The 71,109-nt window shown below is 43.7% G+C and overlaps 3 protein-coding genes across 4 annotated transcripts in view; 1 reads left to right on the top strand and 2 right to left on the bottom strand.

Annotated features, from left to right (window-relative positions):
- Positions 1-30,511: 30,511 nt before the first annotated feature.
- On the top strand, positions 30,512-44,089 carry B4GALT4 (beta-1,4-galactosyltransferase 4). The gene is made up of 6 exons (XM_062512776.1): positions 30,512-30,779; positions 32,331-32,563; positions 35,966-36,153; positions 40,917-41,039; positions 43,398-43,502; positions 43,948-44,089. Exons 1-6 carry the CDS (start codon positions 30,512-30,514, stop codon positions 44,087-44,089), a joined length of 1,059 nt encoding a protein of 352 aa, XP_062368760.1.
- Positions 44,090-45,952: 1,863 nt separating this feature from the next.
- On the bottom strand, positions 45,953-59,616 carry LOC134056162 (beta-1,4-galactosyltransferase 3-like). Its single transcript, XM_062512761.1, has 6 exons — positions 59,211-59,616; positions 52,744-52,979; positions 50,445-50,635; positions 49,695-49,817; positions 47,004-47,108; positions 45,953-46,094 (listed from the first exon to the last, which is right to left on the bottom strand). Exons 1-6 carry the CDS (start codon positions 59,446-59,448, stop codon positions 45,953-45,955), a joined length of 1,035 nt encoding a protein of 344 aa, XP_062368745.1. The 5' UTR covers positions 59,449-59,616.
- Positions 59,617-69,950: 10,334 nt separating this feature from the next.
- LOC134056197 (galactosylgalactosylxylosylprotein 3-beta-glucuronosyltransferase 1-like) overlaps positions 69,951-71,109 on the bottom strand; it is a 3,066-nt gene continuing 1,907 nt past the window's right edge. For both annotated transcript variants that reach the window (XM_062512834.1, XM_062512825.1), the window contains exons 3-4: positions 70,521-70,817; positions 69,951-70,037 (exon numbers count right to left, since the gene is read on the bottom strand). In XM_062512834.1, coding sequence (XP_062368818.1) covers positions 69,951-70,037; positions 70,521-70,817 — 384 coding nt within the window. The remainder of the gene's footprint in view (positions 70,038-70,520; positions 70,818-71,109) is intronic.

Below are 71,109 nucleotides of genomic sequence, written 5' to 3'. Positions count from 1 at the left end.
ACAGATGCCAAAAACAAAGGGTCAAAGTAGCAAGATTAAGGCAAGAATTGACAAACGGCATATATACTGTATGACTTATTTCAAGTGTTTTTGCCAAGGAAGACTAGAGCTAAGCAGAAAGGTAAGTGGGAAAAATGAAAGTTTTAGCTAAAGACAAGGGAAAGGCAGCACCTGCCATTTGTAGCTGCCACAGTACTTCAAACACCCACATACAAAATCGGGAACAGGAAAGAAAAGTTTTTCAGGAAAAGCCTCTCAAAGTTAAAGTGCAGTAAGCTCAGTCAGCTCATTTTGCTGACATGCTTAAGGACAGGACATAGATTTAAGTTCCTAATACTACAGATAAACAAAATTATCCAAGAATACTGAAAAAGCCATTTTTAAAAACAGAGAAATCCTATACATTCCCTAAAAATCCCCTCAAAGACCTTACTCTAGGGGGTGCAAGGAAGAAATTTCCAGAGGTATGTAGGCAATAGTGTCCTCTTCAGGACACAGGCAAGTTCAGGTTTTTGTGAACTGGAGGAAAGTTGAGACAAATGCTAACCACTCTAAAGAAACCTCTGGCAAGTACAAGAACAAAGCTACAGTTCCTGGTGTAATAAAATAGTATTGCCTTATACACCATATAATTACCTTGTGCGACTAACTGCTGCAGCAGGTCAAAGCAAACAAATTAGGAAGACTTTAATGAATGACTGCAGTAATTTTATGAATTAAGACAAGCGAATTTATACCCCAAAAGGAAGTGAAAAAAAAAAATCCAAAGTAAAGCCATAATGCAAGACCCTCAAGGCTCAGCAGCTCCAAGTGGCCAGTAACACTCCTCACCAAGCCAACAAGTATTACACAGCTAGCAAGACATTAACATTTTCTTTGGCTTCTTCTGATGTATACAGCAACACTCAGAGCCAAATACTGGATCTGGGAATAAAGAAAGTATTGGCTTGGTCTCGTGTGAGAACAAAACAGAATTGCAAAGCTGACCTTTTCCAACAGCAGAGGGAAATGCAGGCCTGACCAGTTGGGTCACAGTCTATTTTGGTCCTAGAGCTCCCATGTTTCTGAATTGTGTGGGGAAAGGGACAGCAAGCTCAGCCTCATCCAGAGTGAGAGACACAAACTGAAGAGCTGGAGGAAATTACTGAGCCAGACAGTTTTCTGAATATGCAACAACACAGAAGTTTTAACTCCAACTCCATATTACTAATAGAAACTGAAGTTCTGAATAGAAGGGAACACTGGCTGGGAAGTGAATCACAAGGGCAGTGTTTCAGCAGACACAACACAGGCTATCAAAACTGGCTGTTAATATAATTTATCATCATGCACTCCTAAGTATATCTTGCACCAGAGCTCTTCAGTAAACATTACGCACAGCCACAGCTCTGCTAAAACACAGATCACTCTCCATTATACCATGCCACATGCAGTAACTGGGAAAAGCAGGGAATTTTAGGTATGGCCTAAAATTTTAGGTATGGCCACTGAAATTTTTTTTTCCAAGATATCAAGCCAAATGCATAGCAAAACAAATCACTACTGAGGGGGAAAAAGAAGGAAGAAAAAAAATAGAAGATGCTCATGTTTTAAGAGCCCATCTTAAAATTTTCCATCAAGCAAGCCACCAAAATATGCATTCTCCTCCCAGACTTGAAGACAAACCAACAATCTAATGGCCTGAGCACAGGACAGGATATCTTTTGCTTTTTAATCTTTCCTCTTCAACTGACTTCCAGGGAACTTGTTTTACCAATACAGACCTTAGTTTCCTTATTCAAAACAGAATAAACTGTTCATCAAGTACTTCTCCTCCCAAGGGTCTCTGTATGTAATAGTAGATGTTTTCTACTGTATTATTTTAGTGCTTTAGACAAGCTTTCTTTAAAACAAACAGAAGCAGCTTTCCTGCTGGTTTTGTTACTCTGCCAATCCCTATGTTTAATTTAATGGAGATCAGCCATGATTACAAATCACTGGGAGTCACTAGGATTTTTCTATATTGTTCTCAAATAGCTAAAAATAAAGCAGGCATTTGCCATCTGTAGCAATGAGCTCGAAGGCATGAAGAAGAACACCAGTTAAAAACCACTTTCTTGAGCCTTACATCAAGTTATCACACTGGGATTCACAGCAGAAAGTACCAGTGAGACAATGCCTTGCACATCCCTGACACTGCAGAAAAGCAACAATATTGCAGGGAATTTTTAAACAAATTGTAATTTGTATAAATCATAAATTTGCATTGAAATATAAACCACATGAGAATGCATGGATTCTCCTCTATTGGGCTCTTAAACAAAACGTTCAGGTGATATAACTATTCCCCACAAAACAGTAAGTCTTCAATTCAACCTCCATGACTTTGGTAGGCAGGACTCAGAACTTCGTATGACTGTTTAAAGAGCAACTAATCCAGCAGATCAAGAAAATGCAACAGGATACATTAATCCCTTGTATAATTAATTATACCAAGACTTATCCAGCTGTCTGAATCTGCATCCACACTCCTTTATATGCATTTCTGGGCAGCAAATGTCTACTGACAATTTTGCTTTAAACCAACAATTCCAACCCTGCCCATACACATGGATGCCACTGCACCCTGTCTCCCAGGACAGCTCTCCTGACCAGGTTGCATAATACCCCTTCTCACCAGAAGTCTTGTTTTCACTTCTGATACCAATGACACCAATGACAACAGCCCCCGAAGAATGGCATGAAATCTTCCAGGACAGTTTGTGAAAGCTAATGAGCTATTTTCCCAAGCCACATAGCTACTAGACTTACCTTTGATTTTAAAAACCCACTTGCTAACAACTACACTCACTTACCTAACTGTGGTAGGGTTAGAAATAAATGGACAGAAGTTCCAATTTTAACTGCCAGAAGAAAACTTCCAGAAGTTTCATGATTCACAGGGAAAGGACTGAGACTAAGGAGCAGGCTAGTCTCAGAATCACTACTAGCTTGTTGCTTTCCACCACATCCATCTTTAGGAATTGTAACTCTACTGGGGAGTACTGAGTGGCCCAACTGGTTTCTGAATTGAATGCTCATGGAAACTGGAAGCCACCATAACAAACATTTCTAGCACATTTGCTCTTATCTGTATTCTCAAACATCCAGATTTGGTGCCTACAGAAACAAATGAAGTGTTAGGTTTTATGACAACCAGGTTTGAGCCAATCTGCATTACATATCCTTTCAGAGAAAGATTTGTGTTCAGTGCTACTCAGTTTCAAAATCAGCAAAAAGGTGTGGGGCTTCCCTTCAAACACTACACACATAAGTTAATCTTTTAATCTAAAATTTCAGAACAAAGAGGAATGTCTGAAGAACGCAGAGACAAAAAAAGCGATTAGGCCTGTCTGCTTTTGAGTGGTACATAACAGCACACCTATACTGGCAACGTTACATCAGCACAAATGTTGCTAATGCAGGCAGGCCAGTAAGATGAGAATCACTTTATTTCTTCAGCTACCACAGAATTTACTGTGGTAAGTGTCATTAGTGTCTCTGAAAGACAAATAATTCAGCAAGGTGCTAATCTGCATAATGCAAAAAGTTTTTATAAGAATTTATCATCTTATCATCATGCAGAATAGAAACATGGTCTGCAAAGTAGGAAAATGTTTTATCCCCATTTTACAATCAGAAAGACTAAATATAAAAGAAAAAAGTAAAAGGCCTGCATTTTTGAAATTATTAATGATTTTGAATACACTGGTTGAGGCAGCACAGACACCTTTATTAGTAGGAACGTGGAAACCCAGAACTTCTGAAAGTCAGGTCCCTGCAAGTCTGCAAAGAGACAGCCAGGAATGAGCTGTACAGCAGGCACGCAGGTGTTCTACGGTCTTGAGATCAGGAGTACATGCTGAGCACAGGTCACTGTGTCAGTGATATCATCTGAGCTTCTCTGTTGTTACAAATAAATCAAACCTGGAAAACATTACCACTCCAAATGCTGGGTTGTACAGCAAAACCTGAGGCAAAGAAATGAGTGTCACACACAGTCCAGCAGCAGGAGTGCCAGGAGGTGAGCCATGGAGCTGATGTCCTCTGACTTCAGCATCCTGTGAAACTGGAGCTGAGCCATTCCAGTCCCATCCCTGTATTACTGTATCCCTCTCCCAGAAAATCAATTCTGGTTATAGTGAGTTAACAGACAGAAGGGATGCCTGGTCTCTAAAAATTTCATAATTCATCCCTTTGTAACACACACATCTCATTTCTTCACTTACAGTCATAACAAATAGGGACACGAGGGGCCCTTTATTCACAATGGAAAGAATACATGAGAGCAATCACAGATTGGAAACAAAGCTACCTCTGTTTCTACAGTACATTCACATGTTAAAATGATGCTGGAGTAGCGAAGGAGCTGCCTCACATAATAGGGAAAAATCATGCGCCCAACTGCTACACTATATAAGGGAGAATGGTAGATACACAGTTTCCTCTTCGGTACAAAAAAGAACAGCGACAGAAGTGTCCACCTACATCCATTCTGGAAACGGTACCTTATGGCGGGTTGGATTTGCCTGGACTTACAGAAGATTGCCTCAGCTTTTCATCTTCCACAGAACAGAATCCTTGCCTTGCAGGACTGGTTACGTTGGGAGAGCGTTTTAAAAGTCCACAGCACACACTCCTGTGACCCCAACCCAATTTCCTCGCATTTAATCCTCAACCCCCCTACCACAGAGCACCCGGCTCCCAGGAGCGTGGGCAGACCTCCTGCTTTAACCCAAACACAGCAGAAAATGTCTCAAAGGAGAAGCCCGGGACCAAATGCCCTAACTTACGAGCAGGACGGAACAAACCCGGCAGAAGCCTCCCCACCACTCACTCCCACACAGACCCACACCAAGTTTCGGAGGGGGGCTCCGGCTGTCGCAGCCCGCCGCCCTCCTGGGTCGCCGTGGCTTTCCCGGCGCGGCGCTGCCCGCGGGAGCGGCGGGGCCGGTACTCACACATCCAAGCGCGGGCGGCGGCGCGGCTCGGACATCAGCCGGCAGCGGGGTCCCCTCCGCGGCAGCGGCCCGGCGGCGAGCCCCAGTCCCCGCAACCCCGGCCCGCCCGGGGGGAACGAGGCTGCGGCCGCGGCGGTGGGAGCCCCGAGGAGCGTCCCTCCTCCCGCCGGGCAGACCCACCTCGCCGCTGCCACGCGGCGGGGCAGGAGCAGGGGAAGGGAAAGGAGGAGAAGAGGAGGCAGGCGGGCGGGTCCGGCCTCGGGGCCCCGGCGCGGCCCTGCACAACGCTAGCTGCCCGGGAGACGTGGCAGTGAGGGCTGATGCTCTCATCACACGGCGACGGCCGCGGCCGGCCCAGGGAGGGCAGGAGCCGCGGGGCGGGACGGGGCGGGGCGGGGCGGTGGCCGCGCCGCCATCTTGGTGGTGGCAGCCAGGGCTCCGGCGCCGCTCAGCCGCTGGCCTGGCCTCGCTGCTGGGGCTCCTTAGGCAGGTGCTCCGCCTCCTTGTTTCGCAGGTTGAAATAGATACAAAAACCTCCAGACCGAATCGCACAAATAGTGAGGTTGGAAAAGGCCTTTCAGGTAGTGGAGACCAAGCCATGACTGATCACCTTCCTTGTCAACCAGATCATGGCACTGAGTGCCACGTCCAGTCTTTTCCTTAAACACCTCCAGAGACTGTGACTTCACCACCTCCCTGGACAGCCCATTTCAATGTCTAATCATCCTTTTAGTCAAAGAAATTCCTCCTAAAGTTGAATCCAAACTTCTTCTGGCCCAGCTTAAGACTGTGTCCTCTCGGCCTGTTGCTTGTGGTGTGCGAGAAGAGATGGAGAGAGTGATATAAGGTCCCCCCGGAGCTTTCTTCAGGCTAAACCCCAGCTCCCTCAGCTGCTCCTCACAGGACTTGTGCTCCAGACCCTTCATCAGTTCCATTGTCCTTCTCTAGACTTGCTCCAGCATCTCAAAGCTTTTCTTGTGGTGAGGGGCCCGGAACTGGACACAGGACTTGAGGTGTATCCATGTTTTGCATCATGCGATGCCATTTAAAACAAAAACATAAAATCATAATTAACTGCTTCATTACAGCCAGCACATCTATTTATCTATGGCTGAACATCAGCAGCTGAAAAGCCCTGCTGCCATTGCCACTCTCAGCTGAGGTGGAGAAGGCCCATGTTCCCATTTGAAACCAGCACAGTATCCACCCTTTATTCTTCGTCGTTTACATCATGCCAGCTCCCACACTTTCAAATATCCCATCACCCTTCCTGTCGTCCTTTGGTGTATACACACAGATATCATTCCCTAAGTCTGTCTCTATAAAATGTCAGTTTAATTCATTTTGTCTATGACCTTGATCTTCATTTGACATTAAAGTCTTTCAGGGCAGAGAATATGGTGTGTGTGTTGGACTGTTGCATGGTGAAGCCAGTTCTGATTACATCACCATTGCACTTGTCCATATTTATCAAAGTTCATTCTCTGTTAATGTGGTAATCAAAAGGGAGCTGGGTTCAGGTCCCCAGATCCGGAGTTGGTGGAGACGGCTGCTGCTTAAGTGTCCAATGCACTGATGAGTGTATTACCACCATGTAAGTGATAACAAGTCGTCTTATATAGCAATTACATCAAACAGTTTAATGAATTGTAATTTCCACCCATAATCAAATCTTCTTGAGGCACACACTAGACTTCCCCATCTTTCTGTGTTATCCATCAAGTGCACCCAAGTCTCTGAACAAAAGCAATACCGTGGATTGCTTTTGCCTTTGCCTGAGGCAGGAATAAGCCAGACTTTTTTCTCCAGCATATTTTTTATGGACACTGCTGGAAATGTAGCCCATTCTCCAGTATGTAAAAGTTGATTGAGCAATACCAGCCTGACTGACAGATTCCCTAGTGCTGACTAACCAAACAGCTTTTGCTAAATGTTTGAAGATTCCACCATCCATTCCTCCCAGTGCAGTCTTTAATAGTTCGTTGCACTGCTGGAGGTTTCCTGGAGGCTGATGTGCAATAGGGTGTGTTATATCCACTCAATACATGTTTTTGGCCCAGTTGTCTAAAAGGTTGTTTTGGAAAACAGTCCCAATTTTGTGACTCAGTTGTTTCTGGCCTAGCAGGTCCCCACAAGACTTGCCTTTCAAGGCCCAGGATAGTTTCCCGAGTGTTGTTATGGGGCCCAGAATATGTTTCCATTCCTCCAGTAAGCTTATGATGGATTTGTGGGAGTGTGATACATTCACTCTGCCAGGCCTCCTTGTATTTATATTTCAGCCACTGTCCTTCATACTAGAGTCTTTAACCACTTGGCTTGCTTAGTTGCAGCATGCTTCCCATTCATGGATAATCTGTGTGACAGTGTCCATGGTCAAATCTACCCCTCAATCACGATTCCGTTTATGGCTGCATCACTTTCTTGATGGCCCGAGGCGATGGGCCCACTGAGCTATAGATAATTCACCTTTATGTTACCAATCCAGATCCACCTTAGCCACCTGTTGGTTGTTTTGATGTTCTACAGTGGCACATAAGCATTTATGTGATGCTCTTTCCCAACCAGGTTCTCCACCCACGCAGCAATATCCTGCCACAATGCAACAGCCCAGGTGGGTTTACCTCTGCACTTCCAGTTACTCTGCTTCCTCACTGCAACCACCTTCACAAGGCAATTGCCATCATCTCTGAGTCAGAAGAGAGGTAAAGTATTGGCCATTTTTCCCATTCAACAATGTCTAAAGCCAGCTGGATGGCCTTCACCTCTGCAAACTGACTGAACTCACCTTCTTCTTCAGCAGCTTCTGCAACTTGTCATAGGGGACTCCATACAGCTGCCTTCCACCTCCAACACATTAGGACCCATCAATAAACAGGGCATATTGCTTCTCACTTTCTGATAATTTGTCATACAGTGCAGCTTCTTCAGCACATGTCACCTCCTCCTCTGACCATATTCTGAAATCTCTATCTTCTGGCCAGTTCATGATCACTTTCAAGATTCCTGGATGCCTGGGTTTTCCTATTCAAGCTTGTTGTTTGATCAGTGGTATCCCACTTATTCCATGTATCATCAGTTGTCTGAAGTGCAGAGGAGACAATTCCTTTGAACATCCAGTCCAGCAGAGCTAACTGTGATGCCAAGAGCAGCTCTGCTTCATTACCAATCACTTCTGAAGCAGCTCAAACCCCTTCATATCTCTTTTTCAGCTGGAATGTAGAAAGCCTTAGATCCTCTGTATCCCTGGCTACAAAAGCCATGGGGTTGACCTCAATCTCCCATGGTGATTTCTGCCAGAGGTTCCACATCAGGTCAGTCTCCCTGGCTGCAGCATAGAGCACATTTCTAACATCTTGCCCTGCCCAGACTGGCCCAAGGGCTATTGCATGAATTATCTCCTGTTGTTCAAAGACTTGTTGCTGCTCTGGGTCCCATTTGGTACTACTCTTCTGCTGGGTCACTTGATAGAGAGGACTGTAATTTGGAATGTGAATTTTCCAAAAATCCAAAACACCTAAAAAATCTTGTGTTTCTTTCTTGCTAGATGCTGGACATGTGGGTGTTGTTTTGCTGATCACATCTACTGGGATCTAATGATGTCCATCTTGCCTGGGTGACATATAATGTCTTCCTTGTTAGGAAGGGATGCTTTTCCTTCATGCTTGACAGGAGTCACCAGCATAGGCTGAGGACTTGTATCCCTTTTCCAATAAGCTTGTTGATGCCCCTTTCCCTAGAGAGTGACCCCAAATGCTTGGCTTCCCTACCTCCAAATTCCAAGCTGCTAGTCCTATTATCCCAGCATTTTAGCAGCCAGATGATAATGTGTTCACCTGGACAATAGATTAAATCTTTTCCCATAAGCCATAACTCATTTAGTGATAGGGATCAAGTGGTGGTTACCTTTTGTTCTGCTTCTTCCTCCTTTTCTTATGATGACCCCGCTTTGTCCTCCTTTACAAAATGAATGGACTATAGGGTGACTGTAACTGGCATGGGTTGGGTCTCTGGTTCAGCTGCAGTCCCTGTCACCAGGGTTGCAGTAGCTGCAGTGCCTACTGCTTTGCCATCAGATCCAGACCATCTCATCACCTTGAAGTACTGAAGAATGTTGAACAGGGATCAGTAGGCATGGGCCAAGCCCCAGCACATCTCAGTGACTCGTGTCTTGACCTTGTGGAATTGACAGAGTAACTGCATACTTTTCCCAAATATTTATTCTGCACTTGTTCAGGGAGAAGGTTCCAAAACACTGGAGGTGCCCACTGTCCCAGGTACTTGCCACACGCTATCCCACATATCCTGCTAGTTGTAACTGCCCAAACTCAGGGAATTCTCTTGGTCTTATACTTAAACAGTAGTTTAACCATAAACAAGACCTGGAACACATTCAACATTCCTGGAAATAGGACCATGCTAGACCATGCTACATCCCAACGACATTCACAATTTCCAAAATCCTCAAGCACTACTGTAATTAGCCTGGTAGGAAAGGGGAAGGTGTAGAAGGATGTCTCTTCCATAGGTTGTCTCTCAGAGGAGGAAAGACAAAAGGTGTGATTATTGGTAGTTCCCAACAGATGGCTCTCGAATAACAGAGGTGAGCAATGCTGACTACACACACCAGATTAGTCCTGCAACCAGTAAATCTATCATATCACAAGTCAGCATTACAAAGTACAGTGAAATGATAACCTTCACGCAGACCTCAAAAGCGATAAAGCCAAGACAGGGAACACATGCTGAAAGTAAAGTGCTGCATAATACAGCCCTGAGAACAAGTGCAATGACTCTGAGAGCAAATAAATCAATGTTGTGACCAGTGATTGTTAAACCAATGCAGCGAATGCTTATAACAAATTTGTTTTAACATGCTCTGGTCGGATCTACCCTTATCTCAACCCACAGTGCTTCATGTTGGGTGCCAAAAAGGATATCAACACAGCATAACACCAACCGGCAACTAAGTACCACCCAGACTCACCGCCACACCCACCCCGGAGAGGGATGGGGAGGAGAATCGGAAAAAAGTCAGATCTGTGGGTTGAGATAAGAACAATTTAATAACTGACATAAAGCAAAATATAATATTAATGCAACTAGTAATGATTGCAATGAAAGTAGAGATAATGGAAAGAAAGAAATAAAAGTCAATATAAGAAAAGTGAACAAACCAACAGTCATACACAATACAGTTGCTCACTGTCCACTGACTGATGCCCAGCCTATCCCCTAGAAGCCAGCAGTGACTCCTGGCCAACTTCTTCCAGTTTGTATATTGAGCATGACATTCTATGATATGGAATACCCCTTTGGCCAGCCTGGGACAGCTGTCCTGGCCATGCTTCCTCCCAGTTTCTTGTGCACCTGCTCCCTGGCAGAGCGTGGGAAGCTGAAAAATTCTTCACTTAGGGTAAGCAGTACTTAGCAACAACGACAACATCATTGTATAATCAACATTATTCTCATACTAAATTCAAAACACAGCAGTGTACCAGCTACTAGAAAGAAAATGAACTCTCTTCCAGCCAAAACCAGGACAGCTGTTCTGTTTTACTTTTAGAACAAACGTCTGGAAGGTGCTCTGGTAAAGTCTTAATGGTTTATCAAGTGTGATTGGCCTTGTTTCTGGCAGAGAATTCTTCATCTTCATTCCCTGCCAGCAGATCATGGTCTGTGCCTCATGCATTCACTTTCCTTCCTTCTGCCTCAGCAGCATACTCACACAATTTCCGTGTCTACAAACTGGATCACAGCTGCCGCTCGGTGAACAGACTGATTGTGTCTGCCTCACTGGCCTCACACCTCAGCTTTGCTGATCCTTCCCCTTTAGCCACAGAAATGACCAGTGACAGAGCAGCTGTACCAGCAGACTGTGGCTGTAGTGCTGTGTCTGAACCTCTGTAATACATACCTTGTACTAGGAAATATGCCAAAGCATCCCATTGCTCCAGATCAGCTAAAAAAAACCAACAAAACACCCAAACAAAACAGAGAAATATTAAAGAATATAAATTGTTCTTATCCTTAATGCAGGTGTTTCTAAGGCCTGAGATGCCTGCTCCAAGAAAAACCTGCTCTTTGTATGAAAGATGCCCAGCAAATGTTAGCTGATGGAACTGTGCAACAAACCACAGTAAGGTAGGAGACAGATTTGTGCTAATTCAACAGGGGTGAAATTCCTTCTCAGTCACAAATCTGACCAGCAATTCAAGTCTGGATACATGCAGATGAACCTTACAGCTGCTATGCATTTTGACTCAAAGAAGTAACTTTGCTCTATTTATAAAAGCTAGGCTAATGACTTGAGCACAACTTTGGTTGGATGTTTGAAAGATTTGCATACCTTCCTCCCTAGCATATCATGTACTAATTGTTATGCCTACAGAATTCAATAAAATGGTATGGAAACTTAGGTCTCATCTTTTTCTCATTTTCACACGGAAATGTTAATGTGGCCAGAGCAATCATGGAGTGACAATTTATACCCATCTACCCCGATAATGATATTTCAGAAATAACTTGAATTTGTCTGCCACGGTCCTTGTGTGCATGGCATGTTGTATTTTTATCACTGAATTCATTAGAGGGTTGCATGAATGTTTGGGTCCCTGTTTTCTGCATGTTTGCAAGGAAACTGTAATCCAGATTGAGCCAGGGAAATTAGTACTGAGGAACAAGGTTTGGGTCAGGCAGAATGGGAAACATGAGACCCTCCTTGCTAAGTTTTGTGAAATCCTCCTTAGTTACCAGTCTTCTAATTTATCCTTGCTTGGGACTTTATCATAAATCATTGGATTACATATGTGAGAAGACCATCAAAGGCCACAGAGGCCCAGGCTCAAAAAGACCCTTCTTTGATTAAGTATGTAGCTGATGCAGGTTCCTAGATAAAATACTCCTACTGAGTCAAGTAACACCAGTTTGCCCCCAGCAAACACTAACAGCATTAAACTTTTATTGCTCTAAGCATATTTGATTTTCCTATCTGTTCCTCCCTACTCTTATTTCCTTTCTGTTATTTAGGTTAATGCCCTTTTCACCTACTTCTCGCTTCTGCTATGCTTCATGTCTGTTTTCTGCTTTCCCCAAAAAAACACAGATCCCTTTTGCCACTCTCTCTCCCTCCTGTTTCAAATCCTTTTCCCATCTTACTGGCTCCTCAGTTTTTCATTTTATCAAATACCTCCTCTATCCTTTCACTCCAGGTCTATTTTTCCACAAACTCTGGAACATAAATAGGTGTGGTCCTGAACAGGAACAGTCCTTTAAATTTACCCTGGGATAAAGGTGTTGCTTATCTCAAAGCCTTACCTTAAAGCAAAGACTTAACTTCAGTTTTGCATACACATATTCAGAAGAGTTTTGGTACTACTAACGGTGTAATTGTAGTGACATGAAATTCAGCATGAACTAATTGCTGTCATGTCTAACAATTGCTGGGATGACTTTTGAAGATCTCTCTGTACTGTATCTGCATGCAAAAGAGGGTCATCACTGTTAGTCACTTTTCAAGGCCACAGGGCACCAGCTTTCATCCAAACAATTTATCAGGTAAAAATCCTTATTTTTAAACTGTGAGACTGAAGAAAATAAATGAAAAGAAAAGCTGTTTTCAAATGCTGCAGGGAAGATTGCCCAATGTGGACTTTGTGTCCAAGAAAACAGGGCTTCTAAACATCTTCTGAAAGTATGTTATAAACAAATTTATTTTAAGTCATTGCTGTCTATGTGAGTAGGAAACTTAACCTGCGGGGCTTCAAAAATCTATTGTGGCTCAATGAATAGCAGCAGTAACACAATCAGACCCAAGTTACCCATGATCCAATTCTGTTTGCTACGAAATTCTGCCATTTCTATGGTACCGTATTGAGATAAACTAGTATAATTAACATGCTGAGAAGGATTTGATTTCTTAGGGAAACCTTTTATGCTAGGCAAGTTGATGAGGTATAAGGTTTGCTGTTAATATCATTGCTGCTTCTGGACTGGAAAAAAATTTCTTTTCATCACCTCAGTGTAATAATGCCATTATTACTCAGTATGCCATGTACTCCAAACTGGAGATGTAGCATTGCACTGAAATACCTACTTCTAAATTTACAGATAATTATTTATTGGATGGCATTATTTCTACAACAAATTATCTTTGCTCCCTTTCAAAAATGTAAAAAATATCATTTTACACCTTGAAATCATTAAGTCACTGGAACCTTTGATGAAAACCCATCTTGTATGACATTTGCCATGTGGTGTGGAGCTCAACAGTGGTTGATATTCTGGATAGGTTAAGTTCAGTCCATATATTCTGCAGGTGAGATTAAAATCAGCAGCTAAAGAACACACCTAGGATAACCTGAATATTTGAGGTCAGGGAAAATGTAAGGTTTGCTTAATAAAAGAATAAGGATAGTTCACTGAAGGAGACCCCAGACCAGGGCCTTTCTCAAGACTGTTCCCATGACACCCACAAGGTTTTATTTTTTGGCACAAGCAGAACATTTAGTCCAGAAGGAAGAAACCTGGTTAAACAAAGTTGGACAAATGTTAATTTTTCAAGATAAGAATGTTTGTGGAAGATACAGAGAGACTTTTATAGAAATGCAGTGTTCCATGGACCATAAAGAGAGTTAATTGCTGTTCTCAGAATGTTTCCCACATTCCCTGCGATCATTACCATAGCTCAAGTTTCCCATGCATCCTTTAGACCTCTGCAGCACAGTATTCCTGATGACTGCAAGTCCACACAACACTTTCAGATCCTCTGCATAATGCAGTTTGTTTCTAGTGTCTTCACACATACCTTTGGCCATTTCATCTCTCCCTTTCCTATCCTATGAGACCACCACCACCACAGAAATTTCAGGCCTCCTTGTTTGCTTCCTTCTCTTTGTTGGTTTGTAGGACTAGTGATTTGCTGCATGCCCTGGGATTTAAGATATATGCTGGTTAAATCTGTGTTATGAGGGCTGATTGACAAACTGATAAAGCCAATGCACCCTCGATGGGCCAAATAATGACTAACACTGTGGGTCACTCTCTTAGCAGAGTGTCTTCTCTATCTATAGTTCTAAATCACACAGCACTAACAGAAACATACTATATATTATCTGCACTCTGGCAGATTTGCTTACAATCAGGAAGTAGCATCTGGATCTGACAATTACCTAACATCATTAAACTGGACTAAAACTGTCAATTGGTGTGACTGATGCCACTAGAAAAGGGGACATACACACCTATTACTGGACAAACTTTTAAATTTTGGATTATTAACATTCTTTACTGTTTACAAACAGAAGGAATGCAATACTATCCTTCATTTTCCCTCAGATCTATTTTTGGACAATTTTATTGTTTTGCTTTTATTTGATTTCCCACACTTTTAAACAGAAACTTTCTCCTCTCTGGTTCTTTCAACAGAAGTAATTTCTCTACACAAAAGGAAATTAATTTTACCCTCTTCTCGAAGGACTTTTATAGTGCTTCACAGCAGATTGCCCGTTGGTGCAGCTGTATGAGGTCTGGGTGGCATATTCCAGCTCCTGACAGTCATGTATGCAGGCTTACTTTAGAGCAGGGTAGCACCAGGGTCATCCCACTACTCTCATTTTGCTTTCCTTGCTATAGTCAGCGAAACTGCCTTATTATGTGATCATATAATTGGAAATAATCAGCCTTTTTGGCAGATAAGGACAGATAGGTTGAAAAGGTTTGCATGATTAAGCAATCGATGCTAAGTTACAGCAATATGAACTTTGGTTAATCCAAAGTTAATCAGGATCTAATATGTACTGCAGGTAAAAACACCTTTGATTTTGAGGCTTTTTTAAATATTAACTCCCTAGTAACAGATAAACACCTTCAGCCATCTGCATGCGGGCACACAAACTTGAAGGGGTTTTGGTTTTTTTGAACTTTTAGAATTCGACACCAAAAGCCCTGTTGTGATTTCACTTCAAGAAGGGGAACACCATTCTCGTTCCCGAGCAATTAGGTTTCGGAAGCAGGCATTTCAAGTTCTTATCTTATCTAAGAACTCCTGCGGAACTCTCCACTTTCACAATAAAGAATCGCTAAATACCACAGAGCCGCAGAATCACAGAACGGCTCGGGTCAGAAAGGGCCTTAAAGATTCCCTGGCTCCGCCCCCTGCCATGGGGTGGGACATCTTCCAATAGATACGCGTTGAGAGGAAGTGACACTCAGCTGCTGAGGAGCACCACCCGCCATGCAAGTGCTGTGATGCCCAAACTCCCGGAGCAGATCCGCAGATTTAAAAAAAAAAAAAAAAAAAAAAAAAAAAAAAAAAAAAAAAAATCCCCAGGCGGTTTGGCACTCCCTTAAATGGCAAGAGCTGGCAGAGTTCTGTCACCGCCACCAGCACCCCGGGCGTGCCGAGCCGCTGGCACGGTCCGAGCCGCGCTGCCAGAGCCGTGCCTGCCCCGCCTGCTCGGGAAGCCCAAGGCAAACAAAGGGCAGAGGCCCGCTGGCCCCCACACTCCCGCTATTCCCGGGATGGCCCGGCAGCGGCCGTAGCGGGAGGGGCGCTGAGGGGAGCGCGGGCAGGGGCGGAGCGGCGCCAGGGCGCCTGCGCGAGCGGGTGGGCGGCGGGCTGGGGGGCTGCGGAGGGAGCGGGGCCCTGTCGCTGTGGCACTAGGAGCGCGTCTCTGTCCCTGCGGCCTCGGGAACCGCACCGGGAACCACGCCGGGAGCGTGTCCGTGGCCCTGCGGCCCCGGGGGCAGTGGGAGGCGCGGGTCCCGTAAGTACGAACTCCGTCTGCAGAGCGGGGGAGCGCGGTGAGGAGCTGCCCGTCCTGAGGGCGAGCGGTGGAACTGCGGGGGCGGGTGTGGAAATGAGCGCTTCGGGTAACGAACGCCCGGCCGGTGTTTCGGTTTGGGATAGTTAGCGAAAGGGCCAAGGGGGGTTGATTTAATTGCACCTCCTCGGACTTGGAGCATCTGGTCTGTGGCCGAAGGTGGCTTGTCTTCTGCAGCTCAGGACGTCTAGGGAGCCTCTATGCGTGTGGGAAACCCCTCATGGACATCACAGGCAGGAGTTGAGGCTGTGAGCGTGCAAGTAAGTCTGCCGGGACATAATGTTCATCGTGGTATAGGTTTACTGAAATAATTTGCAATAGTTACACGTTTTAAAATTACATACTTGGTGGAAGTACTTACTGTACTCGGGCTCGGCGGTTGTAAGTCAGGAGACGTCTGCAAGGCACTGATTTTTGCATTTTAAGTGCGGCTTTGGATGGTTTCGAGTTAAAGTAAATGCAGCACCGGGTGTTATTTTTATCGTTTCACACGTGGAAACTGTAGCACAGGCAAGTGATGCTCTCCTCTAAACATTTTCTCGCTGACATGACACAAATTATTTCACTTGCTGCTCCAGATGTTAATTTGGAAGAGCCAGAAAAGTGATCAGTAGGCTTGAAAGGAGACTTGCACACGGAAACATTTGACAGAATTATTCCAGGTGATGATAGAAAAAATTCCCTGAAATGAGATTGTAGACAGGTGGGGGTCGGTCTCCTCTCCCCGGAAACCTGTGACAGGACAAGAGGAGACAGTCTTGAGCTGTGCCAGGGGAAGTTTAAGCTAGACAGTTGTTGGGGGTTGTTTTTTTTCTTCGCCCCCTCCCCCCCCCGGTCTGGATTTTTTTCCCATTGACATGCTGAGATGGCTAGTGACAGGGGGAAGGGGAGACTCCCCGTCCCTTTTTTTGGAGTTTCTCTCGCAGGGCGGGGGAGGGAAGAGGGAGAACACCGAGAACAGGGGGCAGGTAAAGGAGAGGTGTGGACAGCTGCTCGCTCTCTCGCTGGTTTGGCTCGGAGAAGGACGGTCGCTGGAAAACCTCACCCTGCCATCCCAGCGCCGGGAGCTGCCTTTCCTCGGCTGTGGGACCCCCGCACTCCCCTGCTCGGATGCTTTCCTGCCTCAGCCTGCCACCTCCAAGCGTCCTGTTGGAGCACCGGGACCGACACTGCCCCAAGCATCCGAGAGCAGCGTCTCACCTCCGCCCTTCCCATCGGGACACGGCCACCATCACCCCCAGCACTCCTGCAGCCACGTGTAATCGCCAAATCTGCCCCTGCTCACTGGGAGCTGGCCGGCACTGCCTGCCAATGGGATGGGAACTGCACCACAGGGGAAAGGTGTCCACAACCAAAAGAACTGCTGCTGGGTTCCTGTCCTGTTCGTTGTTAGCTCCGTAGTTGTTTGTTTCGCTTGCCTTGTTATATATATGTGTATATGCATCAGTAAAGAGCTGTTATTCCTATCCCCATATCTTTGCCTGAGAGCCTCTTAATTACAAAATTATAATAATTTGGGGGGAGGGGGTCTAAATTCTCGATTTCAAAGAGAGGCTCCTGCCTTTCTTATCAGACACCTGTCTTTCAAACCAGGACAACTTTATGAAAAAATCCTTCACCGAAAGAGTGAGTGAGCATTGGAATGGGCTGCTGGGGAGGTGGTGAAGTTGCTGTCCCTGCGGGTGTTTAAAAGCAGACTGGATGTAGCACTTAGTGGTTTAGTTGATGAGGTGGTGTTGGTCAGAGGTTGAACTTGGTGATCTCAGAAGTCTTTTCCAGCCTAGCTAATTCTGTAATTCTCTGAAATGTATTTGCAGGTGTTGAGGGGAAGCAGAAATGGGGCTACTAGCATGAGTATTCAAGGTTTTATTTCTGAATCATAATATAAATGCTGCTAAAGTAGAGCTCTGGTAAGATTTGAAACCTTGCAGACTAAGATTTTCACAGCATTTTGGTAGTAATAGTCAAAAAGGAGCATATTCAGTTTCTTACTAACATTTGCTTGAGTCAAAGAGTTACCAATTAGTATCTCTTGTGGATTTAACATTTTTTCTACCCCTTCATTTAACACCTCAGGAAGTTCTCAAGGGACAACTGAGGCAGTTTACAACAGAGAGAAAAAGAAAGTGGAAGTTTGATGTCTTTGAGGTAGCTACTATTAAAAGAACCCGAAGAAATAAACTTTGGGATCAGTTAGCAATGTTCAACTTAAATATTTACACTTTTTGTCAGTAAAGTTGGTAGCTATGTGAGATGCTCTTTCTCTAAATATTTTTTTCCTTTGCCAATTCAGTGATGATTCTGTATGTCTTCTGTTGTTAATTGCAAACACTGACTAAATTTAGAATACTTAAAAGTGCAACTTTGGGGTTTTGTATTATTCTCTCTCACTGATCAACTTGGAAAATGTTTCATGAGCCTTTCTTTAACAGTGTGAAGTATCACCTTTCATTCAAGAAAATGTTACTGTGACTGAGTTTTCTTGATAAACACTTCCTTTAGGTATGATTGATCATGTTTTTGATTTATGTGGGTATTTCCTTGTCGTTTTTGTAAAAGCTGTGTTTCTTTTGTACAAACGTATTTCAGTTAGAAGTAAGACATTTGCTACTTCAACTTTGGAAAGCTTGGGGTTTTGTTTTTCTCTTCAGTTTGAGTTAGCATGTCCTTCTCTTTTGAATAATATGTAGGAGAAAAACAGAAATTGAGGGGTGCTTGATTGCTGACTTTGTTATATGATCTTAAGCCGAAGTTACCTGTATGAGTTTGGTGAATTTGGCTTTTGTTAGTTTGAAGGTGGTATGCCTGGAGATTCTGTAGTCTGGTTGAATGACTCAAGAATTTGGTTAAAAACTTTTTTTTTCCTGGCAAGTAGGAGTTCAAAAGTCACCCAGCAGATCTGCAGCTGGGATAGTTGGGGGTTTTTTTTGCTTCAGAGACTGGAGGTTTTACCCTGCATATAAATGGGATCTTGAAAATACTGTAAAATGATAGGAGAAAGCTTCCTTCACCTTTTTTCTTTATGATTTTCAAGATATTTAGGGTGTTTTATAAGTATTTTGTCTTGTGTTTGAAGTACTTTGGCATACCTACAAGTAACATGCCTTACAGCTACAATTGGGTCATCTTGATGTCCTGAGAGCAACAGCTGGGTAATATTTATTTGTCAGGCAGTGAACTGTGGGATAAAGTTACCATGCATTATAATTCAGATAATCCTTTTAAACTGATACAATGATGATTGTAAATGTGTGCGGTTACAACTAATAGCAATGTATTTGGATCTAACATTGGTGGGGCATCATCAGTTTGTGCTTCCCCTCAGTCTTTAGTCCTGTCATTGACTTCTGAATTGTTGCATCTAATTTTATTAATTAGTGAGATGGAAAGGGGCAAGACCTGCACACTAATGAGAAGTAAAGGGTTGGAAAGGAGACAATTCCCTCTGTTCTGCTTCTAAGTATCATCCCTCTCGACCTTCTCTCTTCTTCCTGGAGAGAGTGAGAGCCTGTCTGCTGCTTGGGTGAGGAGGGTTGGAGAGACAGGAGCGCTTTAGTCCTGAGAGGGTAGGAGAGGAGGAGCTCAATCACATCTCTCTTAATTCTCCAGATTCCCAAGCAGGATCAGGTTAGGTGGTGGAAGGAAATTAGTAACTGAATGTAAGAGTGATAAGCTGTCTCCCTCTGCCTGCAGTTTTGCTGAGCTGCTTTTCCAAAAGGTTTAATAATATCCTGACTCTTAGGAGTATATTTTTCAAATTACTTTTGCAAACATTTGATTAAAATTTCTTGTTGCAATGTTTTGAGCTCCAAAATGTTCTTCTAGGCCATATCACTACCAAAGGGTTTGAGTTAGAGCTCTTAAATTGTATGTTTGAAACTTTTCTACTGCAGAAAGATGCATCTAGATTGGTTGAAAACTGTCATAGGTGTAAATTGTGTTTTAACACAGAAAAAGTCCCGTACATTTAATAGCTTAACAAAGCCATGCCATCTGTACAGCTTTTTGATGGATGTCTTTGCAGTAGGCCCTGAGAATTTGTAATCTTTACTGGGATAAGACTGCAAAAATAATAAAGTAAATCTGATCGTGCCTGAGGAAGCTTTGGCTGGAAAATCTTTGGTGCAGTTCTCATGCTGAAGCACCTTCATGAGAAACTAATAATGAGATTCTGTTCTCAGTTATGCTTTCATAATGCATGTTCAACTCTATTAATTTTCTTTTTTTTTTACAACTTTTTTCATATATACTTGTAAACTGAATATTATGAATGTATTAGGATGTATTAGGTAGCCGCAGGTCTATACTACTTCTGTATTGCTTTAGCTAACTGTGGTTGACACTTTCATTTAAAAAATGTATTATGGACTCCACATAAGAATATACAGTATTGTAATACAGTGGTTTTCTCAGATGTTATTTTACTGTGCAGGAGAGAGTTGAGTGAGGAATTTGACCAGGAATGTGTTGGAGTGTCTTTGTAAAGTGTCAAGGCCTCTGACATCTGTCATCTATACTGACTGATGCCACTCCAGCAATGCAGCAGCTGCCAGAAAAAGATAGGATATTGCTGAGTTGAGTCATGACCTGAGCATTCCATTACACATGAGGTTCCTGTGTTCAGAGAAATCTGTTTTATCATGTGTTTTTTTTCAGGATATTCCATTCATTTTGGATAGGAAGGTGTTTTTAAAAAGTGCTGTATTCCTTTAAAAAATGCTTCTCTGGTAAGCATTTGGGAGCGATGGGCTGTGCCAGAACTGTTTGCTGTATCCCTCACTCTGTCGCTTTGGCTGGGCTCAGGCTGACAGTGCTGTGTCTTAGAGTGAGGTCAGTGGCTCAGCTGTAGTTGTGTAACAAGAGAGGCCATTCATAAATGTGTTTCTTGGCCTAGAGATGCTACGTTGCACTTCCTAGTGTAGCATCAGAGTTCACTGTGCCTCAGGAAAGTGAAAACTGTACTGCAGGATTGGAGTAGCACCCACTCATTTGGTATGGCTGGGAGAACTCTCTCATCTGAGTGTGCAGTCGTCAGTCTCATGTTGTAGCAGGAGGAGATGCCCTGAAAGAAGCTACAGCCTATGGCATTCTGGCCTGGATCAGCAACAGTGTGCCCAGCAGGGTTAGGGTAGTGATTATACCCCTGTATTTGGCACTAGTGAGGCCATGCCTTGAATCCTGTGGCCATTTCTGGGCCTGTCACTACAAGAAAGACACTGAGATGCTGAAGCAAATCCAGACAAGGGCAGCAGAGCTGGTGAAAGGTCTGGACCACAAGTCTGATTAGCAGCAGCTGAGGGAGCTGGGGTTCTTTAACCTGGAGGAAAGAAGACTGAGGAGACACTTGACCTCTCTTTAGAGCTACCTGAGAGGGTTGGTCTCTTCTCCCAACTATCAGTCAACAGGACAAGAGGAAATAGCCTCAAGTTGCACCAGGAAAGGTTTAGATTGGATATTGGGAAACATTTATGGAAAGGATTGTCAATCCCTGGAGCAGTCTGCCCTTTGAAGTGGTTGAGTCACTGTTCCTGTAAGTATTCCCAAGACTTCTAGATGTGGTGCTTAGGGATATGGTTTAGTGGTGGGCTTGGCAGTGCTGGCTTAACAGCTGGACTCGATGATCATAGAGTTTTTTTCAAACGAGATGATTCTATAATTCTGTGACCTGCATTCCTTGTCCCTCTGCACTGTTGTGGGTTTGGAAGTCAGTAAGGTGGGAATGAATGAGTGAAGTTGAGCCTGGGAAGAAGGAAGTGGAGGGGAAGTGTACTTCTTGTCTCTCACCATCCTACTCAATTTTTAATTAATAAGAAATTAATTTTCCCCAAGTTGAGTCTGCCTTGTTAGCTGGAAAGTGACCTCTGAGTATTTACCTCCCCACGTTCTGTTCAGGAGTGATAAAATGAGAGTTTAGCAGCCAGAGAATCAGGAACACACTTTCAAAGAGCAATGGACTTCACACATATCAGTGCTCAGGGAGTGCTGCATTTGTCTAATATATTCCCTGTGGAGACAGTTGTTCAGCTTATTGTCATAAACTGGGGCAGCCTAGAACACGGGAATAGCACTCCTTGGTCAGGGTTGAGTGGAAGAACAGTGGTGTCCATGTTAGGAATATGCAAGATAATGAGACATTCCTATTTTCTTCAATGTCCCGCATTAAAAATGTATAGAAAGTCCTTTTTTCAGTGCTTTTCTGCTATGAAATTCTCTTTGTGTGAAATGGATTTATTGTATTTTTACCTGCCAAGCCTTTCCTCATTTATATCATTGCAATTGCTTTTTCTGTGATGTCCACACTCCTGGAGACAGTAAGATGTGTAAGCTAAAACATTCAGGCTATTGCCCTGATTTCAGCTGGGATAGGGTTAATTTTCTTCCTAGTAGCTGGTACAGTGGTGTGGTTTTTATTTAGTATGGGAATAAGGTTGATAACGCAGGGATGTTTTGGTTGTTGCTGAGTAGTGTTTATCCCAAGTCTGGACTTCTCAGTTTCCTGTGTTGTACCAGTGAAAATGCTGGAGTGGTACAGGAATTTGTGAGGGGCACAGCCAGAACAGCTGACCCAAAATGGCTGAAGGAATATTCTATACCAAAGGGCATCATTCTCAGTGTATCAGCTGAGGGGAAGGCTGGCTAGGGGCAGCTGCTTAAGGTCTGGCTGGGCATTGGTGAGCAATTGCATCATGTCTGTTTTATATTCTAATTATAATTATTTCCACTGTTATTCTAATTATTATTTTCTTCCTTTTCTGTTCTATTAAATGGTTTTTATTTCAGTCTGTGAATTTTCTCACTTCTGCTTTTCTGATTCTCTCCCCTGTCCCACTGTTGGTGGGGAGTTGAGGGAGTGGCTGTGTGGTGTTGAGTTGCCAGCTGGGGTTAAACCACGGCAGTTATTTCCTGGTGTGTTACGTATTCTTTTATATTTTTTTTTTCTTCAGTTTGTAGTTCAGGGAGTTGGAACTGCCAGTACCTTTGGTTTTTTTATATTGAGTATCAAGCAGTTATCAAATAATAAAGAGTTTGGAGCCAGCACATCTGTGTATCTCTTTGTCTTCTTGACATAACTGGAATATTTTAACTGGCAGTAGCTGTTACTCTAATGAGGCCCTACAAGTGTACCTTGGTCTGTTTCTTTTTAACTCATATGTTTCCTCTTTAAAATTGCCTGGTTTCAGGCAGATTGTAGAATGTTACTAGTTATTGCCTAGAGATATTTGTCATCATTCTCCTAAAATAACCATTCCCAGTCAACTGAAAGCTGAACTACTGTTTTTCTGCAGGTCGTCATACTCAGTTTTCTGACATTTTTCAGTGGGAAGTGTAGACAAAGGATTATGGAAGCTTAGTAAAATTCTGCTTGCTTCCTAATCCAGCTCGCTCCATGTTTTCATGAGAGCTTGTGCTGGTGCAGAGAAGTTATAGTTTGGGGACTGAACCAGAGAGAAAGATTGAAATGGTGACAGTCAAGACCCAGACTGGTGTGTCTTTGTGACTAACCAGTCGAAACATGGTAGTGCAAAAGGTTCTTTCTGCACTACTGAGTGTCTGAAATGAGGAAGCTTTTTTCTGAAATTCTTGTGCAGTCCTGATAGTAGATAAGGCCTTTGTGGCACAGAGGAGGTGCCACTGACTGGGGAAGCCTTGAAATGCCTACCTGCTTGGAATGCATGTATTGCACAAAGAGTTCAAACAGGTTTGAGTTACAAGAGATTTAACACCTGTCATGAGGCTGTACCTATAATTTCTTTCCCATCCTTTGCTGCAGTCCACCTTAACCATATACCCTGTGTCTACTCAGGTCATTGCAGTGCTTCATCCCTGGTAGGGATGCCCCAGATGAGTGAGATGACAAAGTGACACCTCTGTTTCCATCCAGCTGATCCTGTGGGGTTGCTAGAGGAGTTGTACAGGTCAGAGTGGTAGAAAAAGCACCAGTGAGGGACAACCTAGTAATAGGAAGTTGCCTTTCATGAAAAGGATCAGTGAACCAGGCCATTTGCATAAAGTTGACACTTTGGTCTGTGGTGGGACTGTAATCAATGAGTATGTCTAGGTGATAACAGAGAGGTGATATTGGTGGTTGCACTGTGGCTTCTCCACAGATATGGACAAGAGGGTGGGCAGCGTGATGTGTGTAAAAACAACGACGTCTCTAATGTTTAAAATCTCCAAATGGAGAAGATGCCAAAATCATACTGTTAGATTGTGGTTTGCTTTTTGGAGCAAAGGCTTGAGCCTTTGTTTCTAATGGAAGGGTTTGTTGTGGGAATTGTTTCTGAGCTGTATGGGTTCTGTCCCAGTATGCCTGAATGCCTGTGTGCTGGTTCTGCTGTGCTAAGAGGAAAGGAGGGAGGCTAGCTGCCAATCCCAACTGGTTCATGAGCTGAGGGAGGGGCATGTGGGACAACAGCACTTTCTTTTTTACTTTTCCTTTTTTTTTTCCTTTCCTTTTTATTCTTTTTTTTTCCCTTTTTAAAAAAATTTTCCTTTTTCTCTTTTTTTTTCCCGAGTGGGTTGTTCTCTTTCCTTCCCCCCCTCTCTTTCCTTCCCCCCCTCTCTTTCCTTCCCCCCCTCTCTTTCCTTCCCCCCCTCTCTTTCCTTCCCCCCCTCTCTTTCCTTCCCCCCCTCTCTTTCCTTCCCCCCCTCTCTTTCCTTCCCCCCCTCTCTTTCCTTCCCCCCCTCTCTTTCCTTCCCCCCCTCTCTTTCCTTCCCCCCCTCTCTTTCCTTCCCCCCCTCTCTTTCCTTCCCCCCCTCTCTTTCCTTCCCCCCCTCTCTTTCCTTCCCCCCCTCTCTTTCCTTCCCCCCCTCTCTTTCCTTCCCCCCCTCTCTTTCCTTCCCCCCCTCTCTTTCCTTCCCCCCCTCTCTTTCCTTCCCCCCCTCTCTTTCCTTCCCCCCCTCTCTTTCCTTCCCCCCCTCTCTTTCCTTCCCCCCCTCTCTTTCCTTCCCCCCCTCTCTTTCCTTCCCCCCCTCTCTTTCCTTCCCCCCCTCTCTTTCCTTCCCCCCCTCTCTTTCCTTCCCCCCCTCTCTTTCCTTCCCCCCCTCTCTTTCCTTCCCCCCCTCTCTTTCCTTCCCCCCCTCTCTTTCCTTCCCCCCCTCTCTTTCCTTCCCCCCCTCTCTTTCCTTCCCCCCCTCTCTTTCCTTCCCCCCCTCTCTTTCCTTCCCCCCCTCTCTTTCCTTCCCCCCCTCTCTTTCCTTCCCCCCCTCTCTTTCCTTCCCCCCCTCTCTTTCCTTCCCCCCCTCTCTTTCCTTCCCCCCCTCTCTTTCCTTCCCCCCCTCTCTTTCCTTCCCCCCCTCTCTTTCCTTCCCCCCCTCTCTTTCCTTCCCCCCCTCTCTTTCCTTCCCCCCCTCTCTTTCCTTCCCCCCCTCTCTTTCCTTCCCCCCCTCTCTTTCCTTCCCCCCCTCTCTTTCCTTCCCCCCCTCTCTTTCCTTCCCCCCCTCTCTTTCCTTCCCCCCCTCTCTTTCCTTCCCCCCCTCTCTTTCCTTCCCCCCCTCTCTTTCCTTCCCCCCCTCTCTTTCCTTCCCCCCCTCTCTTTCCTTCCCCCCCTCTCTTTCCTTCCCCCCCTCTCTTTCCTTCCCCCCCTCTCTTTCCTTCCCCCCCTCTCTTTCCTTCCCCCCCTCTCTTTCCTTCCCCCCCCCTCTCTTTCCTTCCCCCCCCCCTCTCTTTCCTTCCCCCCCCCCTCTCTTTCCTTCCCCCCCCCCTCTCTTTCCTTCCCCCCCCCCTCTCTTTCCTTCCCCCCCCCCTCTCTTTCCTTCCCCCCCCCCTCTCTTTCCTTCCCCCCCCCCTCTCTTTCCTTCCCCCCCCCCTCTCTTTCCTTCCCCCCCCCCTCTCTTTCCTTCCCCCCCCCCCTCTTTCCTTCCCCCCCCCCTCTCTTTCCTTCCCCCCCCCCTCTCTTTCCTTCCCCCCCCCCTCTCTTTCCTTCCCCCCCCCTCTCTTTCCTTCCCCCCCCCTCTCTTTCCTTCCCCCCCCCTCTCTTTCCTTCCCCCCCCCCTCTCTTTCCTTCCCCCCCCCCTCTCTTTCCTTCCCCCCCCCCTCTCTTTCCTTCCCCCCCCCTCTCTTTCCTTCCCCCCCCCTCTCTTTCCTTCCCCCCCCCTCTCTTTCCTTCCCCCCCCCCTCTCTTTCCTTCCCCCCCCCCCCCCTTTCCTTCCCCCCCCCCCCTCTCTTTCCTTCCCCCCCCCCCCTCTCTTTCCTTCCCCCCCCCCTCTCTTTCCTTCCCCCCCCCTCTCTTTCCTTCCCCCCCCCCTCTCTTTCCTTCCCCCCCCCCCTCTTTCCTTCCCCCCCCCTCTCTTTCCTTCCCCCCCCCCCCTCTCTTTCCTTCCCCCCCCCCCTCTCTTTCCTTCCCCCCCCCTCTCTTTCCTTCCCCCCCCCCCTCTCTTTCCTTCCCCCCCCCCCTCTCTTTCCTTCCCCCCCCCCCTCTCTTTCCTTCCCCCCCCCCCTCTCTTTCCTTCCCCCCCCCCCTCTCTTTCCTTCCCCCCCCCCTCTCTTTCCTTCCCCCCCCCCTCTCTTTCCTTCCCCCCCCCTCTCTTTCCTTCCCCCCCCCCCTCTCTTTCCTTCCCCCCCCCCCTCTCTTTCCTTCCCCCCCCCCCTCTCTTTCCTTCCCCCCCCCCCTGCCTTTTTACATTCTGTGATACTGAGCTGATTCTTTCCTGCTGCCTCTGACAGGTAACAGAGGTCTCTTTATGGTATGGGGTTTCCTGAATGAAAAGTCTTTGCTGCTTGTGAATTGCTCTCCGTAGTTCTTGGAGTGAGTGTGTGTTCAGGAAGGAGGGATATGGCAGCAGCAGTGAGTGGTTTGGTGTGCTTTCTTCAATTGGCTTGAAATTCTCCAAAGTGGAAAGGGAGTTTTGAGTTTGGATTTTTTTGTTGTTGGTTTTACTTTTGAAATAGCACCATTTGTCAGTGCCGTTGGTGGATTTTAAACATGAAGAGGTAATAGGATTATGAGTGTTGTGTAAAAGAGGTGTTTAAAGTTACTGGCTTAGTGCCCTACTAAGATACTAACCTGTTGAAAAGAATGAAGTGCCTGTGAAAGGAGCAGGTATAGACTCTTGTAAAACTTGAAGACTTGAACTGTCCTGCATAGGAAAGCTGATGCTGTACATTGATCGTTCCACCTTGCCAGTTGTCAGGAATTTTAATTCCTTCTTAGTGGATTTCATGAAGAAGACTTCTACACTTCCTGATGTGCCCTGAGCTAACCCATTGCTGCTTTTGATTTGGGCCTAGATAAAATAATAAATAATGCTCTGTTTATTACAGAGCTGATTAAATGTAGTTCCAGGGAACTCCTTCATGCTTCATTTCCTGCTTGAACTTATTACAGTTTTTAGAGTTAGGTTGAAGTGAATGCTTGTTGCTGCTGAACCTGTTCTGCTGCCTTTGGGATTTGTGCGTGAGCTTGAGGAGCTTGCAGGGGCTTCTAGAAAATACTACATGGGAAATCTGTCCTTACTCGACCATGTGAAATAGGTAGTCAGAAAGTTGGTTTGCGTAAATTAAAAATTAATTTTCCTTTTGTCAGATGAGAATACCTTTCTGGAGCTGTGTTGCAGATGTTCCCTACAGAGTGATTTGTTTTAAATGTGAACATATGAAAAATAAAATTTAGGCACCATGTTCTCACTGATTATTTGTACTGTTAAGCATAACTTCTTTTTGATAAATAATCACTTGATTCTAGGCTTTAATAATTATCATAATGACATAGTATCTAAATATGTATCAGGGAAAAATCACTGGAACATAATGAGTTTTTATCAACTCCAGTTAGTTACCAAATTTTGTTCATAAGGCTACTTTCCTTCACTAACATCTAGATGAGGGCTATCAGTTCTCGGTCTTCTGGCTGATACTGACTTTGGCTAGGAATTTTGCTTCAGTGAAAAAGAACGGCCTTTAGTCCAGTATTCCTGGGCATTTCTGAGCTTGGTAGTGCTACTGGCTTCAGTACAACCTTCAATGCACAGGTTGACCCTGCAGCCCTTACATGGGGAGCCACCTTGTACGTGTGTTGTCTGCTCATTCTGTACTTGCACACCGCGTCTGATTCCAGTGCACTTGTGTTTCTGCTGGGATAACTCTGGATGCGTATGGATGGGGTTCTGATCTTAATTTGCTTCAGAACTCTTGTCCATGCTGGAATGTTGCTTACTGTTTTGGACTACCTGGATGGAAAAGGGCAAGTTAGGGCTTCATGTTTATGCCATCAGGCTTAAGGATGAGAAATGAATGCCCCTGTTCCTGGAGGAGTTATACAGCTCTGTGTTCTGGATGGGTTCCTGCAGATAAATCTCTTATGAGCAGTGCCAGGAACCTTCCAACAAGAAGCAGTGTTTGGCATGTGATTCAAAACATGAAGTGGGCTTTAGAACTTGGGTGTCAGACAAGCTACAGAGCACAGGGACAGTTGTTGCTACAGATGTGATATTGGGAAAAGCTTAACATGCACTATTTTTGTGCCTTAACGTGGTGAGGAAGCTGTTTGGAATTGTGTTACAGCATCTATCTAGATATATCTGCATGTAGATGGAGACCTTTTACCTTTTCCATTGATTTTAGAATTCTGACTGATGCCATATTTGCATAACTGTGGCTTTGTTCTGTTTATTTTTTTTTTATTATGCATCTTGAAATGGGTACTGTGGTGGTTTTGACCTTGTGGTTTGAAGGGTCATACTCTTCTAGCCAGCTGTAACTTTCTACACTAGGTTTGATTATGTTTCACTGAGAATTTTTCTTACAAGAAAGTTTCACTTTGTTTCCTATGAAAGTTTCTTTGGTCTATTTTATGAAGGTCACATAAAACTAGAGTCAGGTTTCAGAGCTATGAGAAGAGTTTGGTTGCACAAATATTCTCCCACCCATGTTTGAGGGTTGGTCACCTGGAGTTATGAAGTACAGGAGAAAAAAGAACCATGTTTCCAGCTTCTGAGATACTATCGTTTATAGCAAGATTTGGTCAGTAGTGAATTATTGTTTGCACATGGTATAATGTATGAGTAGGTGGCCTTTTTTCACCACCATCCCCAACTAATATATGAGCCATAATCCAAGGATACAAAGATAAAAAGATGTGCTTTGTTAAGTACATTGGGAACAAAAGGAAGATGGGAAATTAATCAGTGGGATAGGGGACTTGTTTGCTCAGGATGTGGAAAGGACTCAGCTACTGAAAATCTATTCTGCCTCAGTTTTTACTGTCAAGACTATCAAGGCTGGAGTAGATTTTGCATGACTATTCTAGTCAGTATTTGATTAAGACTATTCCTTTAATAATGATTTTATGTGATGTGTTATAACTCTGGCTTTTATACTACTTCTCCAAGTATGGCTTTTTAGCAGCAGGCCCTGAGCCTAACTTTTTTTTTTCCTTTACCAAGGTCCAAGCTCTGGTCTTCTTGACTCTATGTTAGCTGCCTGACTTAGCAACCAAGGTGTACTTTAGGCTTTCTGAAAGATGGCTTTTTTAAACTGAATAGTCCTTAGTGTGAAATGGTAACATAACACGCTCCAGAGGGGCAATGGCCAAGGTTTCTTTTTGTTTCTCTGACAAGCAGGTTCTCGTTGAGGCTGAACTTCTTGCTTGTCCTTTTATTCTCAGTTATTGTTGTCTTAAGTTCCCAAGTTCTCAGTCTTTGGCAGGAGTCATAAAAGTGACAGCTCTTCACTGTCATCTTCATTCATAAGGATACAGTTCTTCCACAGTTCTTCCTCCTCTGTTGGTAGAACCAGGTTTGCCTTTCTATGCACATGCCATTCTCATGTTTCAGGGAGAAAAAACTGGGCAAACAAACTTTTAACCTCTGAAGTAATAATGTAAGGTAAATTGGCGGGTGAATTGATTCATCTGTGGTTTTCCATTTAAAATACCAAAATACCTTTGTGTGTCTGGATTTTGAAATACATGCTGTATTCTCCATAGATAACACCAAAAAATCAAACTGCAGGTTTCTGAAACATGAATTATTGCTCTTCTGCATGAGTGTTGCGATGAGCTGAAGGTGACTAATGGTTGTGCTTGTGTGCATATTTATGCTGCCCTGTTGAAGAAGAAAACAGTACATTTCTGCAGAGATTCACGTGGTTTTCATTTTGGATGGGCTTTACTCATAGCAAGCAGAATCTCTTGCTTTGCAGCTGTTGTTAATTTTAGTAGGAACAGAAGTAGTAAAACCTGTGTATTGCCAGGCACTTTACACAGACATGACATGGGGTAGTGGTTGCACTTTCTGATCTGAAAAAAAAACAAAAACAAAAAAACAGAGATTGAGAGAACAACAAAACAGTGATTTTAAAACAGAAAAGTGATTTACGTAAAATCATGCAGCTGGTTTGTGGCTAAACTAAGACCAAAGCTCAGTGTCTTGGTTTCTGACCAGTTGTTCATACTTGCTATTCCTTTTGTGTATGGTCATAACCTATATTCATTAAGTCTGTGAAGGTGTAGCAGTGCAGAAACTAATTATCTCCTTCCTTTTTTCTTTTTTGTGGTCCAGGTTAAAGACGTATTTTGTGACATTTGAAGACCAAACAATACTATGGCTCCGTGAATTTCAAAACTGCAGGAAGTGCAACAGCCCTCCCTACCTCCATCTTTACTTCCCTACTGTGACATTCTTATTGGGAACTGTGGTTTCATCCCCACTGGATGTGTAGTGAACTGCCTCAGCATCAGAGTAGAGGAAGCAGTTGGTGGATCAGGGAAGGCCATGGCCTTGGGCTTGAATGTTTTTAACCTCTTCTATAAGTTCAAAGTGTTGGTGCTTGTCACTTTATTTGTGATGGTGCTATGGTCTACATTCAGTTACTTAGTGGACACCAGACAGGAAATTGCTAAAGCTAAGAGCATGGTGGAGTTTTTCAGGAAGGTAACTAGCCTGGAGCACAGTCAAAAGGAAGAGAAGATTGAATCCACTGCAGACATTCCCATGGTGAAGTCATTTCAGGGTCCCTGCCCAGCTCTGTCTCCATACCTGCGTAAGTGATGACGTTTTCCTCTCCTCTCTGACACGTTAATCTGCTGTAGTGCTGCTGACTTGGGGTTTCTTCCTAGCTGTATTCCAGTTGGATATCTTCCCTATGAAACCAAGCAGTTGCAGGAAGCACTTCTGGGTGAGGGAGGGTCTTGTGGCACCCAGTGCCTGTGCTGGGTCTAGCTGGGAGAGCAGCTGGTGCTACGCTCTGCATTTATTGATAAAATAGCTTTGCGAACACACCAGTGGCTTGGCTACTCTGAACAATGTTTGCACTCTTACGAGGCTTTGTCTCTGTCTGTCTTGCCCCACTAAAATCCAGTGGAGTGGGCAGGAGGCTGGGAGTGGGCACAGCCCTGACTGCTGACCCCAGCTGACTGTAGGGGTGTTCCATACCCTATGATTGTGCCACTCATCATCCTCAACAGTAAAAGCTCAGGGAAAGGAGGAAGGAAGGATGTTCACAGTGGCAGTATTTGTCTTCCCAACAACTGCTAGATGTGCTGAAGCCCTACTTCCCTAGACGTGGCCAGACTCCTGTCTGCCAATGGGGATTAATGAAGGAATTTTTCTTTTTCCCTTGCTTACACATGCATCTTTTGCTTTTTTAAAAATTAACTTAGTTTTGTCTTAACCACAAGTGTTTTCATCTTTCCTCTTTTTTTTGCCTTTCGTTATTAAATATACTATTGTGTATCTGTATTGACAATGGAAGGATTTCACAACTCTGTTGGAATTAGCACTAATTATGATGAAGGTTCAAATGGGTGACTGTTTTCTTGGTTTGGGCATTTGTTATTCTACTTCTTTCCTGGCTTGGTACTGCTAGCAGCACTAGGTTCCTGCTTTGCAGTATCATGTCATTATCTTTTTTCTCTTCCTTATTGTGAACCTGATTAGGGATTTGTTTGGGAAACTGGATTCTTCCCTAATGTAGTCCAAAAGCTTCTGTCTTCCTGCACAACCTCACCCCAAGACACATTTGATTAAGTAAATGCAGCAATGGCTGTAGCCATCACAGTTGCCTGTATTGTACCTTTTCATGGGCTTGCTGAGTCCGGAAATGCTGGGATGATAGCTCAGTGCAAGAGAAGGGAAGAAAATTTCATTTGGCTACAGAAAGCCTTTGTATGTTTTATCTTACTAATTTATAGCCTTAAGCCTGTCATCTTTTTCTTGTGCTTTAGGTACCAGTAACTTCTTATAGCCACAGTCCTGTGTCTCTTTCCACTTTATTCTCCTCTGCTTTTCCCTGGCAGCCATTTCTGGCCAATCCTTCTGCAGTAGCTTAGAACTTCTCTTGGGTTTTTTAAAAATATTTTTGTTTTATTGCCACTATTTCATAATCAGTTTAAGCAACTACATGCTTGACACCCTCTCCTTCCACTGCCTGCATAAAATCCTTGTAGTACTACTATTCTCTTGGAAGGAAGGGGAAGCCATTTGGGGCTTGAACCCGGATTTCTTAACACTGGTTGCACAGTGCCTCAGTAAGTGACTGGACCAGCCTCAAACCTGAAAGGACTCAGGAAAGGTTCTTGTGTTTCTCTTACAGGAGGTGCCAGCAAACTCTCCTTCAAACCATTGGTTACACTGGAAGAAGTGCAAAAGGAGAACCCTCTGGTAGCCAAGGGCCGGTACCATCCTGTGGAGTGCTCAGCCCTGCAGCACGTGGCCATCCTTATCCCACACCGCAACCGAGAGAAGCACCTGCTGTACCTCCTGCAGCATCTCCACCCCTTCCTGCAAAGGCAGCAGCTGGATTATGGTATCTATGTCATTCATCAGGTGAGGCAGCTGTGCAGAGCTGTTTGGGTGAGGGTGATGTCTGTCCTGCAGCCTCAGGACAGGCTTCTGCTGCCTCTGCTGTCTGACCTCAGTCCTCCGTGCCTGCCTCCAACAATTCTGCTTGCTGAGGGATGCAACAATGCCTGTGCCACTGCTGGTGGCGCTCCTGGATCTCGGGATGGGGAGTATTGGGTGGGGAGTGTCTTTAACTGGTGTTCATTTTTCAGTCTACATAACTTGGTGTTTCTGAGTTAGTATGTGAGGTAAGCATCTTTTGCGTGGCTAATGTAACTCACTTCTCTTGCAGTATCCACACATGTAACTAGGCTGGCCTGTTCTGTCTTCTCATTTGGAGTCATTTGGATTGAAGGCCCTAGTTTGTCTCTAGGCCTTCTCTCCAGTCAGGCTCTTGTCCTTAGTATGTTGTGTGTATCATGTGGTTTTATTTTTGCTTTCTCAAACTAAACATGACAGCTGTTGCTTGTAGCTGCTTTATTTGCCCAGCAAGTGCAGTGGGAAGTAGTCATCATGGAAGAGCAGTTGGTTCCTGAAAGATTTATTTATTTATTTGCATTCTTTCTAGCAATGCTGTTTCAGTGGCTAAAACCGAAGCAGACCTGTGCCACATTGTCTTAGATCAAGGTGCTTATGTTCTAATTGCATGTGCTAAAAGCATTATATATTGCTGTTTTGTAATATGTTGTCTTTTTCTTGATCTACTGTTATGTTTTCTTTCTTTTACTGTCATTTACTTATATGTTCTGCTTTGGCTCCAAAAAGTTCTTTGAGATAGCAGAAGAAGGTGGTGATAGATTAATACAGTTTATCTTCCCTCCTGATTAAAGAGCCTAGAGTCATTATTAGGCAGTGCTTTCTAGGTGAAAACTTGTCTCAGCCAAACAGCAATAAAAGTCATGGCATGATATTTTTACTTTGAATGAACTGTTCTTTCATTGTTTAGAGTCATCATGTGGCCTCTAGGGTGGAAAAGTGAGGGCTTTATTTCCTGCATTAATATGTACTGTAATCATACATTTGCTGGCTCATTCTAGCAGGAAGCAGTAGTTAGGAATAAATTATTGGGAGAATGGGCATAGCTTTTTAATTAATTTAAATATGTGAAGTGGAGAACTGCTGTTGTCATGTTAGCAAAAAGTAATACAGAAGTATGGAAGTTTTGTCTGATGAGTGCAGGAGTGTCAAGTCTGAATTTGTTCTATCAGAGATTGTGCTTGGAAGCTTTCATGTAGCTTTTCCGTGTAGATAAGCATGCCCAAAGACTGGAAAGTGGCTCTAACAAAACTCTTCTTCGCAAAATCCATCTTCACTCTTAGTTTGTGATGTCATTAGTTGTTCTAAGTCTCTTTTGAGGAAAGACAAACAGGATTTAACTGTTAAAACACACGGTCTACTTTGGAGGTAGATTAAATGGGCCTTTTGTAATTTTTTCTGTGAGCCACTGAAGGGCTTACTCCACATTTCTTCTTTGTGGTCTGCTTCTCTATATGTGTGCATACATGAGTGCTGCACTCAAAACAATGTGAGTTTGTAATCCCTAAAGGGTGAATAATTTCTTTCCCAACATAAATTTGTCTTGTGGTCAGTGTTATTCTTCCATAGAAACGAAGAGAGACAATTCTGTTTGTGATAAAAGATTAGTAAATTTTGCTGTTTGTTCACAATGGTCTGACATGGAAAACTGCCCTTCCTGGAGAGCAGTGTCAGCTGGCTCTTAGCTCTGTGGTGGCTTGCATTGATGAGGAAAACAGAACTTCAGCAGATGGAAGAGGCTGTCCTGAACTGGGCTGGATTTGATATTCAATACAAGTGATGTTCTCCAGATGTACCTTACCAGACATCTGATTTCTTCTGTTCACTCAGTAACCTATGTTTTCATCCTCAGGAGGAGACTGTCCCATGGGTATTTTTATATATGGGACGTTTTATGAAAAACAAAACATACAAAAAACCACCCTGTTCATAAATTTGACATCCTGATTTTGGGTGAATTAAATCTAAATTTTTTACTGGAAAATTTCTCTCCAGAGGACGGATGCAATTGATTATCCATCTGGCAATTTCTCAGAATGGGCACTGTATTGTACTTTTCAGACTCCAGGTATGGAGCCATAAATCCCATAAACCTTCTTCATTCAGGAGCAGATTATTGTTTTAGTGAACAAATCCTGCTTTAGAGCAAAGAGTTACTTTTTAGAACAATAAAACATACTCTGTACATAACAGCTTTTCTCTTCAACTCACCTTCTCTCAGCCTGGGGAGGCCACCTTCTTTCTTATTTTCTATAGACCCTCTTTCTGCCCAGGTACCTTTTAGAAAATTTGCTAGAATTCCAAGCAGTTTCCCTTGAAAATACTATTTTTTTATTAATCTTTCAAGTACACAGGTTTCTTGCTCTGGAAAATAACTGTCCTGTCTGTTTCTGGGAGGGCAGAGGTTGGCCCTCTGGTTCCCAAGGAGCAACTTGAGGCAAAGCCTCACTTTGTCCTCAAGAACAGCAAGCCTTCTACAGACTGGTACAGTGTGCAGCTAGGTAAAAAATGAAAATAGGAAGATATGCTCACATCTTACTCCAAAGTGAATGTTGTTGACATGATAAGCTTACAGAACAGCCAGGTGTGTGTGGATATACTTGTACCTCAGAGGTGCAAAACTAGATTTTTGAAAAAGAAATACTAAATAACTTATAGCCAAAGCAAACGAAGTCTAGTAAAAAGGTGAAGCTCTGTGCTAGGAGCATGTCCCCGTGCAACAGCATAATCAGGTTATAGGTAGGAGGTAAAAATGAAGAGACCTGGTTTTCACTCCCACTCTGCCACCTGTGTGTGAGCTGAGGAAATACAGGGAACTCTTCCAGCACTGCTGTCCTCCAGACTGAGGGGATGGGCATAAATTGTTCATGGCAAGGACTCTGACATCTAGAGGCTAATTAGCATGGGATTAACATGGGGGTTTGGTTTGATTTTTCTTTTTTTAAAAAGAACTTCCATGAGCCTTACTGACACAAGGTGTATGGAACACCAGTTTCTAGACTGTACTGATACCTCTTCTGTTGTGGAGCCTGATGGTAACTCTGCACCAGGGGCAGAAGGGCAGTTAAGCCACGGAGTACTCACCCTCACGGAGTACTACCAGGCTTTCCTGGGCCTGGCTGAGTGTGTTTGTGATGAATAGAGGCTGGAGAAACACTTTGCACCGTTGGCCACTCAGATGCTATGCCCGGTGTTGTGGGGCACTCTGTGCATTTACTGCTCTTCAGGTGCTGGAAAAGCCATGTGGGTGTGGCTGCAAACCATGCAGTTGGAACAAATGCCTGGGAACAGCTCTGGTTCAAAAGCTATGGCACCTTCTTCAGAGTTGTTTTTTTCCATTTTTTTCTACAGGCTGGCAACACGAAATTTAATCGAGCCAAACTGCTGAATGTAGGATACCTAGAGGCCCTAAAAGAAGTGAACTGGGACTGTTTCATTTTCCATGATGTGGATCTGGTGCCAGAAAATGACTTTAACATTTATATGTGTGACACACAACCAAAGCACCTTGTAGTTGGCAGGAACAATACTGGATACAGGTAGGAAACCAGGAATATGGAAAGAATACCAACAGGGAAATGCCATGTTACTGATAATATTCCTCTTCTGATGGAGCTATGTGCTGGTATCTACCTTTCCTCGTGACACCAGGTTTCTGGTGGTAACACTTTACCTCTCTGGAGTACAGAACTGGACAGACACCTCTGCAGTCAGCCCTATGGTCACCTGCACAAATGATTATTGTAATTGTTCTGGCTTCTGGAGTTGAATTAAGGGGTGTTTCAAGAGGAAAGCAATGCTCCAGAGGTTGTGCAGAGACCTTCTGGCAAAGCTACATACACATTTGCAGTTTGCTGATCCTGTGATTTGAGTGTGTGATCTTACTATAACAGAACTTGTCATTTACTTCTGCTGTTGAAGAGATAATGTCTGATATTGAGAGCTCAAGTGTGGGAATTTGCCAAGGGATAGGGCTGCCCTTTAATTATTTGACTGAACAGTGTATAACACAGGATCATTCTGATTTTTAAATGAGTCCCTTAAGTGCTTATGTGATATAAAAAGTTTAAAGTGAAAAGTCAGGTTCAGTCCACTTTGGAGAGAAAAGGCTCCTGAGCTTGGTGAATTTAATGACTAAAGGTGTTTTCATTGAACATGTTTCTATCAAGATTCAATTCATGTCACATCACTCTAGATATTGTTTAGAAGTGGACTTTTCAAAAGCTGATCTCAAAGTACTTTGAAGTAAAACTCTGCTTTGCTTCTGCATTTTCTTTGTTAAATTTAATTTCCTTTGTTAAATATATGAGAAGGAAGTGGGATGTGCCAATACTGACACACAATAATATTCACTTTCCAGTCATTTAGTGAAAACTGGAACAAGTACACACATGCTAGGCTTTTGACAGGCTTTTGGAGCACTTGCTTCAAAAAGTGTTCTGCTGGAATGCTGGTGGCTTGAATTTGATGATAATTCAGCTTGAATTTATAAGTAATGCTTTTCTGTGTCACTGCCTGTGTTTACACATCCATGAAGTGGGGTTAATAATGCTCTGCTTCCAAGGCATGTCTGAAGAAATTCAGATTCTGAGCTCAGGAATGATACTTGAACTGAGCTGATACCAGCTGATAACTGAGCTGGTTGAAATCCCATTTGGGTGATCTCAGTGTTTTGCTCCAGCTGAGACATGTTGCTTAGATGAGGTAGAGGAAACTGAACCCATCCATGTTCTGTATTAACACAAAATGACCTGGCAGAAATGTGGGTTGGTTTGTGTTTTGTGGGAATTTGTTGTTGTTGTTTGTTTTTTGTTTGGTTTGGTTTTGGGGTGTTTCTGGGAGAGGGTTTTTGTTGTTTTGAGGTTTTATTAGTTTCCTGATGAGAGGTGGGGGGGAATTATTTTTCTTCCATGGGGCTGTATTCTATTGTGATGAGTGTGCAGTAATCTCATCAGCCTTTGGAGATCCAGTGCCTTATCTTTAGCTACATAAACTGCAGCTCAGTTTTAGATTCTTCTAGACAGAAGACTTATATATTAAAGCTTTGAAGATAAGGTTGGGAAAACTCTTATTTTAATTAAGTTTTTTCCTTGAGAACAACTTTTCCTCCTGACCATTCCTATTGTATGTATTCTTCAGTCCAGTTTTAAAAATTCCAAATTGTCTTGTCCACTCCTTCTCCAGGGAAGGAGTGGTTACAGGGATTGTTAGAGATGCATTTTTGCAGGTGATGTCAGCTGGGAGCAAGCTAGGCCTGGGCCCTGCCTGTTCTGTGCTTCCTGAGGAGAGTTGAGTGGGCAGCACTGTCCTGGTTACAGGATCACAGAATGGATGAAGTTGGAAGGAACCTCTGGGAATCATCCAGTCCAACCCTTCTGCCAAGGCAGGGTAACCTAGAGCAGGTGACACAGAAACTCAGCCAGGTGGGTTTGGAATATCTCCTGAGAGGGAGAGTCCACAACCTCCCTAGGCAGCCTGTTCCAGTGCTCTGCCACCTTCCATGGGAAGAAGTTCTTCCTCATGTCGAGGTGGAACTTTTTGTGTTTGTTTATGGCCATTGCTCTTCATTCTGTCAGTGGAAACCATGTCTAGCACCATCCCCTTGGCACCCCCCCTTGCAGATATTTACTTGCATTGATGAAATCCCCTTTGTCTTCTCCAGATTAAACAGGCCCAGTTCCTGCAGCCTTTTAACAGAGATGCTCCAGACCCCTCATTATCTTTGTGGCCTCTGCCAGACTCTCCCCAGCAGTTCCTTGTCTTTCTTGAACTGTGGAGACCAGAACTGGACATAGTACTCCAGATGTGGCCTCTCTAGGGCTGAGTAGAGGGGGAGAATCCCCCTCTTATCCTGCCGGTCCTATTCTTCCCAGTGCACTGCAGCTTTGGCTCTTTTGGTGTCTGCCTCTGCAGTGGTGTAGGGGAATTGTGGGGTGAAGAAGCAAGCAGTGGATTATGTATATGGGTATGTGCATGGGAAGCCAGGTCCCAAACTGTCAGGCTGCTGCAATAGGATGTGGTCCTGTTGGTGACTGTCCTGAAAACACAGATGGGGACGGCTCTACCCTGATGTTCCTATTTATGGGACCTCCTTGCTATCCACTCCATTTGTTTACTGCACTCCTCTGGAGTATCCATAGCAGAAGTCTCAAGGTAGTAATGTGTAATTAAAACTTGATGGAACTTCCTCTGCCACGTGTCTCGTCTCCTCCAGGAGGGGAGATAAAGGAGAGAAAACAAATCTCTTCACAAGTCAGGCCTGACCAACCTGATAGCCTTCTCTGATTTGACTAGCTTGGATGAAGGTGTAGTAGTAGTAGTAGATAATGTTTATCTTAGGAAAGCTTTCAACACTGTCTCCCATAATGGCCCCACTGAAGAAGTGATGGAGTGGTAAGTAGACAGTGAGATGGGCTAAAACTGCCAGAACTGCTGGGCTCACAGGGTTCTGATCAGCAGAGCAAAGTCCAGCTAGAGGCCAGTCACTAGTGGTTTACTCTAGAGTCTGATACTGGGGCTGGTACTAGTTAGTGTCTTTATCAGTAACCTGGAGGATGTGGCAGATTGTATCCTCAGCAGGTTTTCAGAGGACAGAAATCTTACCAGGGTTGGTTTATGTAGCAGGGCCTTTGTCAGGCTGGAGATTGTGGCCAGCAGGAATCTGAAAAGAGAAGTTAAACAAAGGGAAACAGTGTCCTGTACCTGGAGAGAAGTAACTCTGTGCACCAGTAGCTGCTGGAGGCCAGCTTTACCAGAAAGGACCTTGGGTGAGCAGTTTGCCCTTGTGACAAAGGCCAGTGGCATCTTGGGGGGGGGGGGGGGGGGGGAAGTTACCAGTAGCTTGAGGGAGGCGATTGTTCCCTTCTACTCAGCACCATGAAGATGATACCTGGAGTACTGTGTCCAGTTCTGGGATATACTGGAGCAAGTCCAGAGGAGAGCCTGAGAAAATGATTAAGGGATTGCAGCATTGACATGCGAGGGAGGCTGAGAGTGCTGGGACTGTTTAGCAGAGAGAAAGCAGAGGGGGATCTTGGAAATGTGTATACATACCTGATGAAAGGGAGTAGACTGTGGAGCCAGACCCTTCTCAGTGAAAGGCAAGAGGTAATGGGTACAAACTGAAATACAGGAAATTCCACTTAAATGTATGGAAAAAGTTGGGGTTTTTTGTTTTTTTGTTTTTTTTTTTTTCTGTGAGGATGGTCAAATACTAGAACAGGCTTCCCAGAGAAATTGTGGAGTCTCCATCCTTGGAGATGCTCAGAATCTGACTGAACATGTTCCTCAGAAAATTGCTCTAGTAGACCCTGCTCTGAGCAGAGGGGTTGGATTAAGTAATCTCCAGGGCTCTCTTTGACATTCACAATTCCTCTGTGATGCTGTGAGCAAAACTCAGCCAGGAAAAATAGCCTTGAGAGAGGTTGTGTTGAGGGTCTTGTGTTGGTTTATTTTCTCCCTTGGTGTTTTTAAAATTATATTAATGGTAAACCAAAAATTATAATAAGCCTTGTCTGGCATGTCAAATGCCATAATGAGTGCGTTCTAGCCCTGGCAATTTGTTCATCTGTTTAGATTCACATACATGTACAAATGCAATCTGCAGCCATGTGCCCATCACCTCTGAATGGGCTGAGGCAAGGTAGTAGAGACTGTGTTGTTATGTTACCTTAAGGGCCAAGACAGACGACATCATAAAAAGCAATTAGCATAATGGACTAAGAAGATAAATAAACATTATATGTAAACATCTTTTAAAAGTAGATGCATTTTTCAGGATGAGGAAGGAAAAAGTTAGAAATTTAGAGGTGAGATCCATTACATTGGGTTACTAAGTAACTTGCACTGTGCCTTACCTTGGAATTGTTATTGCAATATCCAGTATCACATGCCCCCTTGCTGTGAACTGATTTCTTTCCAAGTTTTTCAGATTCAGCTCTAAGATGATCAATGGCTTGCCGTTGTTACTGCAGAGCTTCCACTACATTAGTCCATAGCTTTGTTTTTCTATTCCTTAGAGTCCCTGAAATGAAGTACCTGTTTGGCTGGCAAGGGGAATTGTGTAAAGACAGAGTAGCTTCTGAATAAGATGCTGTTCTCTCAGTTGGAGAGGTAATTTTCCTGACCAAAAGCAACTCACTATCTTTTTGTGCAACGAGGAAGAGAACAGTATCAGCTTTTAAGGATTTGTACACCTTTAACTCTGTGAAAGACAAGTCTGTATCTGGGATATCAGGGTGATGTTTTCATTGTTGACAGAATTTCACTTTTAATTTCTCGTTCTCTCTTCTTGTATGTCTAGGTTACGGTACCGGGGATATTTTGGAGGTGTTACTGCTCTTACAAGAGATCAGTTTTCCAAAGTGAATGGATTCTCTAACAACTACTGGGGTTGGGGTGGAGAAGATGATGACCTTCGAATCAGGTAAACAATGAGGAATTAGTTTTAAGAAGAAAAAATTAAAATTGGCACAGCTTCATACTAAGCCTCCAAGAGCACAGCACCCCAGGGGCATTCATTCAAAACAGCATTAAACAGTATTGCAGTGGAGATGTGAAGTGCAAGATGCAGTTCTGTGAACAGTTTCCTCTTTGGAAGGGTTAGGTATGTCTGATGCCTAATCCTCTTCCTCACAGCACTGTTGGCTGGGTGTGGGTTATTTGGTTGGTTTGGTTTTGTCTCGGACACGGAGCATTTGTATTTTTCTTGGAAATTGGTTATAATTGAAGTCTGGACTGTGGTTTGCTGGAGATAAACAAATGTATTGAGTTCCAGTGCTTTGTTGGAATGTGGAAGTGTTTTGGTGGGACTGGGTGTTTTGCATTCCTCAGCTACTGGATTTACTCCAAGTAGGGCTTAGTTTGTATTCATGTGGTATTGATTATAGTGAAGATAACAAATAACTTGAATTTTAGAAAGGCTACATATATATGTATATGCCCTTTGTTCTTCTGAAAACTCATTTTGCAGATGTACCTGTCAAAATAGGGGAAACCTGTTGGCTGGAGAGGTCTAGTGGAACAAAGAAATCAACTAAACTTTTATGCTGATCTTTTACTTTTTGCCTGGGAATAAATGTCTAATCTTGCATTGCTATTAGTAAATGGAGAAAAAGCCACAAGCAAACAGCAGATAAGAACCCACAACTCCACAAGCTCTGCTGGCAGAACCTATCAGTTTGTAAATTGATTTTTACTCTGTCACTTTTAAGTTGTTATCCTTTTCAGTTGCTTAAATATGCAATCATTTTGGGACATAACATTAATATCCATGGTGATGTTATATAAATATACAGGGGATTAAGTCTGTTAAAAAATTAGCTTCCAAATGAAAGTGTTTCTTGGAGTCAGTTAAGCAGATTGGTCAGCTCTGTCTCAAGAAATCTGAAAGGTCTGCTGGAGGCATGGATTTCTGTCCCTTAACCACAACTATTTTTTCATTCTTATTCCTGCCTAGACACACCAACTTCTCTGTGACCTCCTGGGAGCTGACTTGTATCGTTTAGGGGGTGGTTTGGTGCTATTTTATTCCCTAGATTCCCTCGGGTGGTAGCTCTTTCAGATGTTCCCATTGGCAGCAGAGAAGCAGCAGGATTTACTAAAGGTCTCTATGATGTTTGCAAGGCGTTGGAAACAAGTGATGTTTTTGTATGGCACTTTATAACTTTGCAGCTCTTGAGGTCTTAGGGGGGAAACCAAGTTATGACCCAGTGTGTGCTCTGTAACTGGACTTGGCTTGTGCCTTTCCTCTTGGCTGAGCTGGTGACAGAATTTGCAGGGGTAGGTAATGGCTAGCTTGCTGTCTGGTGGGTTGTTCTGCAGAGATCCTTGGAGACTTCCCGAGGGAAGTCGGCAGATGGCAGCATCCCTTCGGTGCCCTCAGAATTTGGGGCCTGGGGCTCTTTCATTCTACTGTTCTGCCTCTAGAACAAATGTGATGGTCTCTTTTGGGCCTTCCTCATAAGGCGTGTATCACAAAGAGATTCTTCAGATCATTTGTTGTAGTTGTTTGATAACTTAACTGCTACAAAGTCATGTAAATCTCTAAGGAGCTCAGTTTTTTCAGATCTTGGTTTCCTATTTTTCTTTCAGCTGATGAGTGACTAGCAAAGAGGTGGAATATTCCTTAATTCCCTTCTCATAAATCTTCTTTCTCTCTGCTGTCAGGGAAAAGTTGTGCTCCACAGATATGTGTAAGGTCAAAAGCTCCAACTAAGTACCTGATGTCCGACATTTAAACTGTGCAGAGGGCTCAGTGCTTCTGGCATTGTTCTCAGAGATGTTATCTTCATGTGAACAAATAAAAGTTTTGCAGCTGTCTGCCAGCTATTAAAAAAGAAAATAAGCTTTAAATTTTTTTAAAAGTTTTCTAGGTGGAGGACTATCAAGTATAGGGGTTTTGTTGCAGGGGTTGAGATGAACTTGTTGCAGAACACTTGGAGACTTGCTACAGGGCAGTACAGAGTAGTCTAGTCAATACTGGTATAAATGTACTCTGTTGTATAATGTGTGCTTAAAGCTCTACATCTCTACTGAAGTAGCTACCTGCTTTTGTTAAAAGAAAGGTGTATCTGCCACCCCCCCCAGACCTGTTCTCCAGGAATGCAACTCAGCCTCCTTTCTGTGGCAAAATGGGTTGTGGAGGAGATGCAGATGAACTTCTACAACTCTCTGTATTTGCTTTCACAGCATCTACAAGAGATGAAATCTCCAACTGTTGGGTTTTTTTATTAACACCTAGTTTATAGGTATTGTCTTCCTCACTTCTTATTGCTTCTTGCAGGGTTGAGATGCAGAAGATGAAAGTGGTGAGGCCACCTGCGGATGTGGCCAGGTACACGATGATCTTCCACAACCGTGACCATGGTAACGAGGAGAATCGAGAGAGGTGGGTCAAGAACAGGTTTCTACCTTGCATTGTCTTTGTCTCTGGCTGGGTCAGGCACCTGGGAGACAAATTCTTTGCTCTATGCCAAATAGGCTTTTTGTGGTACCCAGAGGGTCTAGGCAACACCTCTGTGACAACACTGTTCACAGCTGGCAGCTGTTTTCTCTACATGAGATCTTCCTGGAACTGACTAGGTGGTGTTCCCTAGAAACTTCCAGAATTACACTTAACATAAGTATGATTCAAGCATTATTTCAGACATAGAGCCAAAGGATTTTTCTCCTCATTGGTGACTGTGCTGAAAACAGGAAAAAAATGGGATTTTGAACTCCCAGTAGATAGAAAATGGCAGTTGCTTTGCTTCCAAATTTACTACCATTGGGAAAGAGCTCAAAACTCCTCTCCTGTGCATGCGAGTGAAAATTTCTCTCCTCTTTGTCCTCAGGATGAAGCTTCTCCGCCAGGTCTCTAGAACATGGAAGACAGACGGGCTAAACTCCTGTTCCTATAAACTGCTCTCCGTGGAACACAACCCGCTATACATCAATATCACGGTGGACTTCAGTGTGCAGCTCAACGTCTCGTAGGGGCCAGCACCTCCCAGGTTATAGGAAATGGAAACAGATCTCCTTTGTGGCTGCTGCCAGAACAGATGACTTCCAGCACCTGCTTGGAAGAGTCCTTCAGTAGCACAGGAGAAAGTAAAGTGTTCCTTCACAGCATCTCATTGAGTGGTTGAGAGTTTCCTTTTGTGAGGAGTTATGGACTGACCCAAGGGACAGATCCTTGTGTTCTTCTATGCACTTTTTGCTGGGATACTGGAAAAAGTGTCCTTGTTTGGGCTGGTCCAGTAGAAGTACTTGAAACAAGTCCTTGAAAAAAAACTTGGTTTTGCAACTATTTCTAGTTATTTGTGATTTTATTAAAAGCGTAATTCTTCAAGAACTACAAACTTGATGACAAAAGTTAATTTTTTCTAGCCTAAGGAAAAATTGCTTATATGTGAGGGAAGGGCAGTAATGGTAATGGGTAAGGAGATGTTAAAAATTTCTCAATAAATGCAGTCTGCTGAACTCCAGAGTGTCTTGTCCTTCACACCACAGTGTCCCCTGCTGAGATGTCCTGTGGCAGTGATGAGTCTCATTCTGCAGCAGGATTCCTGTTACTCTCCAGGGATCAGGAAGGAAAGGCAGCGGCCAGCTGTGCTGGAGGGGGAGGAATTCCTCTCCACATATTTTAATGTTTTGGGCCACATTGTTAGCAGAGTGTGTATTTGTATATGTATCCAGGCCATTATAATCTGTGAGTCTTGCTTAAGAAACACTGTGCTGCTGGATTTGTGCAAAGTCTTGATTAGAGCACTTCACTCAACTGTCTTTACAGGCTGATGTGAAGCCAGGCTTGGGAGATTTTTCTTGTAGGACATTATTCCAGTTGTGAAGGAGACTGTAACTAATGTAGGTATAGTGGCATAGGTGCAGCTTTTCACGGAGGAAGGAATTTTTCTATCTTCAAGCAAAATGCCAAAATACCCTGTGTCACACTCAAAATAATTGGACATGGGAGGCAGTGCTACAGAGTTGGCAGAGAAAGAAAGTTTACAGCCAGGGCAAGGGTTTGGGCAGACTGTGTCAGTCTCAGGTAAGTACAAATGCATTCCTGTCAGGATCACAGCTCCACTGTTGACATGTTTGACTTAGAGGAAAAACTAGTATTTAATTTTTCAGAAGTATTTTATAGTGAAGACAGCTCAGTCTTCAATGATACTTCATGACTGAGCAACAGCTGTAATAGTAGATTAATTTCCCTGCTCTAAGCGGGAGTTTAGACTAGGTGACAGCCTAGGGTCCCATTCAGTCTGCATTACTTGCAGCTACAGTAAAATCATTTAAACAGTGGTGGTTTGGGTCAGAAAAAAATAATCAGGGATATAAGTTCTGGTGTGTCTGGTTTCAGGATAACTTTCTCTTTTATTATACTCTTAAATAATTCTCTATAAAACTGTTAAGCCAAACACATAACTCCATTTATTTTACTCAAATTCACAAAAGGTATTTATGGAACTGTAACTGGCTTCACCACCTTCTCAAAATCCAACGTGTCAGAGGCCAATCCAACAGAATGGCTTGCCTCCCTCTTAACACTTAAGTAAGTATAAAGCAGGACAGAGCTATCCAGCTACAAAGGACTCAAAGGTTCCAGAAAACTTGGATCAGCTTACTGTTACAGAGAGATGGCTCAGGAGTCAGTTTTACAGCAACTTGGACAATTTTTACAGTAAGCCACAGCTTGTTGAGTGGCTGTCATACCCTGTTCCTGCAGCCTCTTCTAAATCTGAAACAGCCTGAAGAAAAGTGAAAGGCAAAAGGTGGGGCAGACTCCATGGGAAAGTGGGAGGTATTGGCTGAATGCCTGTGTGGCACCCAACCGTTACTTTTATTCTCAGTCTCTTAGGAAAATGGGGGAACATATCCAATGTCCACAGTGATCTTGGTATAAAGAGGATGCTTAGTCCTGGAAAGGAGCCTGAACTGTAATGTATTCATTCCATCAGCTTTCCATGTTTTTCTGGTGTTGTGTCGGGAAGGAGGCCTGAGGGAGGAAGAATACCTGCAATTAGAATAAAGAAGGTAATGTGCAGCTGAAGCTGCAGAAGAAAGAGTCTTCCAGAGGGCAGAAAAGCCCTGAGACAATTCTTCACATGATAGAGACTGAACAGATTACAGTGAGTTCACACCGAGTATTCCAAACAAGGACAATTCGGACTGGACTGTGATCAGAGAGGGAGACCAGTGAGGTGGCAGCTGGTCTGCAAAAGCCAAGAAGTTGTCAGCAGCTTAAAAAGACTAGGGAGTGCAATGCAGAAGTTTGCAGCCACGGTGTGCATAGGCTGCTGGAGGTAGGTTTTGACAGGGTTGTTATGGAAACCTAGAGTTCTGAGATGAGAAATCTGCACTGTTGGTATGAGAAGCTGCCACCACACTTGACCCAACACCCTCCTCCAGCTCTTCTATATAAAACAGTCTTTGATAAAGTCTCTCATAGCACCTTTCTCATGTCTTCAAAGTAGAATACTGCTTTCCACTATTTTAATGGCACATTGTAACTCCACATAGATTGAACAGCAAGCTTTTAATATTGGGAACTTGTAACACAGTGGCTCTTCAAACTGAAATCTCCCTATTTACAAGACAGGCAATATCTTTTTCTTTAAGTTTTACTTCCTGTATAATTTCATGTTTAAAGCTGATGTGTTAGCTTCCTAGCTGGCACATGTCCTTCACAACAGGAAGAAAAGGCAGGGAACTAGGAGAAACCCTTCAAATGTGAAGACGGGAGCAAATTATTCAGTTGAAACTGACTGGGGGCTGCTTTTACATAGCCTTCCCAAGGCAGAAAAAGCAGCAGTGATGTGAGGCATATGAAACCTGTGCTGGGGAAGATGACAGAAACAGCCAACCTGCCACAAGGCCCAGAGCAGTCCCCAGCCCCACCAGGTACCTCCTCCAAGGCTCTTGGATCTCTGTCTCTTCACTGTAGTTTATCACTCGGTAGCGTCCAAGGTGAGGTGATGTCCGGACTATTTTCATTCCTGCTAAATGAATCCTTTAAAACACCACAGAAAAGTGTTTGTTTAGGCATAGAGATGCCACTTCCAGGCCTATGGTCAGAGATGATTTTCAGTGCCAATGCAATAAAAACAAAGTGCAGAAGCAGCACAGGACCACGTTATCTTCTCTAGCAGGCTCTAGGCCAGGCTTGGGCTAGAAAGCTCCCAGCTGCAGTGCACTTTGACAGGGCACAAGGGGATTAGAGCAAGCAGGGAATGAACTACAACATACAGAACATTCAAGAGCAGTTCCTAAGAGCAGAGCTTTTGCTGCCTAGAGGTCCATCGCCTAAATTTAAGGGGGAAAAAAAAAAGATCTTGCAGTTTCTGAAAGGAAGCCAGTCCTGAGTTTCAAAACCAGATTAAGCCCCTCTGTTCTTTGAGAAGTGCCATTCATTCAGATGGCCTGATTAGACTGGGTCATAAAAGATTAGGGATAAATATACAGGTACCAGACCAACATATGTAAACTCAGCTGCAGGACAGTTAGATAAGAGGAACTGAAAGCTCAGAATTCCAGAACAGAGCTTCTAAACCCAGCATGTAACCCACTGCTGCTAGCACCTGTGTTACTTTGCCAATAAAAGGTGCCTTTAATAGTGCTAGGGCTACCAAACCTCTGTTACCACAGGACAACCCTTAGGCAGAGAAAATTCCTGTGAATGTAAGAATGAATGTTTGCTTGCTCAACTAAGGTTATCTAACTGGCATATTTGCAACATTTGACTGCATTCCATTGGGATCTGATATAGCAGGAATATTATAAAGCTGAAAGGCTACAGAAATTGAAATTTGTTAGGCTAAAGCCATCAGATGATTATAACACTTCACTGACAACCCTACAGTTCTGTAATTTTAGATGGAATTTATGGCACATTCAATCATAAAGAGACAAAAAAGCAAGAACACTAAACTAGCTTTGCTGTTAGTTTTTTACATTGCAAGTAAGACTAAAACTGAACTGTTAATACATTCATTTACTGTTAAGAAGAGCCCAACAGACTTTCCTGTAGCTGAGAATCTTAACATGAGTGGCTCCAATTAGAATAGTGTTTTCTTCTAATAAAAAGTAGATCCTGTTATTTACTACAACTTGTATTATAGAGTACTGCAGTCTGCCAACTATACATAGCAGCTGGCAGGTTTTTTCATTAACTCTGCTTTTAATAAGCAGTATCCCCAAAAAAAAAATCACCTTTGCACAGAATTTTAAAAAATTGGACACTGAAATTAATTAAGTTTTTGCTACATGGTAAGAAGTGCTTGAGCACCTCCTAAAATCCAGATCCCAGCTGGTCATTGAAGAATAACCAGTTCATTTCTAACTTCTGCAGGCTGAGACTTCAGAATGTGAATAAATCATTAACAGGCATTGTCGATGGCCTCCTTGTACCTCTGGGCCAAAATATTGCTAATCATTAGTGTAAGTTTTCTCTGAAAACATAGGCTCTAATTCCCTTACAGAAAGGGCTATTTTGGGAGCCATATAATTCACTTGCCTTCCAGGACTCTCTTCAAAGGAGTGCACTCCTATGCATAACTGGCATGACTCTACCCTGGGTACCAAAAACCAAATTAGATGGCTAAGCTATACTAAGAACAGCTGAATAGACCCAACATTGTAATACTTGATGTAAAGATCAATTTCAAGGCATTCTATTTCTTTCATAAATGCTGGCTCTCTAAACAACCATACAACATTTTAGTTGGCTTTCCCTGAAAGGCAAAGGAGGAATTCTATGTTAGAAAATCTGGCTTTCAATTCCCAGATGAATACACTGCTTTTTTTCAAAGCAGTAAGTTGTCACATTATGCAAGACAAAAACAATAAAGGCTCCCATGGTCAGTTTAATTTTATAAACTCCCCATGAGCCTGCCTCAGTGCTGGATCATAAAGGTGCACAGTGCAATTCCAAAGCCTATTCAGCTTCTCTATTCAAGAAGCTGCAGCCATGATTCTGTACTTGAAGAGTTTGCATTAGACAGAGCACCTGGAACTAAACTAATCTACAGAATGCTGCTGCCATGGCAACCAAAGTACAAGAAAAACCATCAACTCTTGCTGTCACTGACTCACACTGGTACACAGGCTCCTCCATCACCCAGCGCTGCAGACAAAAGACACAATTCCTGGTGTTCCTTTATGCCAAGTATCAGTGATTAGGTAACACTTGGAGCAACCTAAATGCACTTAACTAATTCTCAGACAGCTGGGAATTTAAGTTAAGTACCTTCTTATTCGTCAAGCTTGCAGATTCCTTCCCTCCCTGGGGGCTGTCAACATCTGCGAGGCACTTGCCAACTACAAGTGGTTATAACCTCTTGCACTGAAGGCAGAAATATGTGATATAACATTCTTCTCCCCAGAAATGAAAAAGCTTTGCTTTCCCAGCATACAGTGACTGGATTCATAGGTTCTGAGCATCTTCTGACGTTAAGCATTCCCAATACAAACAGCATTTGGGATTATAATGATACTTCAAGCACTTTAAGGAACAATGTCTTTGGTTCCTTTCCTAGAGTGCTGCTATGCTTCACTTGCCAGCTTAGATCCATTAAAAGGGTGTCCTGTGCATTGGTACCTTGTAGCAATGTCGTCATCTTCACCACCATCACCCCAGTACGTGTTGGGAAACCCATTCATCTTCATGTAATGTTCTGGAGTCAGAGCAGAGACGCCCCCAAAAAAGGACTTGTATGGCAGACTAAAAGAGAAAACAAACAGGCAAACAAACACCACCCTCAAAAAAAAACCCAATCAACAAAAACCAGTTCACTATTGAAAGTTCACTATTGAAGACTAATGCCTGTCCTACACAACTAACAGTGTGATCCAAGTCATGCATACATTAATTGCATACTTGCAGGCACTGTATGAGCATGTCAAACACTGAAACAGTAAACCCTGTGTAATTCCCATCATGTTCCATTCCCTTCATTGTTTCCCACCACCTTCCCCCAAAACTGACCAAAGTAAAGCTGGTTTAAAAATTAGTATCTCGGATCAGTTTAAAGTACCTGTATCCTGTCACATTATATTCCATGTGATCCGATAATTGCACCCTATACTTTTTTCCTTGAAAGGAAAGTCAAATAGAAACCTGCCAGTCATTTGCCAAGGTGAGCTAACTGTGGAACAGGGAACTACAGGCAAGGAAACATTCACGTTTGCATGCTTGGGTCAAAAATATCCTTTTCTGGGAAGGCACTACAGCAAAACCAACACACAGAAAACCTCATAAAGGTTGTGTCTTTCACTGTTCCCACCATACTTTCTAACAGAAAGTGAGCCAACTGGAATGTATCCACAGAAAGCAAATGGAGGCACTTACACGTACTGAAACTTATCCATGGCACTGGCCATGTGTTTGGGATAATATTCATCACAAATGTACAGGTTATAATCATTCTCAGGCACCAGGTCAATATCATGCAAGACTAGGCAGTCCCACTCTTCATCCTTCATGGCTTCCTGGACACCAACATTAAGCAGCTTTGCTCGGTTAAAAGAGCCAGTCCCCACCTGGAAAAGAAAACCTACATTTCTTCACTAAAAAACAAAGATGATAACTCAGATAAAATTTGTTTTAGTCAAAAAGCCTTATACAATTGAATGAATCAATACTGGCTGCAAATTCCATGCTCTCAGCTTTGAAATTGTCACTCATCCTCTTCACAACATTCTCAACAAGTCAGCTTTGCTGTGTCTGCCAACGCTATGCACTGTTGGCACCTGAAGAAGGCTGACTTTCTGGAGACCTGTGAGCCAATCTTCAGGTGCACATTTGCACAGCAACACTTCTGCCCTGACTACTGTTTACTAAAACTTACAAATGAGAAAAATATATTGGTCAAACAAAAAAGCTTCTTTACCCTCCCAATAAAGTATTGGTTTTAACTGATGAATCAAAAACTTGCTTCCTTGCCACTCATCTTTTGCAACAAGAGTCCCTGTCAGGTACAAAAGGCTGTTTGACCTGCACAGGCTGCCCCACAGCAGGGCTAAGCCACAGGTTTGTATTTGATACAGACTACAAATATCCAGCTTCACTTCAGCATTTTGTCTCCAGGTTTTGCTCAGTAGTCACACTGACAAGCTACAGACTAACCACATGCAAATCTCAGAAAGAGGAAAACACAAGTTATAACTATCCTGGGTTACAAAAGGAAAGTGCTAATGTGGGGTGTAACCAAATTCTGTATTCTACTTTCCTCTACATCATTTTCGGACAAACTCAATGATGGGTTGTTTGCAGCCGCTGCTGCAGTGCACAGCCACCCCTCAGGCTACAGCTGGTTGTTAAATCAGACAAGACTGCCCTGCCGAGGCAGAATAATGTTTCTTTTTCTTCACACCAGTGACTCAGCTGTGTGACTTCACCCTCCCGTGAAGCAGCAGTACCTCCCATCCTGAAGGGTCTCTGCTAAGGGGCCATCGTGAACTCAATGGCACCAGCAGAACAGCCGGCAGCAACAACCACCAAGGACTCCAAAAATATTCTGTCCCTCATAGGACTACATCACTCCATTGTGAAACTCCCTGCCCTGGGGAGGTACCACCTGAACCTGACTGCAAATAATCTTGACTTGGGGGCCTGGGACACCACCACTGCTCGAGGGACCCAGAGGAGGACCAGATCTACAGGACCACCGTTTTCGACACTGCAACCATGACTTAATCAGACTGTGACCAACGTCCTGACCAGCAGGGGGACAGGACTCTTACTCTGTCACTTTAAGCCAGTGTTTCTGTATTAATACATTTATTGTAATCTTACTATTAAGTTGTAATTATAACCTGAAATCTTTCTCAAGGTGATTGTGCGGGGGGTTAATTTCTCCCTCTGGTTTACTTTTAAACCAGCACAACCACCTAGTGGTAGATTTATACCCCCAGGAAAAAAAAAACCACAACAGAACCGATTAACAGCAGAATGATGATCTTGAGAGGAATGTTGGATTTGTCTTTACAAACGAGCTGTGGATCTGCTGGTAGATAAGACTAGCATTGAGAGATAAAAGAAACAATGGGATAGATTCCACTGATTGATGAATGGAAAAAGATATTTGCCTTTACAAACAAACTGTAAGTTTGCTGATAAATGAAACTGAATATTGAAAGATGAAAGAAGCAATGGGGAAAACCTATGAATTCTATAAGAGTTAAAAATTAAAAGGGAGGCTTATATATTAGAGGGGAATCTCAGGTATCAGGCATTCCAGGAAGTCTGTACCTCTCACGTACTTCAGCCAATGGGAAAAGAGAGAGGGAAATGCAGCCGAGAAAATAGGATAAAAAGGAGGCTGGTACTCCAAAAATTTAAGAGATCCCAGGAGAAATCCCCAGGGCCTCTCCCTTTATTCGAATAAAGCAAAAAGAACTCCTCCGTCTCCTTTTTGGACATAACCCTCTGGTGTTTGTGGATTAATTTTCCTGACAATCTTGACAGGTGGTGTAGTATGGTATTTCATTCATTAGCAGGCATGGAGATAGGACAGCATATCTGACCTCCTCTCAGCCCATGCATAAAATAGCATTTCCAGATCAGAAGAGCCACATTTCTTGTTCAGAACCCAACCCTTAAGTGGTGTAGCTGAGCTTCCCAGCAGGCACATTTGACTTGGATTTACCTGCTGAATCAGGTAGATAGTGTAACTGAGCTGCTGGCGCTGCAGGAAAGGATGGATATAGTAGAGAAGATGACGAAGATACTTCTCCTGGTTCCTGTAGGCCACAAGGATGGCGGATTTGTAGCGGGCAAAGCAGTGAGGTGGCCTGTAGTGGCCACCAGACTGAACGAAAGGATTTCTTTCCATGATCATCCTTTCACTAGGGAGCCTCCTGAAGGTGATGAATAATGGACCAACTGTAAGGAGAGACAGAAAAAAGTACAAGTAAGATCAGTGATGTTTCTCCACCTTTTCTCAAACCTACCAGATCAGCTATCCGTGTTTGCTCCTTCAGACAGCAGCCCCACCAGAGAAGATTTAACAACACCCATGCAGATGTGGCTCCATGATGAATTTCATTGCTGCCTGCTGGCCTCTCCCTGCTCCACACCGAGTGGCGCCCAGCTCAGCACCAGGAGGACACACTGCCTGCCAGGCATCCTGAATCCTGGCATGGCCAGCAAGTCCCACTGGGCTGCTGCACACATGCTTCTCACTGGGACTGGCTGCCTACTACAGTCTTGTGTTGCCTAGATGAGATCCTTGAATAAATGTATTCACTGAAAGAAATAATGTTGAAAATTATTCAAAATGAACAGATACATCTGCTTTTGCTACCCATTTAGAAAATTTCTCTAAGTCTCTTTCAAAAGAGATTCTAGGACAAAGATGTGCAAGTGGCTATTCAGCAGGTCAGGGGAGACAGTTTAAAGCCTGGATGAATACAATTGCTTTAGGAAACGTCAGCTCTACCTTTAAAAGCATTTCAAGTTCAATTTGATGTTATAATCACAAGCCACAATGGCTGAATTTGCTATATTATTTCATTTGATACATTGTGACAAGCAGGCAGTACTTCAAAATGTAGGGAGAAGCAGATGACAGAACGGAGAAAAAAGAAAGATGTATTTTCAGGAACAGGCACAGGATAGCAAAAGAAACTATAGATTATTGTTCCTCTACTCAGCACTTCATTTTTAAATACAAAATATACTGGCTATGTTCAAGGGCTTTTGCCTAATTAAAAAAAAAAAAGAAATCTGCATTTTTACATGAATTCTTCCATTCTTCAGATGGAAAAATACTGACAAGTCGTAAGTGAAAAAGAATCTATATAAAGTGTCAATACCCATTTTAACACAAATCTCATTGTTACAATATGAATAAACAAATTCTACAATTATCTAAATGCCTGTCCTCCTGGGTAGTGAGAAAAGCTTCCAGAAGTGGCAGAAGACTTGCATTTATACACAAATCAATGTGTCTTAATGGTTTCCTACAACTGTGAACTTTTAAGAAAATAAAACACAGATACAGAGCAAGATTAACATCCAATGCTTAAATGAATTAAGGAAAAACTTTCACCCAAATCATAGTTAGAAGCTGGTAATTTCAAATGACAGTTCTATCAAAAAATTCTTTGCATGCTGAAGGTCAGTATGAAGAGCCACCGATCCCGTTTCTAATGATTTCAAACACATGTGGTCTGAATCCCACTTCATGGGTTTTGTTCATGGGTTTCTGTTTGCTAGTCTGTTTTTAAAAAGAAAGCCTGACTTTTGCTTGTCAGCAAGATTTTGCAATAGCTGACTCTTACATATCACTTTTCGGTCCTTCTCCAACTATTTAAAATACAGAAGAATTTGATTTTCACTGCATTACCTGCAGCAGGAAGGCAGAGTACATCGCCATATATTTGTACCCAAAACAGAAGGGTGATTCTTCAGAGAATCATTCTGTAGGCTATGAACCTAGGTCACATTTACAGTAAAAATTTCATGATGTTATTTCCTACTTCTGTGCATGCAGTTTCCCCTTTCCACCTTTAAGACCCCCACATTTCACACCAACAATATTATAAACCTGCAGTTCATGTTGCTATTTATATTTTTGGACTCACTAATTATCAGATCTTTCACCCTAAAGCGCCATTAACTACTGATTTGATGACAAACTGAGCTTACTAAAGAAGTATTATATATTGTATTCATGGATTTCAACTATAAATCATTGCTCTAAGGAAAATACAAAAAAGGGAATTAGTATTTTTTTATTCTCCCTCAAAGGCAGGGTTTTGTTTTCTACAAAACAATTGGGACTCTGTATTGCAGATTAAGATTCTGCAGCAATAATTCTTAAATTCCAGAAAAAATAATATCTTAATTTGAACATGAGGGTATGAGTAAGATCATGTGAATAGCTTCACTCCTGCTCTCTCTTTCCATAATCAAGCAAGCCATTCAGGAGTGTAACATTTGCATTTTCCGGGTTTTTCAGGATATCGTGTTCTCCCATGCTGGCTCCATATCCCAAACAAAATCAGCTCAGAAACTCAATCTAGAATATGCCAAGGGAAGGAAAAAAAAAACCAAACAAACAAAAAAAAAAAACCAACAAAACAGTGTGACTTATATCCCCTAAACCTCTGGCTGCCCTACACTCCTTGGCTACAAGCTTCGTTCTGGCTCTCATGCCTCCCTGCTGTGCAACTAACAAAAGGCTAATGCAATCTAATCCAATTAAACCCCAAATGCAAACAGAGTAGTTGCAGGCTGGACCAAGGAGGGATAAATAAAACTGCCAAAGCACACCCTTGAAAACAAGGAAGAAAACATCTTTACGCAAATTAGGAAGCACAGGATCCCTGCTGAGGCAGGGTACAGAATCAATACCCTGAAGTGTCCAAGAAATTTTTCCATGGCCTGGTTCCTAAGATGTTTCTGTGCCTGTATCATCACACAGAGAGTGTTTAATGAATATGAAACTTCAGTGTACAGAGTTAGGTCTCACAATTCCCTGTCTGTGTTGTCAGCTGGTGCCAGTGACAGCACACTTCCTGCTTTCTTCACTTTCTAGGCAACATATTTGCCTACTGGGGGATCTATTGACTTTGACCATATCTATCCCACCTTATGAAAGTAACTCCAGGACTTCTGAACTCCTTGCTATACATTTAGAGTTTGCAGCTGTAATTACCAAGTCCAGTCAGAATAATCAGAACTTAGACAAGATGAACAAAGAGGAACAGTAACATGGGTGAATGCTGCACTCAGATACTGCAGCACCACACACTACATTAACAGAGTCATATTTGTGCAATGCTACCATTGCTTGGGAAAAAAAAATTTAAAACCAGACCAATAGCTTTCATTTAAGTATCAGTTTCTAATGACAGAATACAAGGCTGTTTCAAGACACCTGAAAATAAATCTCAGCAGTTAGCATTGCCACCTTTTTATTTCTCTTTCAATCCAAGAGACAAAATGCTGGCAGCATTAGAAAATGTACCAGGAGCTATTTAATACAACAGATGGTCCTGCTCATGAAAAGGTTATGACAGATGGGAATGAAAGGCAGTAACTGCTATAAGAAGGGCTTGGAAAAAAATCTTCCATAGCATGAGCAAATTATAAAGAGCAGAGTTACAGACACAACTTCCAGCTATTAGAGACCCCGAGGGCCAAACCACCTTGTTCAGCACGTACCATGCATGAAGGAAGATACCCCTTTAGACCAAAACAGAAATAATAAAATAAAGACAAGTCTTCTAGCACTAAACTTCTTCCTTGTGAGAGCAAATGATGAACTGAAACAAAACATTTTGCATGCATTGTGAGAAAGTCAGATTTTGAATTTAAAAGTTACTTAGTTATGTTTAATGAAGTATAGCCCTGGCATATAAGCACTTTTTCTAAAAAACAGAGGAGGAAGAAGCAGGCAACAGGTTATTTGTGTAGAAATTGAGGAAACTCAAGTAATTTATTCACAATATTAGTGAAGACACTGAATACCTGCAATGCTTTTCAAGCCGTTGGTCACAAAATATTCAGTGGACACCACTAGGTGTTTAAAAAGTACCACTAGTCATCATGACTCTAGTTCCTCTAAAGCAGAGATGATTAGCAATTATACTTTAATTCTTCACAGCCCCAGAAGAACCAAGTTGCTGCAGATTCAGGAGAATGGAAATAGACAGATGATCTGCAAGCTGATTTACATTCGAAGTTATCCAAATGATCTACTACATATATAAATGGAAAAAGTGCTGCACTTCATAAAAGCCCCAATGCAGAAACCATTTAAGCCATTTGGCATCCTTCCAGGCACTTTAACACGCTTTAGACTAGGCACAGTGACTTATTATCAGCTCTGAACTGGAGGCTGAGTCCTCAAGAATTGATTTGAAATGTCATTTAATAGAGTTTATGAAATTAATATTAAATGGCATTGCTCTCTCCAGTATAATGCTTCCAAGAAACATCAGTCTCATGAGAGATAATAGCAACAATTATTCAAGAAATTTATAAAGTATTTACATCTCAATTCATATCTGTTCATCACATAAAAAACAAAGGACAACTCCCTCACAGAACAGCAAACTTCTCAGTCAAGAAAAAAGCAAAATACCCAGGAAAGGCTGACATGCAGTGATAGAAGTAATAATTTACATCCTATATTTACAGAGAAATATCACTGAGTAAAAGTTAAGTTGTAGCAGAGACCTAATTTTTCTTAAGCTGAATTTGTATCAGTGCTCCAAATTACTTGTATTTCACTTCAACAATGGTGCATATGCCCGACTCAGTATTTTCATACAGCAAAGCTTACACAATGACTGTGCATCATGGCTGGCTTTTTTTTTTTCTCCCAGCCAGCTTACTATTTGTTTCTGTCTACGACTAACATTTTGTTTCCATTTTAGCTCTGAAGTACCGCCTGCAAGACATCCCCTGTTTTCAGCACTCTCAGTGAAGAGCAAAAGAAGAGTTCTTAAAAAGATTTCCCAGCTCTAGAAGCACAGGTTAGTGTAATTCCACTTTGCATCTGCCTCCTCCATATACATCACTACTTTTACTTATTTTATGGTTTGCAGGAAAGCTGTAGAATTGTTTGGTTCTTTCTTTTTGACACTGTTATAAACTCAATTGTGTTGAGTTATTTATAACAACACTAAAGCTGTCTCATTTGACTCTTCAGGACAGAGGATTTTCATCAGTAGTGGAGGCTAATTTGCTGCGGTCACATTTCTGCTGAGCTTTTTCAAATGAAACAATTCAGCCTGAAACAAGGAATTGTAACTTCCCAGAACCTACTGGGCTGCAGTGCACTGAGGCCGTGACACCTGACACCTGTGCAAAAAGGCTGTGTCCTATCAGGATTTCAGGACTTACTAGAGACATTTCTGAGGGAAATGCTGAAACACACACCCAAAGGTCTCCTACAGTTTCATCATACATACTGTGTGTATTTAATTTAATTGCAAGCAACAAAGGAAGGAAGAAAACATCTCAAAAGAACAAGCATCATTACAAAGATTGCAGACTGAGCAGGCTCATCCGAAGGGTCCCAGCATTCTCCAATCTAAGTTAGACGCTTGACACAAGAGCACTAGCTTCCCAAAGAACTTCCACGTGAATCGAGGTCAACCATTTGCTCCTAATGGGCTCCAGATGCAGTGATCAGCTTTCCTACAAAAGCAGGGCCACTACTGATCAGCGGTCCAAAACCAGGTAAATGTTGTGTATACATTTAGACGTGCAGAAAACCGGTGCAGTATGGAAAAACTTAACAAGAGTAATTTCCTACACAGTACTCTAAGGAGGTGATGGCCCCAAAACAGCTACAGCAGCGCATGCTGTAATCCATTCATGGCCGGCTGAGTCAAAGAGATTCTCTATTGCCTGAGCACCACCACTTTACTAGCAACACACCTGCTTCTTATGTTTGACTTCGTATTGACTTAAAATTTCTCAACCGTTCTAGCAGTGCAACAACTGGATGAATACTGCTTCTAAGATCAGTTCTGGTTTGGTACTACTGTGAAAACAACCTGTGACCAGACTTTTAAGTCTAACAGAAGTTTCTGAGCCTAAAGGATGTGTAACAATCATAGACTAAAAGATCACCACGAAGAGCCAGGTACCAAGCTACATCCTCACACAACCTCCTTAAGCTGATTTAAAGTCAATTTAATCCATTTATATTGAACTACAAGCTTGATATAAGGCTAAGACAACTCAGTTAAGGAGTTATGGACAAAGTCAGAGGTCAGTATTACGCAGTTTCTGAATCGTAGACCATTTTACACAGTACTGCCAATAAAAAAAAAAAAATAAATCGGTATTATCACCATGCACTGTTTTCAGTCATGGGCTAAAATCTTGCTATCTATTTAACCAAACTCTTGATACTGGGAAATTGGAGGTCATTAAAATACTTTTCCTCACATAAGCAATAAAAAACAACACGAGTTGTTAACACGAGAAAATTTAGTCATTGTAAGTACATCAACATACCTGTTTCGAAGTATATCAGCACACCCGTTTCAAAGTTTAACGAAGATACAACTTACATTTATGACACGTTCAGGATTATGAAAGAGGTTCTTTCAAACCACCTTTCCACGGTGTTTGAAGCTTAATACCTACCCAGGACTGGGGACTGCGCTGAGCAGTAGGGCATCGCGTCCTCACTGGGAGCCCGGGTGAACAAGCTGAGGTTTGTATACACGTCATGGGGTTTAGAGTAATCCACCACCTGAGGCGACTCTAAAAACCCGCGAAACACAACCGAAGGTCCACCTCGGTAGAGGATCAGGATAAATATTGCTTGGAAGACAAACACAAACAGCAGGAAACAATGATTTTCCATACGGGAGACGAACATAGTTTTTAGCCCATGCTCCAGGATCAGGGCGGTAGGAGCTGAACTGCCTTCCACGGGCTGTCGTTCCACGTTCTGGGCTACATCGCTGCGCAGACCTTCTCCTTCTCCTCCTCTCCCTACTCCTTCTTCTCCTCCAACTTTCTCAGGCGGCAGCGTGCTCCCCTAGCTGGGCTTCATCAGGACGCCGAGAGCCAGACGTGCCCTTCCCGGTGCGAGCAGTGCCAGGCGGCCTGGAGAACGGAACGAGCCGTCCAAAGCCACCCTGCTCAGAGCCCCGGGGCAGCGGCACGGGCTCGCTGTGGCACAGGCGCAGCGCCCGCCCTCCCCCGCCCGGCTTCCGGCGAAACTACAGCTCCCAGAATGCAAGGCGGGGCAGGGCGTGCTCCGGTCGGGCCGTGCTGCCGCGCGGCATGCTGGGAGATGTAGTCCTTTCTCCCCCTCCCTCCCGGCCGCCGCTGTGGGCGAGGGGGGAGAAGGATGGGGTGGCTACTGGACTTTGCCCCGTGTCGTCTCCTCGGTCAACACCAGACTTCTGTCTCCACTTTAAATCAGTTATTAAACTGGTCAGGGAGAGATGAATGGAAATGTAGACGTTGCAATGGACTGCCCAGGGAGGTGGTGGAGTCTCCACCCCTGGAGGTGTGTAAGGAAAGACTGGATGTGGCACTCCGTGCCACGGGCTGCTTGCCATGGTGGTGTTCGGCCATAGGTTGGACTCGATAATCTCAGAGGTCTTTTCCAAACTGAAGGATTGTGTGATTCCGTGGAATGGATACACCACAGCAGCCTCGCCACTGAGAGGCCTCCTGCCACAGCCCTGCTGCCCTGAAAAAATTCAGCTTTTATGCCCCTCTCTTCTCTGGCTGACTTTGTAAAGAGATGAGGCTTAGATTGTGCTGTCAGTTATCTGCCTGCTCTCATGTGCCCACTTTTGCTTAAATGCAGGAGAGAAAAGACATTTTACACATACTAAATGCCTACATGGCTTCCAATAAGAGTTGTTGTTGGCCGTGTTTGCTCTGGGGAGAGAGTTAAGAGGAAGTCTGTACCTGGGAGGGGGAGCAGGCTCCATGAGCTCAGCATCCTGCTCCAAGGCATAGCCCCTGGCCAGGCAGCCAGCACACGTGTGCTGTCCCAGACCAGGCACAGCACTGAGAAGGCTGCCCAGACGGACTGTGAGTCTCTTTCCCTGGAGATATTCAGAAGTTGTCTGGAGACAGTTCTGAGTAACATGCTCTAGGGAGCCCTGCTTGAGTGAGAGGGCTGGACCAGATGATCGCCAGTAGTCCCTTCCAATCTTATCTGTGAGGTGATTCATGAAGCATGTGCTGCTGTTTGCCTTCCAAATGGGATGGCATAGGAAGAAGATAGCAGGAGAGAGTGATACCACTTTTATGAGGAGTTGGGACTACTCTTGCTTCAGAATTGGACTGAGATGTACAGGATGCATCTATGGGAAACTTGCTCTCAGTCATTCTCCTGCGCAGAACAACCCATTATTCAATTAAAGTGGATTGCTTAAGGCCTGGATACAAATTGTCATAATTTCACATTTAATTTTAACTTAATTGGGTTTTTAAATAAGAAATGTAGAGAACATTTTTTTTCCCTGCAGGGAAAGTCTTGCATTACTGAAATTAGTGCAATGCTGCTGCCACAAAGGTTGCTTTTTTTGTACACCACAACGATATTCTCCTTGTGCCATTTCCTCTACAATCATGGCAAACCCACCCTGCTTGACTTCACCTCCATAAAACCAAGCAATACTCGCTCTTCTGCTAATAGGTCCAGCAAAGTATAATGCCAAGGACAGGAAAGAATTAATCTCTGTATTGGCTATGAAACAAGGAAAGGAATCAAGATTTTCAGGTTATGACCTGGGGCTGCAGATGGCAATTTTTTCAGGTCCAGCAGTGCTTTATGTTTCTCTTACAATCCCTCCTTGGGTCACAGTAGGAAATCTTAATGTAGGAAGAATTTGGACAAAGCATGTCTGCCTGCCTCTGTGTTGAAGAAGGGAGCAGCTGGACCCATTAGAGCTGCCCCACATCAGTGACCTGCTATCTTCCTTGCAGTCAGGGCTTAGCTGTAAAAATTGCCATCCTGTGCCAGTTCTTGGGCAGAAGCAGGTCAGATAGAAACAGCCTACCCCTGTATTTTCCTCTATGTATATTTGTTCTCCAGACTGGAAAACTAAATACAGCTAGGCAGATCAGCTGTCTGCAGAGGGGCCAGCCAGCACGTGTTTCTGTGCGGGTTCGGAGAGCTGAATCTCGAGGAGTGTCTCCCTCAGGAACCTTCCAAACCAACTACAGTTCCTCTCCTTCCCCTTCAACCATCAGCACTGAAATTAGTGGATCATAAACCCAACCATGAGCCTTTTCCTCACCAGCAAGCAAGCAAGCTGGGACTGGAGAGCAAAGTACAGGTCAGAACTCCCTGGTGTCAGCAGGTCTGAGCTTTTTCAAGGTCACTGTGCTCCTGTTTTTAAACAGAACTGTGGAAACTAGGGTGTGTTTTGAATTAAAAATGAATTGGATAGCTTAAATGCAAAAAAAACCCCTAATGTAACTGTCTCCACTGAAGCATGGAAGGGAGGTGGCAGGCATTTTAGCAACCTTTGTGCCAAGATTTATTGAGGGCAGTGATGGAGGAAAACCGTGTGAGACTGGATCTGTAAGAACCAGGCACTGGGCTGGCTTCACAGTCAAAGGTCTGCTTTTCTCATTTTCACACAGCTCCCTAGGAAATTAAATTGAATGCAAAAAACAAAAAAACAAAACAAAAAAACCCCAAACCAAACAAACAAAAAAAACCACCAAAAAACCCCCACAATAAACCCCCAACCAAGCCATCTTCAACAGAGCTTGAAATTATGTTTGTGCAAGAGCCTCTGGATTGTCCCAAGGGAGGGGGCTTTCCCTCACTCGAAGTGCGGTTTCACCTCCAATCAGACCTGAACATGATGAGAGACTGAGAGAAGTGCCTCACTCTGTTTAATAGGATTCATTCTTGCTTGATCTTTTTCTCTCCCTTTCTCCTCCATGCCCTGTCTCCTGGGGGCTGCACTAGATCCCTGTTGAAAGTGCAGCAAAGTGACTTTGGAAAGCTCTGCCTTGAAAATGCAGGGCCCAAGTAGGGGAGGAAGAGCTGGTGTAATAGAGTGGTTGATACCAGGCTGGGTGCGCATAGTGCTGGTCAATGTGCATCATCCAGTGCCCTCTCAGTCCCCAGGGTTTCCATTAAAGCAAGGGGAAGGTAGCATTACTCCTTCTATGGGTGGATGTTTTCAGCCAAGCAGAGCTGTCCCTCATTTTTGGGGAGTGAGGTGGTTTTAAATTATGACACTGTTTTCTAGTGAGGTGGATGTTTCAAATATTTTGGCCAAGCAGTTCTTTCTCAGCCTTTTGCAGGATTGTGGCTTGTAAACTTCACACTGTTCTTCTAGCAACACCTTTGTGAATGTGATTTTTTTATTACACAGGTATGGAATTTGGCTTGTTCTCCAGTATACTAAATTTTCAGCAAGGCTTCCTCAGAAGGGTTTTAAAACTGCTTCCATGTTTCTGAGAGGTGGATGCCCTGCTGTTAAAAAACCCAGATAGTGGATGTCATGTACCTTGGACTAGTGATAGAGTAAATTAGTGAGCGCTTTAGAAACAGGACCTGGATATCCAAGCTTCTCCCAGGCTTATGGAGAAGTGGGCTCCTGTCAAACTGACATTTCACTAATACAGCTTGCGGCACCCTTCCCCTTGGGATGGAGAACTGAATGCCTGGCCTATATTTTGACCACCACTCACTTCTGAGTCATGGTCAGAGCCTTTACAGAGAAATCTCAGTAGGGATGGGCACCATACCCAAAATGACTGCTAGAGATCATGAGAGATAATGGAGTCTAGGTGATACTCTTTTGTCTCCTATTTCCTTTATCTCCATAATGCAGATACTAGTCTCAGGGACCTGAAATCTTTTTGCTTGACTTTCTCTTGCAACATTTAGGTCAGAGAAAGAGTGAAATGAGTAGCCTTGAAATGAGAACACCTAAAATGAGATACTTTTCCATTATAGATTCCACTGTGTTTTCCTGGAAAAGGAGTAAGCACTTAGGCTGCAGACAAGACAATGCAATATCATACTATTCACATCATATTTAATAATGCTCTAGTACCATTCAATATAAATAAATAAACATTAAAAAGTACTTTCTTGACATTCTCTTTTGCTCATCAATAGTATTTTCTGCAACAGGAAAGGTTAGTAATATTCGTTGGTTGGTGAGCTGGATGAATTTCAGAGAACATGAATATCAGGTGCTAGTAAATATGCTAGTAAAAACCAGGCACTGGGATGCCTTCTCTTGTTTAAATACTTCAGGCTTGATCTACAGCTTCCCCCCTTACTGCACTCACTCCCACTGAAACCTGTAACCCTGACAGCTGCTTCTGTCCTGGGTTTTCCCACCCTGCTCTGCTGGTGAACAGCCATCTTAATTTGTGGTGCCTGTTACTTAACCACCCTTAGCTGATACACCTCGGCCAGCAGCAGTCCTTGCTGTCCTCAGGCTGCTCTTCAGGGAAAAGAGTATTTGTGCTGAACAGGTCCATCTGTCTGCTAGTGTGGAATATCAGCTGTGTACATTCATGCTGTCCATACAAGGTCTCAGTTCTGCACAATGTAGTGACTGACAGAACTTCTTGATTCACAGGAGGTCTGCTCCACAGGGCCAGGCTGGGGCAAGAATGGAGATGGTGCAATAGGGCTGATCTTGAGAGCTGACTCTGACCAAGACTGAACTGACAGTGTAATACAGACAGAAGGGGTAATTTTGCTTTCTTGTAAGGATGTAGACAGAACAACTCTCTAAAAACATATGTGTGGTGGGATCTGTTGCAATAGGAATAGATCCTTGCTACAAACACTCACTGGCAGTGCCTAAATCCTGTGTAGGACCTCTGTGAGATTAAAGGCCAGGGAATTAATCACCACATCTCCTCCTGTTCATACAGGCAGAAACCTTGCCCATCTCAGAGGAGAAAACGGAGGATCATAAATCAACTCCTTTATTCCTTTGCTCTTGCTCATTCATTGAAACCACAAAGAAGGGGACTTAATCTTGGGTTAATGCTGGGTAGAAGCACAGAGCCCACCTGCTTGATGGCAGGATGGGCTGGCAAAGCCCACTGGAGTGCAAGCCCTGCTACTTTCTGCAGAGGGCAAGACAGAAAGCTCTGACAAATGCAGAATGAAAAGCATTCTGTGGTTTCTGGACTTCCTTCATGCTATCTGGTGCCAGTAACCTCTGTAAGGACCTTTCTACAGTCCAGAGAATACATTGCTTTCTCAGCCCATTCAGTATTTTCTTCATACTGAGAGAGCTGGCAGGGTGGCCTTGTACTGCTGGTGTTTTCATCTAGACAGACCCTGGCCTTAGCCTCACTAACTGCAGTCTCCATTTCTCTAGTTGTTGCCTATTCTTTGATTTCTTCCATCTCTCTCCCTGAAAGGAGGCATCTCATCCCCATTGCTCCTCCCATACTTTGGCCCCCTCCTATAGCAGGATGAGTTGGCTGCTCCTTCTTCACTGAGGGAATATGGATCAACTCCCTCTCTCAGATACCCTTCAAAGAGCACCCTCCATGGAGGCTTCCTGAGATCCCATGAGGACTGTCTGCTGACTGAGGCAATCCTTTGCTCATGTTTTTACCCCACTGTGATTGCTTGGGAGCCAGAAACTTAGTGCCACCCACGTTTGTTACATAAAAGAACTGTAATTTCCTTTGCTGTACTGCCCCCCTTGCTGTGTTGCTGATTATTTTGCCAGTTTAAAATACCATTGTAAAGAAACCCCAGGGAGAACAGAACATATGACATTCATCAGTGAACACCAAGTTCTACTGTTCTGAGGCAAGACGGAAAATATTCTTTCTTCATGAATATGTCATATTACCTAAGCTAAAAACCAAAACTAAACAAGGAATAGGCAGAGAAGAATTCTAGTATAAATAAATCAACAAATAAATAAGTTTCTTGCTAGCCCTGAATTTCTTGGGCGAGGGATGATTCAGTTGCTTATAACTTTCTCCCAGCTGTGAAATCTTTGATTTGTTTTGAATGCCTTAAGCCTTGTTTCTCATGGCCTGAGTGAAGAAGGCTTTAAAGATCTGCTCAGAGGGGTTTCTGGGTCATTCAAGGAAACTTCCTGGAAAAGTCACAGCGACACCACTCCCCACGCACACATATGGTACCAACACTTGTGCTTTTAAGCCAGTTCATCCTTCCTTCAGTCCTCATTTGCACCTCCTGTTTTGTAGGCTGCTTCCCACCTGGATGTCTTCCTGTTTTATTGAGGGAAAGGGAAACCCTTCCACATGACACCGTCCCCTCTCTCTTCACAGCACCACACACTCCTTTCAAAGTTCAGCTGGAAAACCTTGCCACATTTGTTATTTCAGTTGTCATGTATGTGCTCAAGATAGGTTTCCCAATGATGTCTCCACATTCCTTGATGTTCTCATAGCAGATGACTGCAGGCTGAAGGTTCCTCTTCTCTGAGCACCTCTCACCCACCTCCCTCTCAGAGAGCTGTCTTCCTCTCTGAAAGTCTAGGAAGCAAGTCCATGCACATGATTTGAGGCTCCTGAAGCACCTGATGGTGCTGCAGCAGGCTTCCAGGCCTTGAACATGTTCAAGTCCACCCATCTTTGCCCCTACTTTCTGCTCTCTGCAGTAAAACATGGAGGCATGGTCTCTGAGATACAGCACCTGCTGCATCTCCCAGAGCAGGAGAGGAACTTCATCCAGAGGGGCCTGTCCCTGGGGATCTCAGATGGCATTTTTCAGAACAACCTTAAGTGGGGACAGTAGAAGATCTGAGCTGAGGGATAGGCACCAGATCCCTTCGGAACTCCCAAACCCCAGATGAGGTTCGTCAGCATAGCTTCATCTCGAGTGCTGAAGGCTGATCTGTGTACATATCGGAATGCTTCCCTCCGAGTGAGAGACTCTCATGCCAGCTTTGCTTTATAGCTGTTTTGAGAGCATACCAGCCTCAGGCCAAGAAGTCCATGATTGTGCTTTAGTGACAACTCCTGTCCTTGAGCTACTGCTGTTCGCAGTTGCTGTACTGAAGCTCAGGTTTCACAATATGCCAGGAGAGACCTTTGGAGTCACCTGAACTGATCCTGGATTTCAGCCTCTGTGCTGGCACAGTGGAGAATGAAGATCACATCTAGTAAGTTTTAACAAATGGTTAAAAGTACAGGGCCCAGTGGGGAAGGGAAGCACTCCTCTCCTAGGTGGGAAGGATCTCAGGGCACCACCTCAGCTGTGTCCCTCCTTATTGCCACCTCTTTGGGCAAGGGAGCTGTTTGGCGTGGTGACATTTGGGGGTGTTTATCATCCTCCAGCAGTGGAGCAGAGTGCTGGGCAGGACAGGCAGGGTGCACAGTTACTATGGTTGCTGACGAACTTCAGGAATAATCACAGCCCTCTGCCTCTGTCAAAACAAACACAAGGTGAGGTAAGAAGGTGTAAATACAACATCCAGTGTAACAGGACTATCCCCCTGGCTCAGGCAAACACTTTGCACCTATCAGTGAACATGCTCCTCAACGACATTGTGCGTGGCTTTGGGCTGGGGTATAGCTGAAAAGCTGCTTGTTCTAGCTGCACTAGAGTCTTAGCTGGGAGATTTTATTTATGATTTCTTTTTGTCTGCACTTGAAGTCATTATTTTAACTTTTTTGATACTTCTTTTAAAAGAGTGGGAGAAAGAGATCTGAGGATTTCTATTCAGTCTGTCTGGAAGATGTTGAAATGCAGATGAACCTTCTCTGTCTCCAAATTTCACAATAGCAGGAGTCCTATGCTAACCTAAGCACACTCTTTTTTGGAGGCCTGTAAATAGAAGTTAGCAATAAGAATAGGTAGTTTTTATAACACTGGTCTTCTGTGATAGTTTTCAGGACTTTAACAAAGAAAAATATGAGGTGAAATTAATCTCCATCTCCTGTTCTCAGAAGGCAAAGCCTGTGCTTCAAGGGTGTTTCAATACAGTTGGTAGGGATGTATGCTGTGGTAGCTTTTGGCTGCTCTGTGGCAAGCAGCCATGCAAGCAGTCCAATTAGAGATTAGGATTACCAAATCCCACACCAAGCAATGTCTGCCTGACTCACATCTGCAGGATTTAAAGGGAAGGAGGGCTCTTGGAGGTTTTGGACTCAACTGGCTTGATCTCATCCTCAAGGGGGACTAACTGGCAGGAGGGAAAGATAGAAATATTCTTCCTATTGTGTCTAAGAACAGAAGATCCTCAGGGGAGCAATTTTACCTATTTTTTTTTCTCAACTCTGTCTTTTATCTAGATCATGTCTATCAAGGTTCTGAAACTCAGCAGTCTTGATAGTAAGGATCTCCAATACACTGTAGCCTTCAGCAGAGATCTCAATTTAAAATTTTAAGAGATGCAATCTAATGATTTTCCTTGATTGCCAAGCAATTTACTTTGCATATGTCTCCTGGAGTAGATGCCACCTGCAAACTTGATGTGTCAAAGCAGATGCCCCACATGACAGACAGTGGTGCAGAAGGGATTGTGGTCAAACTGACTGCTAATGCAAGTGCAAAGATCCTTAAAAACCAGCAGGGCTGATCCAGCCAACAATATTCTTGAAACTATTGGAAAGGATGGCTTGGATAAAGGTACAAATCCTGCTGAGCGAATCAGTGGCAGTGTCTTGATCTTTTAGACTGGTTGTTTTCCTTTCGCACAACAAATGACTCATGGGGAGCCATTCTCATGAGACTCCATAGCTGGTGCATTGCATTTCTTATGAAGGATGCCTGAGTGTTTGGCAAAGGAGAAACGTGAAGACGAAAGTGTCCATCTATAAATGGCACATCTGTGAAAGATCACATCTGCACTCTGCATCTCCAATGGAGCAGTCAGACCCTCCTCTGGCAAGTAGGGATGGAGGGTCTAATCTATCTGAGTTTTTATAGGCCTGTACAAAGCAAGTGATTCCTCCAGAGCAGCTAACTGGACTGTGAATCCTTATGAGCTGAGTTCGGGCAATCATAGCTTTAGGCAACTTCAGACTCAGCATGGGTGAGTGTGTGAAATGATCCTGCTGCTGCTAGTGGATCTCACAAAAGCACTGGTGAAAAGAGGAGCTGCTGGCTAAGCACAGGTATATCTTGCATCATTTATGGGTTTCTAGGATATCTGTAATATTAATAACAAGCTGTCAGAATTGGTACAGGGTTTGTGCCCTGTAGGAGGGACAGGTAGGCAACCCAGGGTCACTAAGGTGGCACCAGGTGTCTTTGTTTAGACAACTGACTCCAGTCCCTTCCATCTGCTGCTGGGTGTGCAGGCACTGGGATTGAATTGCACTATTTGTGTGGCTGTCACTCAGAGATCATGAAGTGCTGTGGGATGAGTGCAGCTACTAGTGATGCACACAGGAGATCAGTGCAGGAGTTGAAATACTCATGACTGCCTGTATAAAAGCTGACAGTTTTTATTTCTACTGGTAGAGCTGAGCAGAGGTGTATATTGGGGTCAAAACTAAAAGCACTCCTGGAATATCTTCCAAAGTAGGACTAAATCATTCAGCATCCTCTGTCCTGACACAGATACAAGTCATTTCAGAAAGAGCTGGCTACTTCAAAATTGGGATACTTTTATTCTTTTGGGACTTTTGGGGCAGGAATTTGAGATCAGAGGGCATGGCATCTGAATGCTTCTTCATCATCATTCTCTTTCTAAGAACATATCAGTGATCTCTGATACATTCCTGCCTCACCTGTGGTGGTTGCCATAATCCCCCATCCTGCTGCTGAGCCTCGCTCTCTGAACTGCAAAGGCGCTTCCTAGAATATTCACTATTTCTCCTCAGCAGCAGGTGTACTCTTGGCTCTGGTAGCATTGGTACCAAGCACCTCAAACTGAGAGAATCTGTGTAGGTTGTGCTTTGCTGGTTCCTGTTCTGAGGTGCTCTTAGCATTCCATCAGCCTTTCCCTGCTGCACCCACACCACAGCTGTTCATGCAGGATAAAAACTGAAGGGGGATGCATGAAGCACTGCACAGGTGGCAGGGCTGCCAGGACAAAAGATTGCCTGGGAGAAATGTGATCTCATAGGACAACTCTCACACCAAAGGGAGTTCAGAGCTGGATGAAAGAGTCCAGGGACAAGGAATTTGGCTTGTCATTAATACCTGAGTGAAACTGGGGGATTGTGCTGTCACTTTTCTCTGTCAGGCAAAATTCCCATATGATCTGCAAAGAGGCTTGAATGAGCAAGAAATACAGAGCATACATGGATAAAGATGATAATCTACTTCTTGTACAAAGGGTGGCATGGTGAATTACCGGAGCAGTCCCATATGCAGTTTTTCAGGAAATCATAGCAGAAATAAGGAAACGGGTATAGATTATTTGCCTTGTTAAAAACAATAAAGACAAAGATACTCACATCCTGGAGCTGGCTCTCTGCTTACACCTCTACTCTGGGGTCTGTAAACCCACGCTTGCCTTCATTAACCAGAGTGGGCCTCTCAGTTCTTGTGTGCCAAACCAACACCTAGAGGGAAGTACAAAGAGTTCAGGCATTCTGAATAGCATGGAAACAATGAAAGTGCTGCACCCATTGGGTGGGATCCTCAGAGAAGTGAAGCTCATGGCTGTTTGAAGCATGTGATTCAAAGGGGTTGATCCTGGGAGACACTTCATGGGCGCATGAAAGGAGGAGGGATCATTCTAGAGCAAAATTACAGACTCAACCCTCTTCCAATCCTCCTGGATTTCAGAGAAGCAATCTGGGCACAAATTGTACATCTGACATTCTTTACTAACACAGAATGCTTAGCACTGCTCCTCAGCTCTCTCTGAGCTTCACATCTGTGAAGAATTTAGCAGGCATCTGTCTGTCCCAGCATCATCTGGCACTGACATGTGCCAGTGCAGGGCAGGCACACTGAAAGGTGGAAGAGTGAGGCATGAGGTTGTAAAAGCAGCCAACACCCAGCAAGAAGACTGTATCTTTGAGATTTTTTGTCCTACGCACCTTTGTGCAGTTAGCTGCTTTGGGCTCCAGCCCATCCATAGTCACTAAATCCTTCAGCAGACTAGTTTCCTGGTAGCCTCCTTTAACTCCCTCCAGCTTGAAACTGGCGTGAGGCTTCTCTAAAATCAACTTGATGCTGATAGCAAATCCAGCCATGTCAATAGCAAATGGACGATTAGGGTCAAAGACGGTTTTCCAGCCCACCACCTTTCCTGCTGGGTTCACTTTTGGGGATTCATATCGCAGCCCCCCGACGAATGCCACTGGCCAGACTGAGACCCGCCTTGTGTAGCGCATCTGTGTGCCAGAAAGAGACAGTGCTGTGAGAATTCAACCCCACCACGTTTGTCCCAACCCATTAGTGCACCATGCTCTGCCTTCATTGGCACCTGTCCTCTCCCACTGACTTCCTACGCAATCAAAATTGCTCTCAACAGCACAAGCTCTAGTTCATCTGTGCTGCTGCTTGAAGAGCTACAGCTTCCACAGCCACAAGGCAAATTCTTAGCACATTATTCTCTGAACAACAGACTCACTCCTTTTCCGTGCCCACATTCAGTCCCTCAGAAGAATGAAAACCTCTGGTTTT

The sequence above is a fragment of the Cinclus cinclus genome, chromosome 2 (assembly GCF_963662255.1).
Source record: "Cinclus cinclus chromosome 2, bCinCin1.1, whole genome shotgun sequence".
NCBI lineage: Eukaryota > Metazoa > Chordata > Aves > Passeriformes > Cinclidae > Cinclus > Cinclus cinclus.
The sequence above is the reverse complement of the archived record's forward strand: the minus strand, read 5'-3'. Positions and strand labels throughout refer to the sequence as shown.

Excerpts from the sequence above, each read along its gene's own strand:
- LOC134056162 (XM_062512761.1), bottom strand. The coding sequence starts at position 59,448 with ATGTTCGTCTCCCGTATGGAAAATCATTGTTTCCTGCTGTTTGTGTTT. Across the intron at positions 50,636-52,743 it reads CTATCTACCTGATTCAGCAG|GTGGGGACTGGCTCTTTTAA; the intron begins GTAAATCCAAGT and ends TTTCTTTTCCAG. Across the intron at positions 46,095-47,003 it reads ATCCAAGAGCCTTGGAGGAG|GCCTCCTTCCCGACACAACA; the intron begins GTACCTGGTGGG and ends TTCCTCCCTCAG.
- B4GALT4 (XM_062512776.1), top strand. The coding sequence starts at position 30,512 with ATGGCCTTGGGCTTGAATGTTTTTAACCTCTTCTATAAGTTCAAAGTG. Across the intron at positions 32,564-35,965 it reads GTATCTATGTCATTCATCAG|GCTGGCAACACGAAATTTAA; the intron begins GTGAGGCAGCTG and ends TTTTTTCTACAG. Across the intron at positions 41,040-43,397 it reads GATGATGACCTTCGAATCAG|GGTTGAGATGCAGAAGATGA; the intron begins GTAAACAATGAG and ends TGCTTCTTGCAG.